Source organism: Myotis myotis, unplaced genomic scaffold, assembly GCF_014108235.1.
Source record: "Myotis myotis isolate mMyoMyo1 unplaced genomic scaffold, mMyoMyo1.p scaffold_m19_p_7, whole genome shotgun sequence".
Classification (NCBI taxonomy): domain Eukaryota; kingdom Metazoa; phylum Chordata; class Mammalia; order Chiroptera; family Vespertilionidae; genus Myotis; species Myotis myotis.
In genome coordinates, this window is record NW_023416379.1 from 79,511,449 (window position 1) to 79,583,537 (window position 72,089).

The 72,089-nt window shown below is 40.9% G+C and overlaps 1 protein-coding gene across 1 annotated transcript; it reads right to left on the reverse strand.

Moving 5' to 3' along the window:
* Nucleotides 1-6,847: 6,847 nt before the first annotated feature.
* On the reverse strand, nucleotides 6,848-59,605 carry TFAP2D (transcription factor AP-2 delta). Its single transcript, XM_036315995.1, has 8 exons — nucleotides 59,567-59,605; nucleotides 58,084-58,581; nucleotides 54,517-54,577; nucleotides 44,519-44,684; nucleotides 44,232-44,350; nucleotides 31,435-31,576; nucleotides 26,871-26,984; nucleotides 6,848-7,081 (listed from the first exon to the last, which is right to left on the reverse strand). The coding sequence occupies exons 1-8, from the start codon at nucleotides 59,603-59,605 to the stop codon at nucleotides 6,862-6,864; spliced, it is 1,359 nt and encodes a 452-aa protein (XP_036171888.1). The 3' UTR covers nucleotides 6,848-6,861.
* Nucleotides 59,606-72,089: the final 12,484 nt, after the last annotated feature.

Below are 72,089 nucleotides of genomic sequence, written 5' to 3' on the forward strand. Positions count from 1 at the left end.
AGACCCGGTTGAGCCTGGCTGGACTTGTGGCCTATAGAAATATGCACTAATAAATGGATGCTTATTTAAGCCACTGAGTTTGTGGTAATATGGGATGCAACAATAGAAAACTCATACAGTTGCTCATCAGTGACTTTTAAGATGACTAGGAGCTGGTTTGGTGAAGGAGGTTAGATAGAACATAACGTTCCTAGCTAAAAGAACTATATAGGCAAAGTCTTAGGTCATGGAGAGTTTCAGGAATTCAAAAAAGATTATTAGAGTGTGTAGGTAGTCAGGGGGGACAGAATGTGATGGGGGAAGCAGGGATTCAAGATAATGCTGGGGAGTCTGGAGGAGAGAACAAAGGCCAGGTCAGAAGGATATTGTAAATCTTCTAGAAGAGTTTGACTTTATGTTAAGGGCAACTGTATTTTTTATAACCTGCCATTATTTCTAAATTTGAGCCTTATTTTAAACTAGAGGCCCGATGCACAAAATTTCATGCACTGGGAGGGGGTGGGCAGGGTCTCTCAGCCTGGCCTGCACCCTCTCGAAGTCCAGGACCCCTCAGGAGATGTCTCCTCAAGGATGTCCTTGGGAAGCGGGCCTAAGTTGGCAGTTGGACATCTCCCGAGGGTTCCTTAGTGCCACCATTGCTGCACTCGCCAGCCATGAGCCTGGCTTCCGGCTCAGTGGCGCTCCCCCTGTGAGAGTGCACTGACCACCAGGGGGCAGCTCCTATGTTAAGTGTCTGCCACCTGGTGGTCAGTGCGCATCATAGTGACCAGTCATTCCACCGTACAATAGATTTGCATATTAGGGTTTTATTATATAGGATGTGGCAGATATTTGATCTCAGTCCATTTAGGGTCTTCTTGAGTTGCATCTATGTCCCAGAGTTGGGTGGGGAAGGATTTATTTAGCACCAAATTGGAGTGGGGGGAGAACATGTGGTTTGAATCCTCATCTACTGATGCTGGCATTTGCAGAGATGCTGGGGCTGGAAGTCTGCAAACTACCTTTCTCATAACCTTTCATCTCCTGGCTTCTAATTGGGTTCTGACAATGGAAGACACTGGTGGGAATTCCAAGGAAGAAGGAAAGGCAAAGGATGCTCCACATATCCCAGTTCCTGTGAGCATTCCTCAAGCAAAAGAGGAAGGTCATGCTTCCAGCCTCTAGCTCCTTTCATATTCCTGGCATTAGCCATGCTCCACCCTCTCAGAGGTGCCACCAGCACCAGTCTCAAAAGTTTGAGCAACAACAATGGAAGAAGGATGCTCTCCTCCCAGCTTCCAGATGCGGTAACCTCACCTCCTTCCTTTTGTTTTTCCATTTCTAGGGATGGTCACTATTTTTTTCAAATTACTAATATTTGAGTGATTCAGTGTCTCATTTTTGCTCTTTCAGTCTTTAACACCTGTTTAACCTATTTTCTTTATTAAATTCTTTCTCTTGGAAATACCTAGAGAGGCTTCTGTTCTTCTGACTGGAGCCTGATACACCCGAATTCCCATCTGGTGTTTCATTGGCATGTCTCAGGTTTCTCCTGTATGTACTTGTGTCCAACCTGCAGGCACTCTGCATGTTTGTCAGCTACCTGGGTTGCTCCTGGGTGGGCCAGAAATATGCTTTTGCTGCTGCATGCCTCTGGGTTGCAGGAATTGCTACTTCTTTGTGATATGTATATATATATTATTTATTTCAGAGAGGAAGGGAGAGAGAGAGAGAGAGAGAGAGAGAGAGAGAGAGAGAGAGAGAGAGAGAGAAACAACAATGATGAGAGAGAATCATTGATCAGCTGCCTCCTGCATGCCCCTTACTGGGGTTCAAGTCCACAACTCAGGCATGTGCCCTTGACCGGACTCAAACCCAGGACCTTTCAGTCTGCAGGCCGACGATCTATCAACTGAGCCAAATCGGCTAGGGTGCTGTTTCTTTGTTTTGTGCTTGAACTCACCGCATCCTGGCCTCTCCATGCCATGTGGACTCTTGGGAGAAACCCCATGAGGCTGTGTGAGAACCATCTGATGGACACACACCACATAGACATGGCCTCTGCTCCATCACTATGCTGGTTGCTCTTCCTGCCTGGGCTTTTATCTGAGATGGAAATACAGGTTCCTCTGTCTCCAACCTTTCTCCCAGGACATGGCCCCTTCTCAGAGAGATGACATAATAGCTAAGCTTTCTTTAATTAATCTTTTATTTTCTCCTTTTCCCGATCTGGGAACTATGGTCTCCAATGTGTGAGTGTGTGTGTGTGTGTGTATGTGTGTGTGTGTGAAAGAAAAGGTCCTGACAGAAAAACTTTTAAACCTCAAGTCCTCCTTAGGGCCTGGGATTTTGAAACTGAAAACTTGTGCAACAGTTCAACTCTTGTCTGCATTCCACTGGGCCCCGTTTCTGCCCTGAGGCAGGCAGGATGAAATGCTAGCTGCCCAAAACATGAGGGAGGAAGGTAGGAATGACCAGAAATACAAGGTACATCTGTTCGTTTTCAAAATCGCATCCTGCCCCAAATGTTTTTATTCACCCGGAACTATAAAATCCCTTTTTTTCCTGATGTTCACCTTCCCATTCCCTGATCACAATCCATTTCCTTGATCTTCCTCCCTGTCCTCTACCCTTCATGCCCTCCCCAGATTCCCTGGACCTGGTCTGGTTTGTGTTGGGGCAGCTTGTGCACATTTTTATTGTGGCACTTACCGGATGCTAATGTCTGGGATCTTCGTGGGAGACTGTGAGAAACTTGCAAAAAAATTTCTATTCCACTCTGTATCTTCAGTCTCTAGGACAGAGCCTGCCATACAGAAAGGGTTCAATAAACTGAGAAGAAATTGATATCTAGATAAAAGTGTATTTTGTCCAAGTATTTAAGATAATAACTAACACATGGCACTAGTTCTACTCTTAGCAGTTTAGATACATTAACTCTGATTCTGACAGTAATTTTGTGAGCAGGTACCTATTATAACTCTCATTTTACAGAAGGAGAAATGGAAGCACAGAGAGGTTCAACAATGTGCCCACAGTCACACAGTAAGAAGTGAAAGAGCCATGATTTGAACCCAGGTAATTTGGTTTCAGAGTCTATGTTCTTAGCCACTAAACCAGCGGTTCCCAACCTGTGGGTCCCAACCACTTTGGCGGTCGAACGACCCTTTCACAGGGGTCGCCTAAGACCATCCTGCATATCAGATATTTACATTACGATTCATAACAGTAGCAACATTACAGTTATGAAGTAGCAAAGAAAATTATTTTATGGTTGGGTCACAACATGAGGAACTGTATTTAAAGAGCCAAAAGGTTGAGAACCACTGCACTAGACTATGGCACCTACCACTGCACTAGACCATGGCTTTTGTAAGGAGATGGCATGCTCATTGCGTAGAGCATTCTGATACATGTTAAAAATTGTACTGGTCTAAAATGCCTCCAAAGAAGCAGAAAAGGCAAAAAAAAAAAAAAATACAGGGAAATGAAATTATATTGTTTTACTCATTAGTAACAAGAATAATTTATTGACACATTTACCTTAAAAGCACCAGGTAACAAAAGATCAAATTCTTACCACTGTCACACTAGGTTCAGGATGCTCATAAGTGCTAAAGGGTCATGTTATGTCCTAGACATTGAAGAGAACATACCCTCAAAAAATAGTGGTTGGAGGGAAGGGGTAAAAGAACTTAAAGTCAGAAAGAATTATTTCTATTTTCATACCATCTCAAAAAAAGTGAGCAGTAGAATAGATGAGGCATCTTTCCAGTGCTCTTGTCTTTCTAGAGAAGAAAGAGTAGAGTGATACAGAGTTTTCATTGATTTTTCTAGAACCGCCAACCTTAAGTCAAATGTAATGCTGACAAAATAGCCTTAGAGGTGGCCCTGAAATTGATTATTGAAACAGCTTTAACACAAAAAATTCTTTTCATAGGAATTTGACCTAATCTTTCACAAGTTTAAATATGAAAATTATCCATTAATTTTGTGTAATTATGAGAAGTTTGCACAGTTTTCTGGGCAAGTAATAGTTAATCTGAAAAGCTTTTTTATTGTTTTATTACCTATTATAACACTGAAAATAAGGTAGATTTCTATGAACTACTTTCCATTACTATAAACTATGATACTAATAATGATTATAACTTTACTTTAGCTGAAATTCTGATACTTAATCTAATTTTCTTCATTGTTCTATATTAGCTACATCTACTTGCCACTAATATGAGATAATGAAAATATTTCCTTATTCAAATAAAAAAGAATTATCTATAAATGACCATGGAAGAAGCAAGCCAGATTGAAGCACTGAGTATTAAAAAGAATAAAAAGTAAACTGTCCTTTGGCCCATTTTGGACAAAGAACACACACACATTTATTTATTCATTTATTTAAAAAGTGTTAAGTACCTATTATATACAAGGCAAAAGTTGGTATGTTAACAATGTCTATTAGGATATGATAATAAATAATGACTCTAAATATGACCAGTCCATCAATTCATTTATGTCCCAATGGCTGGTTAAGTTACATGATGGGTGCTGTCCATTTAAGGCTCTGAAGACACCCAAAATCCTGGTAAATAATATGCACTGTAATTATTTAGTTATACTTTTGTTTCCAATGTTAATAAAAAATACCCCATTGAGGTGTTAAGAACCCCAACTAGTAACAACTATGGGTGGAGAAACAAGCTGGTACTATAAGCCAGATCTAACTTTTCATCTGATTATTGGTGAACATTTTACATGGTATATAACTACATTAAGTCCGTAGCAGATATGCATATCAAAATGCCATATTAAATACATATGTATTGTTAATAATAAAAGGAATAAAAGAAAATTAATGTGGAAATTTTATTAAGGAAATATTAGTGGTCCACATTACCTGTATATAGCTTTCCTACTACTTATGAAACTGAAATATTCATCATTTTTGTGTATATATTACAATATGGAAAATGTCATGAAAAATGGAATAATTTATTTTGTGATGAAATTTGGAACTGCAGAATCTTAGCTTTATTCTATTTTATTTAAAAAATTTTAAAGCCTTGAATAATGGTAAAATTTTAAAAATGGATGAACATGAACCCACAATTCATTTCTTTATAGTAAGCTTTTCTACTAACTATAAAACCCCTTTATTATAGAATTCCTTAGTAGTGTCTCCTGTTAATTGAATTTAGTCTGGAAAATTTAGATTTTTATTGGTATGGTTCCCCTTTTCTGTACATGACTGAAGATAAAGGTCAAATAATTTTAAGAATTATTATTAGATAAAAATATTTTTTTGATCTCTACATAAAAAATCTTGAGCAATTAATTTCCTTCCAATTAAAAATAATACTAATCTTTCCCATGGGGTTATATTATGGCAGACACTTAGTGAACGTAATTGAAACACGTTAACAAGAGGATAATATCTTCATGCTACACATGGTGTCAGGTGTGTCCACACATTATTAAACTATTGTTTTCATAGATGATGACCTATATATTGATTTGCTTAGAAGTTGGAAAATGTTAACAGTAGAAAGTTTAGAACAATGTGGTACCAGTCAGGTTTCTTGACACTTTCAGGTTTAAATGGTCCTAACTATCATTCAGTTAGTTTCTGGCCTTTGCAGCCCGGAACCTCTTGTCTTCAGTGTCTTGACTAAAGGACAATGAACTGTAGGAACAAGCTATAAACAAAGGAAGCATCTTAAAAGCAAAAGTCACCTCCGATCATTCTGTTTTTGTTTTTATTGAACACAGACCTGAACGCTTCTGTGCTTCTCAATGGTTAGGACACGGCTATCGAGCAGGTAGAAGAAGCACAAAGGTAGAAGGAGGGGATCTCACTCTAATCATACAATCATTGGCCACCAGCACGTCAATGGACCTCCAGGGGCCTCCTGGGGTCCTCTCCTGTCTCTGAGGGGCAGGGCTTCCTGGAGCGATCGCTGCTCCTATCCCAAAGCTTTTCTAGGCATCACAATCCTACTGCTTTCCATCGGGAGCCCAAGAATGGCAAAACTACTGTATCCATCCTGCCCTGACCCGTTAAGTGCAGTCTGTTTCCTTGAACTGTTAGGTTGGGCGTGTGAGGAGAATGGATAGAGGCGTTCACACTTGTTCTTTCTTCAATATTATGCTGACTCTCTTCTTAGCTCTTGGGCAAACATAAAGAAGGACCTAGGGTGAGGTGGGAATAGGCATACGTAAGGGGGACAGCGTTTTCTGGAATTTTTAAATACCACCAAGGCACTGGTAGTTAAGTGGGCTGGAGGGGGGGTGGGGGGGCGATGACCAAAATTTTAGAATTTCTGTCAATTCACAGGACAAAGATTCATGACTGCCCTTTTCAGTTCCCAAAGTATTTATTGAGGGATTCGTTGCCAGATCAGTCTACTTATTGGAAAGAGGCACTCTTGTTACAGGGAGTTATGTCAAGACTGGAGCTGTCAGCACTGGTGGTGGAGTCCAGTTGGGTCACGCTTTCTGATCCCTTCCTACAGAGCAGGGTAAGAAAGTGCATCAGTCAGGTGGGAAACGCATGTGCTGCCTCTCCAAAGTCCAGGAGTGCTTAACACTGTGATGTCTATCATTCAGGACAATAAATTACGTGCACAAAAGGAATTTATCATAACAGGAAATTTTAAAAGTGACAATTTCATCACACGGTTACACTGCTGTTTTCCTTTTTTTCACTTTTTTTTTGTGGTTTTGTCCTTTTTTGTTTCATTTTTTCATTTCCATTTTTGTTTTTTATGGAGGTTCAGGGGAGAGTCAAGATTTGATCCACTGAAGTGTAATCACCCTCCATGATATATATGTTAGAAAAAATATCAGCAGCAAGACTCTCTGGAAGTAGGTTGTTTGATGTAGCTAGTCTGTCTTTTCTGTTTTGCCCTCTTTCACGGCGGCCTCTGAAGTTTTCCGCAGGGGGGTTTTCTCCGAGTTGGCATGTCCTTGGCCAGAATCCGCCGCTCCGCCATTTTTGTGGGTCGTGTGTTTTTCCAAGTAGTTCAGCATTTCACTGAGGACTGTTTGGAAAGTGCTTAGGGCTGCACATATTGCTGGAGTCCCAAAGCCATGAGTGATCAAACTGGAAACGAGAGGTGGTAGGAGAAAGAGATGAGCAACATACAGTATGAAATAGGACAATAAATCCCCCATTTGATCCAGAACATTCAATTCAATAGGCATTTTTTTATATCCCTAAGTGGTGCCAAGCATGTGGAAGATAGAGCACAAGTCAGTGTATTCCTTTTGACCATAAGAAATTTGGAATGTATTTGGAAGAAGGTTTGTCATTAATAGAGTTGACATGCATGAATTATTAGCAAGTCTGAATATTTAACACATGACTCTGACTCTCTGTCTCATCAGGAAAGTCAGAAAATACAACTTTCTATGTGTGGGAATCATCTCGTTTTAAAGAATGATATCCATGCTTGATTGGGCATAGATCATATAAGAAGAAATCAAAATTGGTCGAGTATGTCTGATGGCTGTTTCTCTGGCTTCATTCTTTTCTTCTTCATAGTAATAGGGTTTTATCTGGGCAGGTGGCCATGCAGCTGGGGACTATATTTCCAAGCTTCCCTTGCAGCTAGATCTGAACAAGGGACTAACCCTCCCACAATAAAATATGAGGGGCTGTCTGAGACTCCCACCTGCTTGAAAGCAAACTGAGTGCCCTTTGTGTCCTCTCAAAATAGTTATGCAGCTATGCAGCTGAGGATAGTCACCTTGGCGATGGAGATGGAGCATCATAGAAGGGACCCCCTCACCTCTAGTCTCTTTAGTGAGAGAAAAATAAAATTCCACCTTATGTACACCACTCTGCATTTGGGTTTGAGCAGCTAACTAATTAACTAATAATCATAACTAATAAGCAAATGCAGGGTGCCATTGCAACCTCAGTATAGGTAGCCCTTCCTACGATGACAGATATTTCTAGTTGAACAAGTAAGTGCGTATTCACTCTTCTTGTGAATAAAAGCCGTCCAGATTGTCCACTTGGTCAACTGTCTCTGAAGTAACACTGCCAGGTTGCTCTCCATTATTCATACTTGAAATAATATTGAAAAATATGCTTGACATATATTATGCATGTTATACTATGTATACAACATGATATATATATATATATATATATATATATATATATTTAAAAAACCAAACTATCAACTGCTTACAAGCCCTAGGTTGTTAAAACTTTAGAAGTTTTTAACTATCCTTCAAAACATGTTAGCTAGTTACCTCTTTTAGGGTATGTAATTTTTAGGAACAAAAATAGTGAAATTTTAAAACAATGAAAACGAGGGACTTAGGGTCTAATGCAGCCTACCCATATCACCCCAGTGGTGATGATAATAATAAGATAACATGGAATTGTGTTTATATTAATCCATTTAAAGGACTCAGAATAGTGGCTTTGGGGCTTTAATGGTGAGGGTAAAATTTTCTGCCTGTCCCTCATTACACTGCACAGGTTGCTAGCATCCTTCATCTGAATATCTTGCAAAGATTACCTTATGTCTAGGACATAATTAACACACTCAATAAAGGAAAACAACTTCGGTCTCTAATTAATAAGAAATAAGAATGGTCAGTGCTTGGCCAACTATGTGCACCAAATTTGTAATATAAGACATCATCATAGTTTGAGCATATGCATATCTTTGCTGCAGTATCTTGCACTACTGAGTAGGAAAACTGACTTCCGCTCCATTTCTACAATGAGAAGAATCCATACGCTTTAGGATCTGTCAGGGAGTCTGGACAACAAATGGAATTGATGGGAGCGGTGGAGTAATTAAGCATGGCTGCACCCACACAAAGAACTGAGGGAAGCCACCCATCGATATCTAGATGCTTGGACCTGGGTACAAACTATCTCTTTTCTTGTGTTTTTCTCATGCTTCAGGGATCCTTACATCATTAGATGAGTTTTATTTTCATCTCTACTGCCATGTCCTCTTTGGTTATGACTGCCTTCTTCATCTATAACTGAATATGCAGAATTAATTTTGCTAGGTTAAACATTAAAGTTAATAGCCAATATTTGAGTTCTGACCCTATGGAAAGCCCTATTCTGGGTACTCTATCCTGTATCATCTCACATAATCCTGGCATCAACACTAAGTAGGTATTATCTCTGTTTTATAGATGAAGAAACTAATGCCAGAGAAGTAATAATTTGCCTGAGAAATCTAATATTCTCTATTGCCTCTACTTATGTTATTCTCGGGCTAAGGGTGTGTTTTAGTCCTTTTCTTTGCCAAATCACATTATGTTGGCAGTTTCAGCTTAGTTTCTCTAATTTTGTTCTGTGGGCAGACTTGTAGGCCCAGAAGATGTTACTTCTTTGTGTTCAATTTCCTGTCTAAGACCAGGGTTTTTAAAAATCAAGTACAAAATGGATAGGTGTATATAAATGCTTCAATTCTCCATGTCCAGAAGAGATGTCACCATAATGAAAGATTCTTAGGCTGGTATCCTTCTTGGCTGAGGGCCTTTCTTGCTTCTGAAATATGTACCTGCTCATTAGCAGGTTGCATTGTCATCTCTGCCCTGCACTGAGAACCAGGTGTCCCAAGTCTTCACAGTGGCTCTGACCTTAGGCAATTTGTGATTTGGGGGAAGTTACTTAGCCTTGTAAGATGACAATGGTCTAACTAGAACATCTGCATGGTTCTTTCCAACTCTAAGCTTCAATTCATTATTATCCATGCTTATGGTGCTCTTCTTAAAATGCAGGCATGAACAGAAGGTTATGGAAGTTGAAAGAACACTGAGCTCAACAGATTAGTCATAAATTGATTGCGGAACATTCAACATAAGAAAAGTAATTACTTGAACTGTTATCTTTCCACATGAAAAACATTATGCAAATTTTGTTGGTTTCCTTAATTTAACAATACCTTCACATTGAAAAGCATGCATCTGCCTGCCCCCTCCCTAGGTGATACTAAATGTAAAGCATAACCTCTGTTCTAATAGCTTTCAGTGAGGTTTATGAAGCCAAATAATTAATCTAACATTGTTTTAGAATAGCACAGAAAAATGTGAAATCACAGGATGATCAAAAACAACAACAGCAACAAACTTCTGGGAATATCATGACAGTGGCCCCAACCACTCCAGAAAAACAAGTGTATATCTCACTCTTAGTGACATACAAAAAGGAGAAAAGTAATAATGTAGAACATATAGAAAAATAGAAGAAAAACAGAACTGGTAATGCTGACTTTCAGTCCTAGACGGAAAATAAACTAAGGTCATCTGTAATGTAATACACTATAGTCCAATCTTAAAAGGCTTTGATACCGGAAATTGCTTTTTTTCTTTCGAAAATATTAGTTTTTAACCACAGACTTAATATTTGGTTATACTTGGCATTTGCATGCATTTTCATAAGATTAACATCAGAGAACATTTCCTAAGTAGATAGCAAGTATTACCTGGGTAAATAGTAGCCATGATGGTTTGAAGTAGGTAGTCAAAATCTAGAAGTTCTAAATTCAAATTCATCTAAAAGTTGACCCTCATGAGACAAGTGAAAGAGACAGCTAGCAATGTATCATCTTCATGTCACATTTAAAAAATTTTTGCTGAAGAATGGCAAAGGATACAAATGTTATGTAGATTTCTTAACACATTTGCATTTCCTAGGTCTCCTTCCTTTATCCTTTTGATCATGTGTTCTATTACTTTATTTTAAAAAGGCTAATCTCAGGCATATGTCCTCTCCATCCCCAAACCTATGATGGTCATTCTTAGTTGTGTATCTTTGTTTGCCCTCTTTCTTCTTTTAAGCCAATCAAAGTCTACTCGCCCTTCAAAGCTCTTTGGATGTTACTGAAAATAGGGAATTAGTTTCCTGATCCCTTGATTAAGATATTGAAAAAGAGGTGCTCCTGCCACAGTGATGAGAAGACTTTAATAGAATCCTGAGGAGAAAGGAGTTACATTCCATCCAAAAATGTGAAGTAGAGCAGAGAGAAGACAATGGGAAGAAAATAGACCCATGAGAGTAAGATCTCAGTCACCAAAGTGAGGAAGAAGAATGGGTGGCCTTACAGCAAAAGTGATCATCAAAGTCTACACAATTTTAATGTAAGTGGCAAAAAGGATGCGATGTGTCTCTAAAAACGTGTGGTTTGGGCTCGTACTATAAACTTGTTATCATAATTATAGTCTAATCTTAAAAAATAAAGAGTGCTAAAACAAAGGAAAAAACCCCACAAATCAAAAGCAAAAATAATAAAACAAACAAGGCTGAGATGGGGCACTACTGTCATTAGCCTATACTACTCTGCTGCTTGCATTTGGGTAAGAGTCACCTCCAGGGGGCAGCAGCCTTGGGAGAAGGAGTGGGGACTTCAATGTATGGAATCATTGCGTTAACAAAGGCTAACATTTCCTTGGTTCCATTTGGTAGTCTCTGATGCAGGCAGACCTTAAAGTTCAAGAATGAGGAAGGGAAATAATGCAGGGATAGGCCTGGCTTGGGGAAGATAGTGCTATGTTTGCATATAAAAGACTAAATGATAATTAAGATGCTTTGCTCTTTTTTTAATTTTATTGATTTTTTACAGAGAGGAAGGGGGAGGGATAGAGAGTTAGAAACATCGATGAGAAACATCTGTCAGCTGCCTCCTGCACAGCCCCTACTGGGGCTGTGCCCACAACCAAGGTACATGCCCTTAACCGGAATTGAACCTGGGACCCTTCAGTCCGCAGGCCGATGCTCTATCCACTGAGCCAAACTGGTCAGGGCGCTTTGCTCTTTTCAAACTGTCAATAGAGTTGAGACTTTAAGTATAGGAAACTCCTATTTCAGGATAAAGAAAACACAGGACTGTGTTTCTGAGACACTAGCATGTTAGGTAATCTTTGAAAAATTATGGGAGATGAGAAAGGATGTAGTGAGATGGAACAGAGAAACATGCCTTTATAATCAAAGTGGGGGGAAAGAGACAGATTTGAGAAACTACGTTTTTAAATTACATTTAATTAGTCCCTTAACAAATTTCTTATAATGGGATATTTTTAAAACAAGTTTATTGAGTTTGAATTTACATAGGGTAACAGTTAGTCTTTTTAGGTATATAGTTTGCTGAATTTTGACAACCTCATAGGGTCATATAATCACCACCATTATCTAAAAGTGTGGTCGTGCTCCTTTTCAATGCATTCACTCTCCTTGCCCCCAGCTACTGAGAATCAGTGCTCCAATTTCTATGCCCAGAGTTTTTGCTTTTTCCTCTAAATACCATCTAAACTGAATCATGAAGTCTATAGACTTCTTATGACTGCCTCATTTCACTTAACATAATAATTCTGAGATTCATCCACTTTGTTGTGTTTATCAATAGATTCCTTTTATTGCTGTAAGTGTTCCAGTGAAGGGGTTTATCACACTTTGTTCATGTAATGGATTATTACAAACCTGAAATGTTAACATAGAGGTGATCACTGAAGTGCTGTCTGGGTTTCTGAACCCAATAAAGTAGCTACTATTTCCTCTACAAAAGTCTTATAGAGCAGTAGCAATGCAATTTACTGTAGGATTTTAGCAATGCATCTGTCAAATTCTCCCAAAATACCACGTGATAAGTAGGGGTCGGGTCGGGGGGTGGGTAGGGGAAGTGAGCTAGATGACAGCAGAGTGAGGAAGAGTCACAGCTGGTTGGACGATGAAACCCAAAGTGTGGACTTAAGGGCAACTGTCAACCTTGAAGGACATCTCTGGTGGAGCTCCACAAGGCTCTCTCATTAATTCCACGCTGCTCGACATGTCAATTGACAATGTGGTTGGAGGCATCATGGATTTGTAACTTAATGGCTGGAATTAAAATAGAGAGGAAAATTCCTGCGTTGGATAGCAAAAACCAACGTGCAGAAATACCTTAATGTGGTAAAAAGCTTAGTTGGTGGCCAAAATCAATGATGTGAAATTTAGGGGAGATTAAGGAAAACATATTCACTTGCAGTACACTGAGAGATCTGACTCAAGAGTAATTGTTAGGAAAATGTCTTACCAAATCAGTAAGTCTAAACTAAAAAAAGCAAGGGTCAAAATTTGAGGTTTGAATCATAGCTTGTCAGGCTCAGTAGCTATATTTATCTTGAACTATTCTTTCTGTCTCTAACTAGATTCCAGCCCATTGATTTCATTTTCCTATTACTAATTTCACACTGAGGAGCAGGAAGTTTCTGACAACTGATTGTGAGCAATATAATCACCTGCTGAGAAAAAGCTAGACTGACAGTTTATAGCACCTGATGTTAGAGAAAATGTAACTTATACTTAACAGTCATCTTCTTAATTTTATTCATGGTTTTAAAAACTCCTATTTTGCTAGATCTCCCAATTAACATTCTCTAGAGCATCTTTCTGCAACATAAACCATCTCTTCAAATTGGCTGAGTTCAGGAAAGCTGTAACTGTTTGCTGGATCTGTTACCACTGTAATTAGCTAGTTGTTAATATTTATAATAGGAAGAAGGCACACCTGCGGACTTACAGCTTTTGCCTTTTTATAAGGTGACTTCCTAACCTCTTCTTGACCAATGACTTGACCTGAATAAGTTCTGATGCATCCTTTAACTTTTTAAAGGAGACTATATTGCAACAGTTCAAACTTTATTCTCTATCAGTGGCATTACAAACAAAGAAACTGAGCCAACTGGTGTGGCTCAGTGGTTGAGCCATGAACCAGTCTACCTATGAACCAGGAGATCATGGTTTAATTCCCAGTCAGGGTACAAGCTGGGTTGCAGGCTCAATCCCCAGTAGGGGGCGTGCAGGAAGCAGTTGATCAATGATTCTCATCATTGATGTTTCTATCCCCTCTCCCTTCTTCTCTGAAGTCAATGAAAAAAATACTTTTTTAAAATGAAGAAATTGTGAGTCAGAATTAAAAAAGGTAATGGAGGATGAAAGAGAAGAGATTTCTAATGGAAAGGAAATAAATTACAATCATTTTTCTTTTACCTTCTGCAGTTTTGCTAATCAGATTTTAGTGACAACCAATCTATAACTCAGTGTTTATACACATAAACTATAGTCATGTGCCACATACCAATGTTTTGGTCAGTGACTGACAGCATATACGATGGCGCTACACCATCTAGGGTGTGTAAGTATACTCTATAATGTTTGCACAGAGAGGAAATAGCCAGGGATGTATTTCTCAGAGACACATCAATGTTTCTCTCTCCCTCTCCCTCTCCCTCTCCCTCTCCCTCTCCCTCTCCCTCTCCCTCTCCCTCTCCCTCTCCCTCTCCCTCTCCCTCTCCCTCTCCCTCTCCTTTGCTCTGACTCTCCCTCTCTCTCTTCTGCCCTCTATCCCTTTTACTCTCTAGAAATCAATGGAAAAAATATCCTCAGGTGAGGATTAACAAAGAAACAAGCAAAAGAAACTACCCCCATAATTAAGGTGCCACATGACTGTACTTGACATTAATGATGATGACTATCAAGAAACTTCCATAGAATAGAAATGTCAAAAACTTCTCTTTACGCATTGTGATCCTTGATTAAGGGCATTTTTTTTTCTCTTGGGGCCAAGGTCTTATGTGTTTATCTTTAAAATCTCCAAAACTTCAGTGTTAACTTGAAATGGAAGTTAATATAAGATTGTGAATGGACAATGTACCAGAGGGACAAGAGCTATTTTACTTTCCTTAATCTGAGTAAATATGGTTTACATTTCCCTAGCTTTGTTATATCCTAGACAAAACTGTTTCCATATTGCTCGAATTGTCCTTCAGAAGTGCTTTATCATTACTTTAATTGATCTGTCTAAACTAATTTAAATTAAACCACTAAAGCAATTTTCTAAAACGTAGCCTAAAGCAAACTCTTGTGGAATCTTCCCCTGGATTCTTCCTCTATTGGCAAGAGATGGGCCCGGACTCCAGCACATTCTTTCCACCTACTAAGCGAACATTGATTTAATATGTACTGAAAAGAAAACAGAAGCCTCATTAGTATTTGCCACTGAAGACTGGGTCACTCAGCTGTGTCTGCCAACCATGGATGGATTTTTCTAGCTTTCTTTCGATATACCAAAAGCTGGAAGTAATAGATACTATTATGCTACAAACTGGAAGACTGAAAGTCAAGAGAAAATAGCCAACTGCCATTTTCTCATTTCATTTTGTCAAATTTCAGTTTTCTCCCTGGACAATGTTTGACAAGCCGGCTTCTTTTCCTCCATTTCTTTTGGTACGTGTAAAGGTTGAAATAGTTTGGGCTATTATTGCTACTATTTTGTTATGTTGCATTATTCCAATGGATGTTTGCTAATGTGTATCTTTGATTTTCTGAATTGCATGCGGATGCCACTGACATCAACTTCAGTTCTATTTTTTGGCCTCCAGGAGGCATGCAGGTAGCAAGATTTAAAGGGAAGACAAATCTCCTTTTCCTTCCTTCCTGGGTTATTCAGCTACTGCAGGCTGAGTTCCAAATACAGCCCCAGGCTCAGTCTGTTCTCCCTACTCTAGTTTTTGGTGGCGGCCAGAAAAGCGCCTTCTTGCTCTCATGAGAACAGCTGTGAGGGCAGGGGGCTGGGAAACAGACCCTGGAGAATACCAGCAAAGGATTGTGGGCCTTCTCAGAAAAACCTTCCTTCTGTTCATCTCTCTGAAGCAGCACAGCCCTGAATATAGGCCAACGAGAGAGAGATCGCACCCAGAGGAAAGTAGCTGGGTCCTGTTCTTCCAGAATTTGATGGCATCTATCCTAACAGGTTGAAGAAATAGAGGGAATGGAAACTGTCTGATTGTACTTATTTTCTACGTAGATTATATTATCCCATGGCCCCAAGTAATTTAAAATTGAGTTTAATCAAGGTGCATATTTATGATACATTTTGCTTTGGTGGCTACACATCATTGAAATGTACTCATTAGCAAGGCCTTCACAGCACTTACAGTGGTCTGTGGCTCCTTCAGCTGGTGTGGTTCTCAAACCTAGAATCACCCAAGGAACTTTTTTTTTCTTTTGAATACTAATGTGTGGGTCCCACCCCAGAGATCCTGATTTCATTGGTTTGGGAGGGGTCCAAAACATTAGTATTTTTAAAACAGTTTAAATGCAGCTAGGGAGTTGGATGTGTTTTCTTAGGGCCAAGAAATAATACCTAACTACCATGACTGCTATCCTTTCTGGGAAAGGGAAAATGATGAATTTCTTCAGCATTTCCCCCAAGAACTTCGGCAGAGCCTGAGTTCTATGGAATGTCAATAAGTATTTTGAGAAAACACACACACACACACACACACACACACACACACACAAATAGTTTCTGTGATCAAGTTTTGAAAACAGGGGACTAAGTTTTCTTTTCATTCAAAAACGGGTTCCATTCAAAAGGTTCTGGGAGCCTTTGACATGCTAGTGTGCACTGGCGCACTTCAAGAGAGGTGTAATAGTCAGGGTTTCTTGATCCGAGAAACACTTGATCATGAGACAATTTCAAGGCGCATCTCATGGAACTAATGCTCTATGAAACTCACTTTGGAGAAATGTGTTTGTGACTGTCCCGAACCTCTGCCAGATTGGGAGACATGCTGCCTCCTCACCCCCCTAAGGCCACACTCCTCCTGCTCTTCTCAGCCACTAATTCTGAGGTCCCAAAGGGGAATGGGTCCTTGGGATTCCATTTCGTTTCAGTTCCGCTCAATGGTCATCTGGGCAGTCCAGCTCAATGCTAAGGGTACAATCATTGCACACCCATTAGGAAAGACCAAAATCCAACACAGACAAGTCAACTTTTTTAAGATAAACACTTTTTCTTTTTTACTTTTATCCTATTTTTTTTAACATATGGGAATAGAGCTTTTGTGGATAAGTGAACCATTTCCTTATATTTCTCCCTACTAGACCATTAATATTTTCTATAGTATAAAGGAATGAAGGCACTAATCTTAGGACTGTTGTGCTTTTTTAGCTAAACCCTATTCAATTGTTGACTTAAAAATAAATGAGTGGCTAAAGCATAAAGAGAAGAAATGAGATCGTATGGAAATATAGCATAAATAATGATTTAAAACAGAGCAGTCAACCAACAATGGAGTAAAACACCATTGGTCTAGAACAGTGGTTCTCAATCTGTGGGTCGCGACCCCTTTGGGGGTCGAACGACCCTTTCACAGGGGTCGCCTAAGACCATCGGAAAACACATCTATAATTACATATTGTTTTTGTGATTAATCACTATGTTTTAATTATGTTCAATTTGTAACAATGAAAATACATCCTGCATATCAGATATTTACATTAAGATTCATAACAGTAGCAAAATTACAGTTATGAAGTAGCAACAAAAATAATTTTATGGTTGGGGGTCACCACAACATGAGGAACTGTATGAAAGGGTCGCGGCATTAGGAAGGCTGAGAACCACTGGTCTAGAAGGAGCTTTAGAGATCATCCAGCTAAACTGCATCGATTTACAGATGGACACACAGAGGCTGGACTGGTGAAGTGCCTGCCCTCGATCCACACGTCCAGCTGGTAACCGAGACAAGACTGAGCTAGGCCTCCTGACATTCCCCTGAGTGTTTCCCATGATCCCCTGCTGTCTCCCTACGTCTGTTCCCCAGTCCATAGCTCAAAAAACCAGAAATTATTTAAATAAAAATTCACCGATTTTCTTCCCCAGTGTATGCATTCCCACAAATCAGTTATTCACACGTAACTATTGTGGGCCATTTTTGCCACTTATTATTAGAAACAACTGCCTCTGGTTTATGTTATTTCAATTACTAACCTCCTCCCTGCTGAACCTAAAAATCCATGAAAATGTCATCAAATGACCCGCTTTTACATATGTACCTCTTGTAGCATTTAAAACAAATGCCACACAACTTGTGAAGTACAATAAATATTGGCAACTGATTGAATTCTTTAATTTTCCACTTAGTATTACATTAATGTAAGTGATTTAATGTTGATTCATATGAGAAGAGCATCGTGATTCCATTTGTCTGCTGAGGAAGTGAAAACTGTTTTAGTCTAGTAGACATTGCTGTTAGTGCAAGGTTTACTTCAAGGGAGTCTCCTTCCTTTTGTGTAAATACAGATTACCCTTGCCCACTTAACTGGTGAATAAGACCTGGTGAGCATATTTTTCTTTGCACCTGGGAATGGCACTCACCTGCGAAGTTTACCTTTTAAAGTTTAATTTCAACCTTATGTAAAGGAGCTTAAGTTTGGGAAGGATTTTTTTTTTCCTTCACAATTCAGGCTCACTATTTCAATATTCTTTTTTTTTTTTTAAATATATTTTAGAAAGAAACAGGAAGATGGCGGCATAGGTTAACGCCGGAGATTGCTGCCTCGAACAACCACTTCAGAGATATAACTAAAGGACAGACAGACATCATCCAGAACCACAGGAAGGCTGGCTGAGTGGAAATTCTACAACTAGGAGGAAAGAGAATATCATACCCAGACTCAGAGGAGGCGCAGTGCTGAAGTGAAATACTCAGGTGCGGAGTGTGCGCGCGGAGCGGGATGGCGGCGGAGGGCGCGGTTGTTGTTTTCAATCGGGAGGCAGTTTCAGACTCTGAGCTCCAGATCCAGGCGAGTCTCTAGGGACCCAGACTCAAACGGGAGAAGCGGGACCGTCTGGCTTCGGTCAGAACTCGAAGGCAGCTTTCTCTCCGAGGTTTGCAGCAGTTGCTGGGACTCTGAGAGGCAGAGCCCCTAGGGACGGAACTGAGAGCAGCCATAACTGCTTGCTCCGGCCTGCCCTGTAGATCCCCGGGGACCCGCCCCGCCCAAGCCCTGCGCAGCACCATTTGCCGGATAGCCTCAGGCAAAGGCTAGATTAGCACCGCCCTAGAGATCCAGCACAGAAGCTCTCCCACTGCAGACACAGCTGACTCTGATAGCCAGTTAGCCTGGAGGTCAAATCACCCCTGGTATTACCGACAACAATCAAGGCTTAACTACAAGCTGCGCACAAAGACCACTAGGGGGTGCACCAAGAAAAGATAAAAAAATGCGGAGACAAAGAAACAGGACGCAAATGTCAGAAATGGAAGATATAGAGCTCAAAACCACACTTTTAAGGTCTCTCAATAACTGTCTAGAAGCTGCCGATAAACTTAGTAAGGCCCTTGAAAAGACTGGTGAGACCGCCGATAGATGTAGTGAGATCCTCAAGAAATCTAATGAGACCCTCGATGTTATGATAAAGAACCAACTAGAAATTAAGCATACACTGACTGAAATAAAGAATATTATACAGACACCCAACAGCAGACCAGAGGAGCGCAAGAATCAAGTCAAAGATTCAAAACACAAAGAAGCAAAAAACACCCAACTGGAAAAGCAAAATGAAAAAAGAATCCGAAAATACGAAGATAGTGTAAGGAGCCTCTGGGACAGCTTCAAGCGTACCAACATCAGAATTATAGGGGTGCCAGAAGATGAGAGAGACCAAGATATTGAAAACCTATTTGAAGAAATAATGACAGAAAACTTCCCCCACCTGGTGAAAGAAATAGACTTACAGGTCCAGGAAGCGCAGAGAACCCCAAACAAAAGGAATCCAAAGAGGACCACACCAAGACACATCATAATTAAAATGCCAAGAGCAAAAGACAAAGAGAGAATCTTAAAAGCAGCAAGAGAAAGAAACCCAGTTACCTACAAGGGAATACCCATACGACTGTCAGCTGATTTCTCAACAGAAACTTTGCAGGCCAGAAGGGAGTGGCAAGAAATATTCAAAGTGATGAATACCAAGAACCTACAACCAAGATTACTTTATCCAGCAAAGCTATCATTCAGAATGGAAGGTCAGATAAAGAGCTTCACAGATAAGGAAAAGCTAAAGGAGTTCATCACCACCAAACCAGGATTATATGAAATGCTGAAAGGTATCCTTTAAGAAGAGGAAGAAGAAGAAAAAGGTAAAGATACAAATTATGAACAACAAATATGCATCTATCAACAAGTGAATCTAAGAATCAAGTGAATAAATAATCTGGTGATCATAATAGAATCAGGGACATAGAAAGGGAATGGACTGACTATTCTTGGGGGGGAAAGGGGTGTGGGAGATGCGGAAAGAGACTGGACAAAAATCGTGCACCTATGGAAGAGGACAGTGGGTGGGGAGTGAGGGCGGAGGGTGGGGCGGGAACTGGGAGGAGGGGAGTTATGGGGGGAAAAAAGAGGAACAAATGTAATAATCTGAACAATAAAGATTTAATTTAAATAAATAAATATATATATATATATATATTTTATTGATTTTTTACAGAGAGGAAGGGAGAGAGATAGAGAGTTAGAAACATCGATGAGAGAGAAACATCGATCAGCTGCCTCCTGCACATCTCCTACTGGGGATATGCCCGCAACCCAGGCACATGCCCTTGACCGGAATCGAACCTGGGACCTTTCAGTCCGCAGGCCGACGCTCTATCCACTGAGCCAAACCGGTTTCGGCTATTTCCAATATTCTTAAATAAAATGGGCTTAGATGTCCCCTTGGACTAGGCAGAACATCCTAAAGGAAGCTTACTATTTTGATTTCTTAAATGCTAAGCTTAGTTGTGTAATTTGTTTCATGATGCTTTCTTTTGGGATTAGAGACTGAATTTAAATTTCTTCATTTCTCTTCTGGCCCTAAAAATACTTGTGCAAGATTAAGAAATTCACCCACTGTACCCTGACCAGTTTGGCTCAGTGGATAGAGCGTCGGCCTGCGGACTGAAGGGTCCCAGGTTTGATTCCGGTCAAGGGCATGTACCTTGGTTGTGAGCACATCCCCAGTGGGGGGTGTGCAGGAGGCGGCTAATTGATGTTTCTCTCTCATCGACGTTTCTAACTCTCTATCCGTCTCCCTCTCCCTTCCTCTCTGTAAAAAAATCAATAAAATATGTAAATAAATAAAAAGAAATTCACGCACTGCAGATTACCTCCCCTGCCACTTTCCCATCCCAAGGGAGGGGGCCTATACACACTGTAGGCTCCGTGGAGAGGACCAAACATGCTCATGCTTAAGTAAAGAGAAACATCCTCTCTTCAGCATGTTGCCAACCACATAGCACTCAGAAGATGCTGGTTGAGTTGACCGGGATGCATGACATATGTGGATGAGTAGCCCAGGAACAAAAAACTCAGAGAGGCATGAGAGCTGTCTTTAGCGGCTGGGAGGGGAACAGGATAGAACTGAGTCAGTAAGACCCCCAAGGAGGGGGGCTTTAGGGAGACAGATGTTGCCTCATTGGGAAAAAAAGGCATTTCTAATAGAGCTGTCAGAGATAGGAAGATGCTTACTCGAGCAAAGAGCAGTCTATCATTGCAAGTTTTCAAGCCTGGAACGGGTGACAACTTGACAGGGATGCTGAACAGAAGATCCAAATATTGAAGAAGAGTGGGGAATATAAGGGAGCTTTCAACAGTGAGAATCAATGGAAAAATTTAATCACCAGCAGGCACACAGGTATCTGGGAATGCTGTACATTTCTTATTTTCAAAGCATTATGGAAGTAGCAGGAGCATCTAATTCTAAGGTGTGGTGTCAGCACACTTTCTGACTCAAATAGGAGAATTACTAGTAAGCACGTTGATCATTCCACTTCTTCAGCCCATGGCCCTGGGGAATGAATCAGTGGCAGATTCATCTAAGACCTAACATAGCTAGCATCATTATCTTCATTTATTAACGTATATTTGCTAGGCACATACTGTGTGCTAAGTACTGTGGATGTAAAAATGAAAGCCTGCACTCTGCTTAATTCTCTATTATAAAATCTCTCTCATATAAGTCTTTGAATATAATTGTGTTCCACATTAAAAGTCCCTAAAGAATGGGACAGTCCTTTAGTTAGTTATCTTTCACCGTCTGCCATTAGCATGGTAAAATATTAGAAACAATAACATTTCAGGCTGCCAATTGAGTGCCGAGAGAGAAAATTTCCTCTGTTTCTGATAGACTGTTCTTTCTAAACTGAGTGAGTGTTAACGACAGTCTAACCTCCTTCCCTATTCATGTTGCCAGATGCTTGACTTCAGATTCAATGTGATTATGAGAACGTAAAAGGTAAAAAAGGGAAAAGTTTTTAACATTTCCTGAGGCCTCAGAGGAGAATTCCTAACATTTTGAAAAATTAGGGCTCTGGGTTTCTATCTTAGCAGAACCTGTTCTGTCCGTGGAACCCGATGTCACTGATCTCACAGCCGTTGCCATTCCTGGGAATTGTCTACAGGGTCTCCTGCAGATTTCATTTCATTTTCTTCCCACTTCCAGTAGGAGCTGTGGTGTCTACTGTGTTCTCTACAGCAAGACACTTTTTTTTTTCACACTCACTAAATTATATATAATGAATAAATCTGCCTCCTGTTATTTTGATGGAAACAGCAGTCTTCCAGGCTGTGAAAAGCGAGGAGGGTCCCTGCACGCACGGGGTTCCAGAGCACCCTGATATGTCAACTACTCTGATCACATCCTCGCTTTACCGGGACATATTCAACCTGCCGAAAGTAAGCCACAGTTCTTAAGGAACCAAATCAAGCACCCTATCAGGTGTAATTCAAGTGGTCTGCACTGGGAAGGAGATTTTGACTAAATAAAGTAGTAGCACAGGTGATGTTACTAATTATTCTATATGTCCATCCAATCATGCTCTCTTCTTTTTTCCCAGCCAGCACTCACCAAAAACTGGAAAATAAGACTCTGCCAATGGACTGTTTTCAAAGTTAGGAATCTCTTTGATATGTTAGTGTACAGGACAGAACTTTACATAACTCTCGGCGTCACTTTAAACATGAATAAGAATTGTTTTTCCAATAGTCTAGGAATATCCCAGGACCGTGGTTCTTAATGCTGCCTCACTATCAGAATCAGCTTCAGATCTGCAAATAACAGATGCCTGAGTGCAATCCTAGACTTGTTGGGTCAGATCTTTAAAGGGGTACTCCAGTTCTTAAGAGTTTTAAAACGCTCTGAGAGAGAGAGTGTCCACTGTGAAGCCAGGTTTAAGGGCTGCACTTGTAACGTGTGGAGTCTCTTTCAAGGTCAGGCAACACGCTGACTTTTACAGTCTTGTTAAGATAATCTATCCAGGCTATTTTTAATAAATGCACAGTAAAAACAAAGACACCCACTTAAATCCAGTCTACATTAGGAGAACTCAATCTGGGTTTTAACTGGCAATGTTTAAGCCATGTTTAAACCTTTTGTTTAAAAGGATATACAAAGCAGGTCCTGCAATAACATAGTTTCAATATAGTGTTGATGAGATGTCATAGGAGCTTAACTCTTGTTTGTATCAATTAGCCTAGAGTAAAATTGGTTTCATTATCCAACATTTTGCTTAAAGTTGCAGAACCTATGGAGGATATTAAGTGAGACCTAGTGTAATTTATGACATGGAAAAGAATGCAGTCAGTCACTTATCTTATATCATATGCAAAAATTAACTCAAAATGAAGCAAATATCTAAACACAAGATCTAAAACTATAACACTCTTACAGGAAAACATAGTAGGCCAAAAACTTTGTGACATTGGATTTAGCAATGATTTCCTGGATGTGGCACAGAAAGAACAGGCAATAAAAGTAAAAATAGGCAAAATGAACTACATCAAAAACATCTATGCATCTATATAAAAAGGACACAATCAACAGAATAAAAAGGCAACCTACACAATAGGAAATATTTACAAATCATATGTCTAATATGGGGTTAATGTCCAGAATATATAAAGAACTCGTAAAAATCAACAGCCAAAAAGCAAACTGGCAGATTAAAAAGCAGGCAAAGGACATGAATAGACATTTTCCAAAGATGACACAGAATGGCCAACAAGCATATGAAAAAATGATTAATATCACTAATCATAAGGGAAATGCAAATCAAAACCATAATGACATATCCCCTCCCACTTATTAGGATAAATACTACCAAAAATAAAATAAAAAAGTACATAGCAAGTGATGGCCAGGATGTGGAGAAATGAAATAAAATCCTGGGCACTGTTGGTGGGAATATAAAACAGTGCAGCCACTATGGAAAACAGTAAGGCAGTTTCTGAAATAGAGCTATAATATGACATAGTGATTCTACTTCTGGGTATAGATACAAAAGAATTGAAAGCAGAACCTTGTAGAAACATTTGCACACCCATGTCCACAGCAGCGCTATTCACAATAGCCAAGAGGTAGAAGCAACCCTAGTGCCCATTGATGGATGCATGGGGGTGTAAATAAGAATATTTAAAGCTCATTTAGGTAACATTTAGCTCAAGTTAGAAGTGAAATGTCACATATACACACCATGGAATATTATTCAGTCTTGGAAGAAAATTTAACACATGTTACAACATAGACAAACCTTGAGGACATTATGCTAAGTGAAATAAGCCAGTGACAGAAAAAAAAATACTGCATGATTCCATTTGTATGAGGCATCTAAAGTAGCCAAATTCAGAGGGACAGAAAGTAAAATGGTCATTGCCAGGGGCTGGGGGAAGCAGGAAATGGGGAATTGGTATTTAATAGTCATGGTTTCATTGGTGAAATGAAAAAGTCCTGGAGATTGGTTGCAGAACAATGTGAATATACTTAACACTACTTAACTGCTCACTTAGAAATGGTTAAGATGGTAAATTTTATGTTATGTGTTTTTCACCACAATTTTACAAAGATATAATTTAGGAAATTTGCTACAAAATGAATTTTGGTTAAGAGACTTCTAACATCATACTGTTTCCCATTATAAAATCAAAAGATTTCATCTACATAATTAATCTGGAGTGTAATTAAAGAAAAATAAATTTAAAATCCAGCAAACATTAAAAAGAGTATAATAAGTGGAATTCATAACTTTCTGATATCAAAATACTCAACATATAAGTAATATCAAAATTTTATGGATCAGACTTTTATAAGTAGATACATTAAACGTTTTAAGGATGGTTATGCGTCTCAAATGGCTGTGATTGAGAATCTGCAGCCACAGATAATCTTGAGTTTTACACCCCAAATTTAATCTCTCTTTCCCTTTTTTTAAAACTGAGAATTGGGGAAGCAATTTACCATATCTTTTGCTCTTCTCTGAGAGATACCAGACTAGCTTGTTACCATATTCTGCATGGGGGTGTAAATAAGATTATTTAAAGCCCATTTGGGTAACATTTAGCTTAAGTTAGAAGCTAAGTTTTCTCTAAAGAGTTCTGTGGCATTAAGTTGTCAAATGACTAAACTATCAACACATTAGCAGTTTGTGCCTATACTGAGCAAACCAAATGATTTGACTATTTCACACTGTGGGTGATATTAGATTTACACATTGATGCTATATTTTATTTTGAGCTCACAGATGATAAAGGCTGCAGCATCTATAATTGGTTATAACCAAGTAGACATGACATAGAGATCCAGTTCTCTGTATTTGAACAGTAAGTTCCTCCTTAGAGTAAATTTGTACCTTAAACATCCTTAAATCCATAATTAAATTAGTATGAAAAGTATTAAGTTTTGACTTAAACTTCTGTAAAAACTATAGATATTTTTAGTATGTACACAAATAAAAATATGGAAAATATATGTACAGATACAATAGTGGAGCAATCTGTACCTTTTAAACTTGGGTCAGTGGTGGAGTAAAAAATACATCATTTATTGGAATGCTTACTTTATATTCATTTTTCTCATTTTAGCTCACTGCCAGGATATAATGGAGGGGTTCTTATTTCACTTACAGCTAGAGAAAGAGAGGCTTGGAAATAGTGTAAAAGTTACCCCAAACAACCCAGCTCCAATGTGTAAGGGTCTAAATTTGAAAATGTTTCTATTGACTCCAAAGTATTTTGTTCTACATGTATAGGCATTGTATTTCCTTCCAGTTTTAGAACACTCACCTTCACTAATCCAGCTGAGTCATAGGAGAAAAGTCCTGTGAACTATAACCTATATTTTCTGCATGTTTGGAAGATAAATCCTAAATTTTGTCTTCAGAGATGTGTCTATTATATCTTGAGAGCCTTGAGAACTTATGGCAAAATATTCCATTTAAATGTTTCTGATACCGCAGATAAAATTCTAATTTATTTAAGTATCTATTTTTTATCATAATGGGGTATTATCCTCAACAGCATTATAATCACTGAGAGGTATTTAAAACTTTTAAAAATTTAATGTGTATTACTCTTTCCTTAGCATTGTATTTAAGCTAAATGATACTAATTAAAAGAGAATAAATATTTTTATATTGATGAGAACTCTCATGTGGCATAGAATCCTAAAATTTTAAATTGGAAGGCACCTAAATAGTTACATATTCTTTTCCACATTGCATCCAGGGCATAAGTTAACCAGGAAAAATATTCTATTCTTCTCCAAAGTCTCTCAAAAATGAAATTCAAGACATGCTTTTAATAATACATTCTAGGCCCTTTAAATATGTTGGTGTGGACTAACTTAAGAACCATTTGCAGTTCTAGTTGTGTAGAAATTATACTCCTGGAAAATCAGTCTATAATATCCCATTAATTTGTCATATCATCTGTTCATTCAACAATTTACCTAATTAAGGGAAAGAACTGTTTAACAGACTTCAAACTCCTAGTCCAAAGTGTGATTATTTAAAATAATAGTGGCTACTTTTAAAGCCATAAGTTCTTGATAATCACCAAAGATATTAACTCTTCTTATCTCAAATGCTTCATGCATTAGTTATTTTTACAATTTTATTTTAGATGCTTGGAATTTCAAAAACTTCAGTTTAGTCATCATATACATATATGTCATATCTCTACATGGAATTGTGATAGGAACACACAATGTCTAGTACAGACAGTTTGAGCAATTAGTAAAGAGAGTCTGAGCAAATTAGAAACCCCATCTTACCTGAAATGTGTTAAGTGCCTCTGGATGTCCAGGTCTAGAATTGGAGTGGGTCTGGAGGATCCCAGGGGTGATCTATCTTGGCTCAAGAGGTCTTGGAATTCTTTACAAATTTGTCTAAAATAAAAGGTTCAAAGTTGAAGTTGAACTCGTGCAACGGGGGCTTTAACTTCATCCCATGGCATTTTATTAAAGGCTTGTTTTCTCTTTTACTAGAGGACTAGATACAGTGTCATAAAGCAACCTGCGAAGTTTCATCTGCAACGTACAGATGAGGTGCACAGAGGCAGTGCTGCTCTCGACATAGTGTGATCATACACTTCTCCAGCGAGCAACAGTCCAGGGCACTGATAAAACCAAGGTTAATGTTACAGCGAATATTCATAGGTTAACCTCAGGACAAGGGGAAACCTATGTGAAAGGATTATGAGCAATCGTTACTTTTTAAATTAAAATATGATGTTTAGGTGATATCACATCTGTAAAGAAGTTTAAATCAAGTTATAGGCTTATTCCAGAGCCATGATCCAAGTGAACTTTGGAAAATCCCCCTTTTCCCAATATTTCATTATAATTAAGGCTCTTGTAGACTAAATTCGTAGTTTAATATTTGATGTGGTTACTTATGCACAATGTCATCCACTAGCCTCACAGAAATGATTGTCATGCTCCATGTAAGGGCATTTGCTTGCTGTTTTCCTTACTTTAAATGATTATGATTTCGGATCATTGGTTTCAGTTTTAATTGCCACATTACCATGCATGGTGTATAAAAGTAAAGGCTTTGCAATACATACTCCAAATGCTATATTCTAAAGAAGCAAAACATACAGAAACATTTTTTAAAACAATGGCAACAAAACACTAGATCAACGCAGTAGCTAAAGAGTGAAGGAAAGGACTTCCCGGAAGTTGCTGAAAAGAATATATCTTCTAAAGTGAGGCCACTCCACATTCAAAGGATAAAATGCTAGTGAATAGATTCACTTGTCTGGATTAACAGTGGGCAGTCATAAAATGTAATCATGTAGCCCTGACGATAATTATCCATGTAGCCAAAGACAAGTATGAAAGGGCCAATTTATTCCAAGTGATTGTTATTCCATGGTCCCAGTCACTAATTCCTGTCCAAAGCATTTGTGTCATTAACAAATAACTACTAGAAAATGACAAAATATCTTGTTGTTGTTAATCCTCACCCGAGAATATTTTTCCATTGATTTTTAGTGAGAGTGGAAGAGAGAGGGAAAGACAGAGAGAAACATCAATGTGAGAGAAACACATTGATTGGTTGCCTCTTTCACGAGTCCCAATCAGGGTTCGGTCCAGGAAGGAGCCTACAACCAAGGTACGTGCCCCTGAATGGACTTGAACCCAGGACCCTTTGGTCCGCAGGCCTACGCTCTATCCACTGAGCCAAACCGGCTAGGGTGGAAAATGGCAAAATATCTTGAAGCACACATAATTTATCACTGAGTTAAAATCAGTGGAGTCTTGTTTATTATTAGGTGCCTAAAATATACTGAATTCTTACAAAGATTTTTTTTAATGAACAATGAGCTTCATGTTTATAGCCAGTATTCAAATATTGCTTCATTTCACAGAATATGCCTTGGTCATTTTGAACACAGGGGGAAGTAAAGAGGATCATGGGGAGAGGAAAAACCAATGAACAGAGGTAAGTCCTTATTTGCCCTAAAGAAAACAGGATCCTCCACAGGCCCCTGCAGATATTTGGCTGAGTCTCTGGCATGTTTGTACTTCCATTGAGAATATTTGATCTGAAGTTCTCACTTTCTCTGTTCTGAGTTAGACTCAGTTGGCTGACTTTCAGGTATGTAAACTATTTTTAATAGATAAATAGCAACTCAAGGTAAGTGTTTAATGGCATCAAATGATGACATCTGTGGGCATCATTATCTGTTGTGTTTTGTGTCACTTAATAGTTGATTATATTATCTTTGTTTTAAGGAAATTTCTAACTAAAAATTTAAATACAGACTGATGCTATCATTTTTCACATTAGCAAAATGAATTGCTATCTGGCAGTCCATCAGTATGATCCATTATTATAAAAACATATTGGAGTTGTTTAAAGATATGTTTTTAAAAATTTTCTATTAGGTTTAAATATATTAAAAATTAAACTGAAGGTTGAAACATTGCTTTAGTTCTTGTATTATGATAAGGGAAATATTTGGAAAATTGAGTAAACTAATTTATAAGGTAGTAAATCAACTTTCTAACTATATTAACAATACAACAAGTTATGATTAATATTTAAGTTGATAAAGAAATGAGGAGCCGAACCGGTTTGGCTCAGTGGATAGAGCGTCGGCCTGCAGACTGAAGGGTCCCAGGTTCGATTCCTGTCAAGGGCATGTACCTTGGTTGCGGGCACATCCCCACTGGGGGGCATGCAAGAGGCAGCTGATCGATCTCTCTCATCGATGTTTCTAACTCTCTATCCCTCTCTCTTCTTCTCTGTAAAAAATCAATAAAATATATTTTTTTAAAAAAGAAATGAGGAAATGGCAAAAATGTGGAAAAATTTAACTTTTGCTAAACAATTCAATGACACCACGCATTAAGCTATACCAGGAGTTTCAGAATTCTCAGTGTTAGATATTTGAATCCACTGCTTAATTCACTGACTTAGGAAAGCTTCTAGACTTAAAAAGAGATGATAATTTTGTAGATATCCTCTCGGCAATTATCATCATTATCTCATTATGACACAAAGTTATTATTTTTATACCTAGTTTCATTCTTATTTAAAATTTTATTTATGAAGCTACAATAAGAAATATTCTTATTTCTTCAAACAGAATGTCACATTATGAATTATGTAACAAAAGATGATCTTCGATGAATCATAAATTCTAACTTTGTCACTTACGTCATTGTCCTTAAGGACACAATTTTTAGCTGATGTCTGAATTGAAAGTTCTATATTTCCCCTGTTGATGATTAATGGTATGGTAATGCTCAATTGAAACTTGTTAACTATTTTGCTTTACCTTTATGTAGATCAAATGTTAATCATATTTAGTTCTAAATTTAAGGAAGACGTTTAAATGTGTTTCCATAAATCAAATACATGTTTTGTCTAGTACTTTTTAGATTTCACAAATTTTCTAATTCAGTTTCTATCTCTCCTCATAAATAACTATCTAATTACACCAAAGTATTTTGGTTAATCAACTAAGCACTAGAAATAAAGAGGAATCAGGAGGCTAATGACACTTAATCAATGGACTTTCATACAATTATATATTTGGCAATATAATTAAATACAAGTGAATCTGTTATTCACAGAGATAAAAATAAATATGTGAGCCAATGCAGGTCAGCAATTGGATCTCTCATACAAAGAATTTTGAATTTTGTACATATTTTTGACACAATTGTCACACTCTTAGGAATTAAGGGATTTGTGAGAATGTCTATGTAGGCTGCTTAATTTCAACTCTGAGTATTTTAATTAAAAACAGCCAATGCTTTACCACTCAGTAGAAACCACTCATAACACATGTTGGATCTATTGTTAAGTTGCAGAAAAAGTGTTATTCCTACACATCCTTTACTTTATCTACTTAATTTGATGACTACTAGTACTGTATATGTTTGCTATAACTCTGTTGTCTCTGATTCTTCTTTTTTAAATATATTTTTTATTGATTTCAGAGAGGAAGGGAGAGAGAGAGAGAGAGATAGAAACATGAACGATGAGAAAGAATCATTGATCAGCTGCCTCCTGCATGTCAGGTGCCCTGACTGGAAATCGAACCGTGACCTCCTGGTTCATAGGTCAACGCTCAACCACAGAGCCACACCAGCCAGGTTGTCTCAGATTCTTAATTCTCATTTCACATTATCTAATAAGAAGATGGATGGATATAAATAACCAAAAAAGAAAAAAATTATAAAGGCTCTGATCTAATTTCTAGACATTTATGGCCTGTATACTTCATGTAAAATAAGGTCATTGAAACTAGAGAATTAAATTTTTGCTTGATATTTAATGTCTGCAAATGTTCAGCTATGGGCAGAAGAATCAAAGAAAAGTACATGTTTTCACAATATTTTTGAAGTCAAAGGTCAAAATATCACCTACATAATATACATGATTTAGATCCCAGGTAGAAAGAAAATACAACTCCCAAGTTGAAGCTACTACTCTACGGCAGATGCCTCAGCATAACTTTGACAAATATAGAAGTACTTCTCTTCTCTCAAGTTCTTTTAACATTTATTCGTGTGAAAACAAGACCTCCGCATCAGTTTGAATACACCGACTCCCAGACACTTCAACAGAGTGACAGAAGCTCCCAAGAAAATGGACTTGTGTTTGGAATGTTAAAGGCGGCTGTGGTGGTAGTGGTGAACAGTTATACAACCATTCCTGCAGAAGGAGGACAGGGAGAAGGATTTCTCTGTTTTAGAATACGCACCATGAAACCATAAGAAATTATGAAGGTGTTTTCTCTTTCTGAGTGCCTCCCCACTTCATAGAAAATGGAAACACTGAGAATAAAGCGGCATAGGGGCTTCCCCGTTGGCTTACTTGGTCGCTAGGATCATCTTTTTTCTTGCTGTCTGTTCTTTCTGTTCCATATGTTGTCTGGCAAGATGCTCTCCTACGGCTTTGGCTGGAAACTCTGTCTCACAAGTGTAGCCAAAATCCCGCGCCAAGTGTAAAGCCTCCCCTGTTGGCAGACAATAAAAGTCAGTTTCTCAGGACTGACCAAACTCAGGAAGAGAAGTGCCTTATATTTTCCTCACGCCTCATTCCTGGTTGTGGTCAGATGGATCATTTTTCCTGTTCATTCTGAATAATCCCAGGGAAAGGACCTTTGGGGGGATGGAGTAAGATGGGTATGATGAGGAGAAACTGAGGAACAAAAGCTACTTACCAGGTAGGGGTATGTGGAAAATCAAGGGGAAAACCCAGAACCGCAGTCTAGGAGTTTTGACACCCCTTGAGGCGCTGGCCATTAGGCCAGACTGACATCTGAGATTCAGCGGCATTAATTAATGCCCTTGGGAACAAGCTTCGTGGGTATGTCATCTTGTTGCTGCTCAACCTACAGCCCATTCTCAGTATATCTGAAATATTCAGCTATCTTTTCCAGGGGACCTATCAAAATATTGGCAAAGGATCTAAATGATTTTCCAAAGAAGCTGGAACACTTGGGAAAGTGAGATAAATGAATTCTATTGGTTTCATATCATGTTGCTAACGATGCTTCTTAAGTACATTACAAAATATTTGATACTTCATCAGTATAATAAAATCATAAATAACTTTGGTTCTTTCATAAAATCTTAAACCCAAGTACATTTTTAAGACATGGGGCAAAAATGGTTTATTGGTAAAGATTTACTGATGGACTTCGGTCTGGAAAACAGCAGTATTTTTAAAGCTCAATCAAGCCAACTCTTACTCAACCATTAAAAACATTTAAAAAGCAAGCTTTCACTACCTACTTTGTTCAAGGTACAGTGCTAGGTAAGAGTAATGGGGGATACAAAAGGACATCAAAGATCACCCCTGTTTATAGGAAGGTGACAACCATACCAAATACTAGTCACAGCAATAACAACAAACACAAAAACACTATATTAGCACTTTATAATTTATATTGCACCTATAGAAGTAATATCTATAATCTGTACATGTTTGTTGACATAGTTGACATTATATATAATACAAGCTGTTGTCTTACAAGTATCAAATGAGTGTTAGAAATAAAATGTTTCAGGTAAGTTCAAAGGAGGTGAAGGTGATCTGACAGCCATCAGGTCAATCAAATTTTGCCATGAAAAATTTTCAAAAGTCAGGCTTGATGTCCAAATCATATGATGTTTGTATGGTGATTAGCCAAAGTAACAGTCTAAGACAGTGATGGCGAACCTTTTGAGCTTGGTGTGTCAGCATTTTGAAAAACCCTAACTTAACTCTGGTGCCATGTCACATATAGACATTTTTTGATATTTGCAACCATAGTAAAACAAAGATTTATATTTTTGATATTTATTTTATATATTTAAATGCCATTTAACAAAGAAAAATCAACCCAAAAAAATGAGTTCGGGTGTCACCTCTGACACACATGTCATAGGTTCGCCATCACTGGTCTAAGATGTAATGGATTTAATCCTGCTTTATACTCATAGAATAACAGAGTAGTGGATAATTTAATACCAGAAAGAAGTAAAAATGGTTAATATTATTATAGAGTAGGAATAGTTTATAGTTATACAAAGTAAATATACAAAATAGGCTAGTTAATATTAATGAAACTTTCATATATTTTGCTCAGTAAATATATTCATTTTCTTTGGAAATGAAAAATAATAATTTTTCAGGTTGGGAAACTCATTTATAATTAAGGACAAAGAAAATTACCAATAATAGAAAACAGGGAAACATTTTAGGATAATATAGAACTGAGAAAATATAATCCTAAGAGTAATTTTATCTTAAATTATTCTTGGACACCTTGCCTTTATTACAACTAAAAATGCTACAGGGGAAAAAAGTAAATACATTCATAAGAATTTTTTTCAAACATTTTAATTATAAAAAAATTCAAACATATTGCAAAGTTGAAAGACTTTGACAGTGAATTAACTTATGTCCACCCTTAATATTTTACTTGCTTTATCAATATCCACTCACCTTTCTTTATCTCTACTCATTCATCAATCCATATTATTTTTGATGCATTTCAGAGTAAATTATAAACCTCAGTATACATCTCCCTAAAGACTTCAGCATTATGCAATTAAATCAGTTCAATATTTGTTTATAGTCTTTTCCTAAAAGCTTTTATCTCAAAAGTTTTCCCTGATGTATATTAACGAGGAACAAGGCTAAAAACTATTGAATGCTGGTTTATTTCTATGATTTATACCTATTGAGTAAAGAGAAACTGGTGGGGGTTTTGTCCTGTTTATTTGACAGAAAAGTACATTTATATGCAGATTAGTTAATATCCTGATATGAAGTTTCAATGTGTACAAATATTAAACAAGCATTAAAATTAGACTCATATGTATGCAAGTGTGTTTAATTTTTATTTACGTTACCAATAGACACTAATGTTGTCATTCGTTCTTTTTATCCATTCACTGAGTGTTTAACAACTTTTTAAAAAATCATTATTTCTGCAATGTGAGAAGTCCTGTTCTAGGTCTTAGAAGAGTCTAGTTCAATACATAGTATAAATATTACCATGAGGTAAACATGTTCGATCAGACAATGTTTGGCGGACTATCTCATCACGATCCGCCCCCCCCCCCCCCGTACCCTCTGTATTCTGTTTCAACGCAGCTGCAACATATAAATCTTAGTTAAGATTTTTATATTCATGTGCTAGAAAACATCATTTTCTTTCCTCCATTTTAAATAGAAAGGTGACATAACTAAATGGGAAGGGTCTCTATACCGATTAGTCTGGGTAGTGCTAGTTATTGAAGGGCCGCAGTTTTGAATAACATTGCAATGTACAAGCCATATTTTTAAGGTGCTTAATACCAGCAGTTTATCACCCTAACCAATTAGGAGAGGACATGTGTGCATATTTGGCAAAAAAAATGGCACAAAGATATTTTCTTAAAAGGATGTTATAATGGCATATAGTTCTGGCCCATTTTATGCAAAGCTCTCACCGTGTGGTCGCTTTAAAAACAGTTTGACTGGAACAGCTGCTATTTACATTTATCCTGACAGCCAGATCCTTCCTTCCTCAGTTCTGTTTACTGCTTCTTCCTGCTTGTGATGTAACATTGTTACTGGATGTACAGTGATGCTGCATGAAAAGAGGTGGCAAGTGAAGACACTCTGCTATGTAGTTAAAATGTGTGCATCGTGCCACCAAAGCTTCGTGTGTTGAGGACCCAAGAATGAATGAGGAAGTGGATCTGTGAGTTAAAATACACGTGATATTCAGTAAGGATGACAAATCTATATTTAAATGCTGTACAGCAGATATATTAGAGTCAACAGGTTTAAAAAAATAGAAATATCAGGATCACAAAAGCATAGGAATAAATTGCTAGGTTATTTGACTGGTTCGTGAAAATAGACATCTACAAGCATCCCTGTCTCTGTGGTGGATCAAAACGCCCACATGGGCCCGTCTGGTGTGCCTCAGTGGATGAGCCTCGACCTATGAACCCGGAGGTCACGGTCAGGGCACATGCCCGGGTTGTGGGCTCAATCCCCAGTAGGGGGCGTGCAGGAGGCAGCTGATAGATGATTCTCTCTCATCATTGATGTTTCTATCACCCTCTCCCTTTCCCTTTCTCTCTCTGAAATCAATTAAAAACAAAACAAAACAAAAAAACACCCACATGGGCAACAAGCAAGTACAGTAACTTACAGTGAAAAGTGTGGTCCATAATGGGCCCAAAACATTTTCCTGTCTACCCCCATACGTATTCACAAGTACAGCTGCTCCCACCTTAGTAGAAAGTTAATGGGAAAATGTTTTCTGAGGAGAGTTGATTGCTCATTTTGTTGAGATTCTGGGTTCCCACAGTATTTTACCAGAAGCAGATCTAAATGCATTTTTAACAAAAAGGAAATACACCTGATTTTCAACTTTTTATATGGTCATTCGGGCTTATTCCTTCTTTTAAAATTATTGTACTTTAGGGGGAAGTGTACTTTAGGCAACTAAATATCAATATCTAAAACTAATTTGTACTAAAGGACATTTCTAATTGTTATTCACTAGATAATTCTTACCAACTATCACTATAAATATTGCCTTAAAAACAATTCAGGTTTAACTTAGTATTGCACTACCCAATGTTATTAACTAAATGGAAAAATTCATATGTGTTTAATCCCAGTCACATATTTCTGATTTCAGTCTTATTTACATGTACTGGGCAAGAGCACAATTAAGTCTACCTTTGGGATTATTCAAGAAAGTACCTATTAGAAAGCAAATCTGAGAATATGTTTAAACCTGGATATTACATTAAATAAATTATCTTATGTCCTGTCCGGTTAGCTCGGTGGCTAGAGCATTGACCTTGGACCAAAGGGTCACAGGTTTGATTCCTGGTCAAGGGAACATACTTCAGTTGCAGGTTCAATCCCCAGCCCCAACTAAGGTGTGTGTGGGAGGCAACCAATTGCTGTGTCTCTCTCACATCAATGTTTCTCTCTCTCTCTCCCCGCCTCCTCCTGCCCTTCTATTCTACTCTAAAAATCAATGGAGACAATATCCTCAGGTGAGGATTGAAAACAAAAAAACAAATTATCTTATGATATCCAGCTACAGTAAACCCTAGAGCTGCAGGACAAAGTTAATATATCTGTTATAGGTTTCCCCAAAGTATTCTGAAAGCAATATACTCTACAACACTCTATGTCATACAGTGTAAAATATAGACAGGTGCCTTATTATGCGGCAGGTTCCCTAGCTTAATGATGACTTTGTTTGAATTCCAACACTTAATTTTTCAAAGAGATAATTTTGTTCACCATTCCACACTTGGCACAGCATCTAATTCATAATAAGTACTCAGTGAACATTTGTTCAATGAAAAAGCTTTGAAATATTTTTTGGTTAATTGAAATAATAGTCTTGTGAGGCACCCTTTCCAAAGCATATAGTGAAAAGGTAGAACAAAAGAGAATTGCTACAAAGAGCAAAATATATAGCAAACCCATAGAAATAGAGTATATTGTCTTATTAGTAGAGCCACTTAATAGACTATAGTTGAAGGCATTGTTTTTCAACCCTTGCTACTTCCATAACCTGAGAGTTTATGGTTTATGTGTCTTTTAAAAAATATATTTTTATTGAGGAAGGGAGAGGGAGAGAGAGATAGAAATATCAATGATAAGAGAGAATCACTGATTGGCAGCCCCCTGCATGCCCCACACTGGGGGTTGAGCCCGCAACCCAGGCATATGCCCTGACTGGGAACTGAACCATGACCTCCTAGTTCATAGGTCAACATCCAACCATTGAGCCACTGAGCCACTCCGGCTGGGCTATGTGTCCTTTTTTTTTTAAGTCAGTGTTCTACCCCATATCAGTTATTCTCTGGAGTCAGGGCGTCTGCATTTTTTGAAAGCTCCTGCAGTAATCACAAGCCAGTGTTGAGAACCACTGCCCTAAGGGAAAGTATTATGTAGGAATTGACTATACGTCTCCCCCAAATACAAGGAATCTGTGGCTTATTCAAAGGGAAGGCAGTCATTACAGAGGTAATATTAAACTGTCCCTGCCTATATCTGGGCTCTTGCATGAGAAGTTCTGCCTTATTATTTGGCTGATATAGTATAAACTCTAGAAACAAAAAAAAGAACATGTGATGGTAGAAGTGGAGACAGCAATATCAGGGAAACAAAGCCATCAGTCTATTGAAAAAGTATATTTGTGTAGGGAGATTTTGTGTAAGATTAAGTTTGCTTTTCATACTAGTGAGGAAAAAATGGATTATCAACACCCAGTGTGGAGACAACTGGGTGGCCATATGGGGAAAAATAAAATAAAATTGGGTCTATAACATACATCCAACAACAAAACAAAGTCTAGATACATCAAAGATTTAAACATAAAAGAGAACCACAAAGTAATTAGAAGATGAAATGGGATTTTTTAAAAAAGGCCTTTTAAAGTATGATAATAAAAACTAAAAGCCATGGAATGAAATAGATGAGAAATATGATTATATTAACATCAAAAAGTTCTGCAGGACATAGACATAAACAAATCAAACAAACAAACCAAACAGACAAACAGCAAACAGATAAACCAAAGCCAGGAGTGGAGAAACTTTACAATTCATATCAGAGACATACAGCCAATTTTTCTGATATATAATGAGTATTTATGCATCAATGAGGAAAATATACAAACTCATCCCATAAGGATAAAGTAAATGAACATATAGAAAAGCTCATAAAATTTTCCTAAAAATATACACAACTCATCTTCCTTCATAGTGTAGGTAGCCTTTTTTATAATCAATCAAATTAGCAAAAATTAAAAAATTGACAGTATCCTGCTTGGATTATAGTAGAGGGAAGTACTATCATATCAATACTTCTTACCCCCATTGCTGATGGGATTCTAAATTTAAAACCACTATGGTGCCCTAACCGGTTTGGCTCAGTGGATAGAGCATTGCCCTGCGTACTGAAGGGTCCCAGGTTCGATTCCGGTCAAGGGCATGTACCTTGGTTGCAGGCACATACCCAGTGGGGGGTGTGCAGGAGGCAGCTGATCGATGTTTCTCTCTCATCGATGTTTCTAACTCTCTATCCCTCTCCCCTCCTCTCTGTGAAAAATCAATAAAATATATATTTTTTTAAAAAAATAAATAAAATAAAACCACTATGGAGAACAATCTTCCATAAGCTTCTGAAATTACAAATGTAAATATCCTTTAGCCCTGTAACACATCCCTAAGAATTTATTGAATAGATGTGCTTGCATATCTGCAGAATTATTTACATTTAAGTGTGAGGTTACTCATTGTACAGCACTGTTTGTAATAGCTGAAGATTAAAAACACCTATATGAAATTCAGTAGGGCACTGGTTAAATAAATTACAATGCACTCAAACAATAGAATGCCATGAGTGTTTTCAAGAATGGACAACTTATAATCACTAAAAAAAAAAAAAAAAGAACACTAAGATAAAAAAAAAACAAACTCAACAAGCAGAAAGTGCGTATAGTAAAAAACCCATGCATATACTCATATGTCATTGGAAAGGAATAGAGTAACTGGTGACATTTGTTTTCTTCCAGGAGGGGAACTGAATGATTGAAGAACAAAGAAAAAAGGAGGTAATTCACTATATATTCTTTTTCAACTTTTGTATTTTTTACCATTTGTATAAATTATCTATTTAAAATGATATGAATTCAAAGCAAACTTACTCTCTGGCCCTGTTCTTACATTTAATTCTAAACTCAAACATCTGTTGTAAATTAAAACATGAACAATTCCAAAACATCCACTGCTGCTCAGTAGGAGTTAGACATCAATAATAACAATTGCACTTTTATTAGAACATGTAGGAATGTTGATAAATGTGAATATTGGGAGAAAAGCAGAACAGAGTGGTTGAAAAGCATATTAGTTGAGGCATAAAGTTTGAATGACAGTAACAGAAAAAAGAAAATGAAATCACAAGGAAAATAATGCAGAGACATGTCTTTAGTGAGCATTACAGCTTACAGCAATGTGTAATGAGCTGGACCAAAGGGGGCAATAGTGGCTTCAACACATTGGCCTTTTCTGCCACAGTCACCATGAGAAGCGGGAATGTAAGGACACTCTGTCAAACACAAAGTCATATGCGTAGTAGCCTATTTCCTCTGCCTCAACCTCTTCCCCCTAAAAATGAATGAAATCAGAGATTCGGGTAATATTAAGAAGTAAGTAAATGGTTTAAGATCATCTAAGAAGGTGTCTATTTGTTCATAACATTGTATGATACAATCTCTGTTTCATTGTGATTATTGAAAATTCTGATAAATACTAGTTCTCACTAATACCATTTATCAAAGCAGCGTCTCTCAGATAGAAATTATTCTATAACTTAGAATAAGAAATTTATAGCCCGGCTGCCATGGGTAGGTGGTGGAGCGTCGACCTATGAACCAGGAGGTCACGGTTTGATTCCTGGTTAGGGCAATTTTTTTTTTTTTGGCCAGGCCAGGGAAGACTCTACCTGGGAAGTGCCCAGTCGGCCCACTGGGTAGGTCCTCTGGATTCCTAGCGCTGATGGTTCTGCTTGGAGACTTGCCCTTATCAGATGTTTAAATATTTTATAAAGCTACTGTGGGTAGTTATCTTGACATATGAGAACTGAAAGTTCAGGAATAGACCCAATTATGTGGAAGCATTTGGTAAGTGATGATGGCGGCCTCTCGAATGAGAGTGGTCAGATTGTTCTTGGGAGCCACTGGGCCCCTGGCAAGACCACGGCTGCTGAGGGCAGGCAGGTTGCGAGCTTGATCCTCAGTAGGGGCCATGCAGGAGGCAGCCGATCAATGATTTTCTCTTATCATTGATGTTTCTATCTCTCCCTCCTTCTCCCTTCTTCTCTGAAATCAATAAAAATATATTAAAAACAAGAAAAAAAATTTACAGATGAAATAATACCTATTGGCCTGGGGGGGGGGAAGCCATTTTCCGAGACCTTGAAATGAATGTGTAACACAGGCTTTACTAGCATTACTTTATTGAGCCCAATTCCATTGACAGCTGTGAAATGCACAGCCCAATGCTAGAGCGTTTGGGTGCCAATGGGAAAACCAGAGACTCTCATGACTGAGGTCTTCCAGGGGATTGTCTGACTAAACAAGCACCAATTAGAGTTATGATGACAAAGAGCCCATTTATTATCCTGTTTATATCATGTATAGTTTTAGAAGAAAGCTGAAAATCTTTATCCCAAAGGAAGGACAATGTGGGATGTGATGTCTGAAATGGGTAGTGGAGGAGTTATTTGGGGATGATAGTCCTTAAACCTATAATTGCCATGAGTCCCTGGAAATTAGCCTTAAGCTCCACTGTCCATTAAACACCCACTGTGGTACCTATATAAAAGGCAATGAGACTATCAGCTTTGTTCTCAATCCCTTGAGAAGAGCAACTGATGGTAAGCATGCGCTGTGCATGCATTATCAAAATTCTTGGCAAAAGAATGTTAGTGTTTGAATCCTAGAAGCCTCAAGCAGTGAACAATACCTCTTCTTAAAGTAAAAAGCCATGAACTAATCACATATCAAGCAAATGTGATGTACCTCCACTTGCTACTGCCTCTTCTATGGGAAAGAATTCATTGTCAAGTTGGTTGTTCTTTTTCCTGGTTTCCTGGCAATGCAATTGCATAGGCTCGGTATTAAAGAAAACAGGGAAATAGCACCAAGTGATAGCATTCCTTTCTCTTACCTTTAGTTGGTATGTTTGGACTAGAAAAAAAGGGTTTGTAGGGTAACCTTATAACTGACTGAATGAATGACTAAATGGACGCCCTATTGAAACTACATGAGACACTGTTGATAATCAGAAAAGAGAAACAAACCAAGATGTAATGCGATCCTAAATTCGGGCAAGTAAGTTGTGTCAGAGAGTTCAAGTGATGGCTTGCAGGGATCAGGCCAAAGCCTACTCTCTGACATCCCCCGTGGGATCCTGGATTTCGAGAGGATGCAGACCAGGCCGGGGGACCCCACCAGTGCACGAATCTGTGGACTGAGCCTTTAGCGAATATAAGAAAGCTGAGGGACCATTTTTGATGAATAGAAATCTAGATTTTTAAATTTTTTGGAAAAAAAAATCTAAGATGTTGCTGGCTTTTACAAAAATGTTTGCTTGAAGAGGAACAATATTACCCAGAGACATGATTAATTCAAAGCCTTATATTCACACCAACTAGTAACATGGTGAGGTTTTAATTTACGTACCACCTAACACTGCACAAGCAAAACAAACCTGAGGTAACAGAATCAGACCCATGTTAGCACAGAAAGAATCAAGGTCACAAAAGAACTAAAGAGAAGCATCAACTATTTCAATATCCCAAGAGATTGATAAATGGGAGTTGGGTCACCATTATTCTGTATACAGCTGGCATCACCCAGAGGATCCCAAGGACTCTGAGCCTAACGCAGCACATGGCATCTTGCTGGCTGGAAAAGAGCCATCAGTTGTCACCACTAGCCCAATGAACCCTATTTTAATTTAGGCAGAATGTCTTTGTTCTTCAAATGTAAAGCTCTCTTCATGTTCTAAAATTTGTTTTTTTAAACTGTGGGTCATGACCCAAGATTCAACAGTCTTTAAATAAATTTAGTGGGATTACAATCAGCATTTAAAAAGAAAGCAAATATATGGAATAGAATAAAAATATCAGAAAACATAGCAGTTAGTGATGAAACTTAAAACGTGTGTGTGTGTGTGTGTGTGTGTGTGTGTGTGTGTGTGTGTAATACAGTGTGCATTTGAGGATCATAATGTAATATGTGAGTAGTTGAGTAATGGAAAAGGTCCCTTTGCTCCTAACTCTCTTTTCCTCAGTTCCATCAGAGTGCCTGAAATTCAACAACAACAACAAAGATATATTTCTCTACACCATTAGTATTTTGGGGACTTCAAATGTATCTAATTAATTTGAGTTGTATCTGGGAAGAATAAAATCTTAAGCTTCATCAGCAAAGGTTGATGTGACTCCTCTGTAAGCAGAGACCAAATGAGTAGAACACAAGTTAGGCACTTTTGTGAGAGGCAGCTGAAGGAGTATATGGCAAGACCACGAGATCATCCTAGGATCTCACATATTTAACCTGCATCCTCTGTGTTAGCATCGATCGACGATTCCCACACAGGATACTCCAGTGCTTTTGGCTACTATAAAAATCAATAAGAATTGCGAATATATCCTTTTATGGCTCTTCAGTTTGTACTGCCCAGTATATTCACAGACACCATGGAGGAAAGTCTTTCTTAAGGCCTTTACTTTTCACATCAGTTACAAATTTCATGAGAATTCATACTCAGTCCATCCTATGTGGTGGAAAGGATCTCAGGAAACAGAGCAATGACCCTCATTAAATCAGAATCACTGGGGGTGTTTTTAAAAAATATAGATGCCTGGGCCATACCCCCCGAGAATGATTTCAATTGATTAAGGGATGGGGTCCAAGCATTTTAAATAAACCTCTCAGTCAATTCCACTGCAGAATTGGGTGTAAGAACCAATCAAGTCCCACTATCCATGCGATTCCCATGACATCGTGAACAATTGTGTTAAATAGCTATAATTTTAATGATGTTCTCACTTAAATTGAGCAGAAATCTTTCTCCTTTTAGAATCAACACCTTAGTCATTTTTTCTGTTTTGCCCTTCTTTCCAGTCCTCCAACCCATATGAGTGGATGACTGGTCAACTCCTTGTACCATATGTCATCTTGCAGTATGAACTCACTCAAGCAAACATAGCACAGCTAGAGAATACAGTAACAGTAATACTTAGTGAATGTTAGTGGCCAATAACATTATTGTTGTAGTTGTTATTATTACAATTAGAGAACAATGCAAATATAACGGTTAACAGCAAAGTCACCAAAGCAATTTTGACAAGACAAATGTCAAGAACACGCTACTTCACAAAGTTGTACAATAAGTGTATGCATTGGTAATCTGTAAAAATACAGGATGCTTGTTTTTGTGTGTCACTTACTTTTCACCCCCTACAGCGCCTTGTAGACAAGTGAGCAACCAATGCAAGAAAAGTGCCATAGGAGTACTTAAGTGACTCTTGGAAAAAAGCCTCTTTGTTCATATTTAAAACAATAGCATTCTGGGTTACAGAACTCTCCTTTAACATTCAAAAGCTCCCCCACAGAGTTAAAACGAAACTTCAATAATACCTCTTTTTAGAAGAAGATTGAATGAGAATATGCAAAGTTTAGTACTCATAGAAGAAACAAAAGATAAACGGAGGAAAAAATAACTTCTGGGAACATATTTCTACCTCTGTCTCTACCCCACTGGTTAACCTTAACTTTTCTGTAACTCAGTTTCTCTACCCATAAGCCATGGAACTGCACGGTACTTTAGGAGATAGATGTCTGCTAGGATTCAAATGATGTGTCCTCAGGCTCAGTATCATGCCTAGACTCCCCTGAGCTCTTTATAAAGAATTATTATTTACCCTATAGATCATGTTGCACTGAGTTACAATGATTTAAGTCAAATTGATCAGAACTCTAAAGCAAACAATAATAAAAATGACAATAGTACAGCCAATTTTGATGCTGTTATTTAGGGCATACTTGTTAAAGTACCTCAATCTTCCATTGTTGCATTCTTCCCTATTATTGCTGAGATCCATAAATTAAATAATGTTATGAATTATCTGATCTTTATATTAAGTGCAATTTAGCAATTATTAAGATGAATTGGAAACTTTGCTTGTAACTGTTCACTATCCTGCTTAACAGTATAGACCAGCGATTTTCAACTGGTGTGTCACAAGAATTTTTAAAACACGCAATACCTGACTATTCAGTCAAGGGCACTGACCTCTTTTCCCTTAGATTGTCAAATTAATAAAACTACAATAGCCAACACAATAATAGCTATCTGGTGTGAATGAACCAACATTATGCCTATTTTTTTTATCAGATCAGCAAAAATATATTTTTTGGTGCGCCGCAGAATTTTAGTAATGAATTTCTGTGTGCCATGAGATGAAAAAGATTGAAAATCACTGGCATAGACAAAAATTAGACAGCATAATGTAATAACCCTGTGCTTCAAAGAATTGCTAACGTTCCATCGTTACTCTGCAGAGCTGAAAAGCCATACCTTCAACTAAGGAAGTGAGGAGGGTAACATTGGCTGCTTTCCGTCTTCCTGCGGGTAAGTTCAGGCCAAGCCTATCCAGCTTCTCTCTCAGGCAGCGGCCCCCATTCTTGGACTTTGCTCTGTCCAAACACAAGCAAACACTAAGTTTTGACAATTCACATTCTGAGGGAAAATATGAGAACTCTTGACTACCTGAGGAATTCAACATGGGACAGAAGATGTAAGAGTTGAGGGTTGGGGAGTGTGGTGTCGGAGACCCACAGGGCTGAAAAACAACTTTAACATACCTTCTCAAAATGCCTCCCAGGAGTGAAGCATTGAGACATTCGGGTGGTGAGAGGCGCCTCTTCACCTCCGCAATGGTCACCTTGTATTTGGAAGTAGAACTGAGAAGGGACAGCCGGCCAGGGACAGAGCAAAACAAGTCTGTGGGGTTGACCACACAGGTACCACCTTTGGAGGAAAAAGCATATTGTATATTAATGACAGTGAGAGATGATGACTGCATGAAAGACAGTTAACACCAAGGCTCTCTTCAGGATTCAGGGATGCATCGCACACCTTCCTTACACGCACATCAGCTGAATTATCTCAGAGCTGCTCTGTAGATGTCCTTTCAAATGACACTCAACATTTTGTCTTTCAAATATCTACTGGAGATGTTTATGATAGATTATCTTAACTTAAGTAAAAATTAGCATACTGTGGAGTGTAGGCTGACCCATCAGTGTTCATTTTGATATCATGCATGCCAAGAAACACTTCAATTAATTAAAACCTCCAAACACCAATTAATCACGCAAAAGGTAGGTATTATTTACCCATGGCTGTGTGTATATGTATGTGTGTGCACATAGATGGATTTATTTTATCCATGACTTAATATATAGACAAAATTTTTGAAAGCTCTTTTCCAAAAAGCTTGAGAGCTGCCATCTCCTTTCCTGTATATGTCTACCAACTACAGGCACCACTAAAATTCATTTGCCCACTTCCAGAAACTTCCAACACATGTGGGTGGATAATAGGTCAACCCTTGGGATCATCACACACAGTCAAGCACAGCACATGACCTAGCATACAGTAACAGGAACACGGTAAATGTGAGTGGCCAATAATCTCCAGGAAGCCCCTGGAGCTCTGCTCTCCTCCACGAACAAGAGCACATTTCCTAACCTCAGGCAGCTGAAGTGGAGCTGAGGACCCACGATGATCCTTGCTGGGGAGAGTTTCCTGCTGCTCAGTCCTCCCTTACTGCATAATTCCTGAGCCAGTGTCCACACTGCTAACAAGGTGGCTACAAAGCCCCAGGATCCAAGGCTGCTCTCAGCGTCCCACCCCCCCATTCACTGAGCAAGCTGAGGGAAGAGCTTCCTTGGCAAAGTCAAATTCAAAGTTTGCTTTTCTGAGCATACATTTGATTTCTTCGGTTATGAGCTATTTTAGACTCATCTCCAGAAATGGCTAAAGTTCTATGACAAAAAAGAAGGGGGAAAAAATGTAGGTAGAGGGAGAAAATGCTCAGCAGAGTGTTATCCAAAATCTTTTTACTCAGTGGGTGGTCCTCAACTGGCATCTCCGAGGAGCTCCTTAGAAATGCAGAATCTCAGGCCCAAGCCCAGACCTTCTGGGTCAGAATCTGCATTTTAAAAGACCGCCAGGTAGTTCGTGTGTGCATTAAAGTTTGAGAAGCACTGGTCTAGTACTCACCTCTGGCCTCCCACATACTCCTGCCTTCCTACTGAGCAGCTCTGGAGTCTCTGGTATTTAGATTCTGGGCACAGTTACTAAGGAACCTGGGAGGATGTTTAAAAAGGAAAAGGGGTCCTGGATCTGGGTGGAGAGAACAGGCTAACCTTGACCTACTCTTAAAGTGTTTCTACCCCTGTACTTTCTGGAATTCCTACTGGCCGTCTTACCGTTATCTGAATTTCTCCCCAAAGTGCTGGGACTAACGTCTTTCTCCCTGAGCATTCTGTGGCCGGTGATCACCCTGCATGTCCCTCAAAGGCAGAAGCGGGGATAGTGAGAACATCAGAGGAGCTAGCCCTCTCCAGGCCGGAAGGTGGGCCCTGTACACTAGGCTAAATTGCCTGTGCTCGTGCCTGGATACCTGCTCTCAGTTAAAACCTGAGGGGCCATCATCTTAATTGTCAAACTGAATTTTTTTTATTATTAGACTTCTGGCCAACACCATGGGAAACCATACAAATGCCTTCTGCAGGAGCTAGAAACACAAATTTACCTGTGCTTCCCCACCTGTCATTCTCAGAAACAATTTTAAAATAATAGCACAGTATTCCCCCCTTATGCACAGGGGATATGTTCTAAGACTCTGAGTAGAAGTCTGAAACCACAGATAGTACTGAACCCTATATATATACTATATTTTTTCCTATATATACTCACACTTTGCTGCTTCTCTTTGGCATATCCGAATTGCCAGGATCACTACTCTTGCACTTTGGAGTCATTATTAAGTAAAATAAGGGTTACTTGAACACAAGCACTGTGATTAGTCGTCGATCTGATAACCTAGATGGCTACCAAGTCACTAATGAGTAGACAGACTATGTAATATGGATATACTGGACCAAGGGGTGATTCATGTCCAGGGCAGGACTAAGTGGACGGCACAGGATTTCATCACACTACTCAGAATGACATGCAATTTAAAATTCATGAATAGTTTACTTCTGAAATTTTCTATTTAATATTTTCAGACTGCAGTAGACCTTAGGTAACTGATACTGTGGAAAGTAAAATTGAGGATAAGAGGGGACTACTATAATGATAATAATAATAATACAGTTCTCCTAGATTTCTGGGCTCAAAAACAGGACTATACTTTTGGTTATGCTCTCACTTTATATCTACAGATGCAAAATGCATTTTAGAAATAAAGGTGTGACTTCGAAAGCATTGAGATGAACAGGAAAGTAAGCTAGGTATCAGTGAATCTGGGCTTTAGTGTCATATTATGAGAACTGAGAACCTGAGAACCTTAGAATTTAGGTCACTGTGAGGTCATCTGAAGCAAAAATATTTTTAAAAAACCATAATGATATCTATAGTCAAAATTCACCCAGCCCTCTACTGAAAGTGGGCCTCCACCCACAGCCACTATGAATCATAAGCAAATGCATATTCTTACATAAAGCCCCTTCTCTTGTACACTAGCCAGTACACAATTGAGGGCACAAGACCGCTCACCCAATGCATCTCAAGTTTATTATGAGTGAGAAAAAAGGGTCTGTACATGTGTTGTTTTCCTGGTTGCTAAAGGAAAGGACACACTTTTAGACCTTTCCTATCTTTACTAATGTACAGTGGGTTTAAAACCTTATTTAGAAAGATTCAAAATATTATAATTTTTGTAAAAGGAGCCAAATTAGGCGTTCTCCAATAGGAAGCAGCACTCTTTGGGAAAGGAAAATCCCATGTGCTGAAAACCAGCTGCTCCCAGGGAAGCCATTGTTCAGCTACCTAGCTAAGCGCTAGCTCTCTGGGCCCTTGGTCTTTCTCCCCTGCATCCAGGTTGGGTTTCTGGCTTATGCTCAGATAAGCATTTAGTAGGTAAGTCATACAGGCTGCATATTAAGAGTATGCTTGATGCACACACAAATTGCCTGGAGGATTTATTTTGTATTCAGATTAGCCATCAACTCTAGAGTCTTTTGTTTTTTATGTCATAGCATCTTTAAAGGGAATTTCTGTTGCTTTGATACTTGGCATTGCTGCAGCCTTAGGGAACTCTCTTGTCCTGGCTAAAGATTTGGCAACTTGTAAAGTTTACAGCAGCATGGGGAACCTCCTGTTATTCTCCCCAGTTTATTTTGAAGGGAGGAATTAAAAAGCAATAGGTCAACATAGCCAGAGTTCTGCATTTGGAATGAAGGTTCCAAGGAGGTGGGAATTCTAGAAGGGGATCCAGACAACTGATGGCCATGGTGAGATTTCAAAGAAGGAGCGTCATGCAAGAGTCAGCCATGCCCAGCCATTTACAGCGTCTATCCCCAGTGTTACTAGTTGAAATTCCTCACGTGCCTGTGTTGCCTGCCAGCTCTTATTGAAATTATGTAATATTCATTCTAGATCCCGCTCCGGTAAGGGGTGTCTCTGCTGCCACAGCCAGGGTCCTCACGCAGAACTCTTGGAGCACATCTCTTTTCCGTTCATAGTGCAGAGAAGCGATACTTCCATAAAGGTCATTGTTTTTTAAACTGAAACCTGGAGATAGGGTGTCCTATTTCCAGTGCTGCTGTAAACTTAGATGTGTAGCTATAGTAACAGCCTAAGAAATCAGGGACTATCTACTCAAGGCCACTCGCCTAGGACTTGGCTATCATAAAAGGGACTAACTTTGCCACCGCTATAGGAAAATGTCAGCCAAGGGCTGAGTGTGTGCATGACAAAGTCATGCACAAAAGAATAGAAGCAGATCCTTCAGCCAGCAGCCCTTGTTAGATCCCAGGCCTCTAGAAGAAGCAGGGGGCTGGGGCTGCGCCCTCTGTGGACTGGCTGCACAAGTCTGGCCCTGTGTCTGCAGGCATGGTGGGGGCGGGGGGAGTGGAAAGAGGACTGGGCTGCAAGTAACAGGCTGGCCTACTAGCGATCCGTTCGATTGCAGGCGAGTAACTCTGGAACTCAGTCTGGCCATCTGAAAAATGGGGATGCTCACAGCTGCTCTACCTACTTTCCCAGACTGTGAGGAGGTGCAATGGGAAACGGATACACGCATGCTCAGCGCCCTGAGCAAAAGCCACCCAATCCCACCATGGCGCTGAGCAACTACCACGTCACTGGGTGCGAGCTGCGGAGCGTGACAAGATCCCCACCCACCTTTTCTGCGCTGCTTCGGGATTAGAAAGCCACGTGCCAACGCGCTTTTTCCTCTTCTCATCCCAGGCAATTAGGGCAGAGGAAACAGCCACGGTCGTCTCCAAGGAACCGCGGCTCCCCTGGCGCCCCCAAAGCTGCCTCTAAGCCACGGGTGCCCTCTGAGTGGCCCCCACCCGCCTCAAGAACAGAGCGGGCGCCGGCCGGAGGCCCCGCGCGTCCTCCAGGTGCGATCGATACCTCCTGCCGGGCTTCCGCGCGGCCGGTGCGCGCAGCCTCTCCAAAGCCGCCGCGCCGCCCGCTCGCTGCCGGTCGGTGTTGACATAATTAGACCAAATCTTGAGAGCAAAATAAATGTTCTGTTCGCCTTACAGCCAAACAGATGTTTACAATTCAAATGAAAGAAATACAAACGGCAGGGATTTTTTTCCTCCCCTTCTTCATCTCCAGTGATCGCTCGTGGTTTTTTGATTTTTTTCCTGACACGTTAAAAATGTGTAAGCGATTACGAGAGTTTCCTGTCCCAGTTTGTTCTGCTGGTGCATTTCTTCGAGGTACACACGTTTAAACGGGATGGGGTAGGATCATTCCCGGAGGCTTCCCCTCTAGCCTCTTGCCCTTTTCAATCGAAATCCCCCCAGGTAATCCCCTCGCCCCTCCAGCCCCAACACACACTCAGTCCTTGGAAGCTGATACTAACTGTAATCAAATAACAAAGGGATGGGGGCTTCATTGTAATCAAACAGGCCTCAGCTGATATTTGTTTGGGGGAGGAGATGCCAGGTATAACTGGATCCCCAGGTTTGAAAAGCGCTCCTCCCGGTGCAGGTTCCAGGCAGAACAAAAGAAAGGGAGGCCTGCCAGGGGAGACCTACTAGTTTAATGTGGCGGTGGGTGTGTAATCATGTGTGTGTGTGTGTGGGGGGGTGCGGTGTTAATCCCCATTTTCCAAAGATAGAGTGCTTTGGCTTTTGGTGATTTTCAAAGCAATAAGGAAATTGGGGAGAAGGCATTAGGCTTTGGAAAAGCAGCCCCCCCACCCCATTCCCACAAAATAGATTTCCAACAAACCACGTCCAGGTCTTTTGGTATCTGAATTTTAGGCTTCACGGAAAGGTGATTGAATTCGGAATCTGTATGTGGGGACTAATGAGGCAAGCGAGGCTCCAGGTGTTTTCCTGGCCTTACTTTCACAATAGATAAGCCATAGAAATGAGTTTTGAGTATTGAGGTAGAGAGAGTCCCTAAGCTCTGACAAAAGAAGAGGCACAAGTCTCCCCACCCTCCTCCAATCTTACTCCTTCCAGGAAATGCTGAAAGACCCAAAGGCTGACTCAAAGTTCGGGGGCCTGGAGAAGTCGGGAGAAAGCTGGTCCTCCTGGCCCAGCAGCCTGGGGGCAGCCGTGGGGGCTTCTGAAGGGAAAAGCGGTCAGATCCACCCACCCTGTTATTGGCAGAATGGGCGATGGATGCTAAGCTCCGTTTCACCGAAGCACTTTTTTTTTTTTTTAATTAAATCGGATCTGACAATGTTTGTGCCGCAGCCTAAATGCCTCCGCCTGGCGTGCCAGTCACCTCTAAGCGATCTGACAAACTCCGGCGCTCTTAAAACGTGCAGAGTTCAGATCATATTAATTCCCCAAAAATGTTTTGATTCAAAGTAGTTTGTATTTTGTGTAGCCACAGGCAATCCGGAAAGCGCTCCAGCCTGCCCAGGGCCGGCCGCTCCCTCTCTGCGTGGCCCAGAGGCTATGGCGGTACTTAAGCTTCTGAAATTAGCCTGGGGCAGCGAGGCAGAGTGATCACAAAGCGAAACAAGGGCGCTTCCCCTCTTCACTTTTTTCTTTTTTTTTTTTCTTTTCCTTTTTTGAGTTTGCCATCCCGATTTCACACAAAAAAAGGCCAGGGCCAACATGACACTTCCCACCCAAATATGGAAAAACTGGGTTTTCTCATTTCTCCTCCATCCTGTTCTGAAGGCCACAGCGCCCAGCCCAACGGAGCCCCCCTACCCCTGCGATTCCAATCTGGGTCCCCTCATTATTAGCTTCATCATCACCGTGGTCCTCATTGTCATCAACATTGTTCTCTTATTATTAAATTCTCAGGGAAAGAAAGGGGCCAGCGCCTGCCAAAGGGGAGGGGGCCATAAGGGAGCCTCAGAAGATTCCTGGGGAAAAGAAGAGTGGGTTTTCCTTTTTTTTTTTTTAATGATTAAAAACACAGACGACTCCTGTAAATAGAAGCCTCATTTCTTCAAGAGATGCCTTTTGAAATCCAGTATCTGAATATTCAACGAAGGCAAAGCTCCACTCTGTACGTACAACATTAATATGATCTCTGCAGAATTTGCTACTCAGAAATATTAACATATCAAAGCCGACGCCCGGAGGCGAGAGAAGCTATCGATACCCGAGGACTGGGTAAAGTAAAGATTATTGGTTCTGATGGTTCGAGTGGCGGAGCTGCGGGCAAAATCGCGCACACCATTAACCGAGAGTGAGCGCGCGGGGAGCTGCACCTCAGAGGCGGTGGCAAATATTTTATCTAGGTGGTAATTACCTTGCTGCTGCCCCCTCTTCCGCGCTTTCTTTGGTGATGGGGCCTTCATTATAGGCAAACACAACGTAACTGCCACTTACCAAAGTGAGTCAGGAAAAGAGTATTTTGATCTTTCCCTATAGAAGTGGCCAAATTTTAACTGGAACTCCCTCTCCCCACCAACACACACACGCCACTGCAAAACAGGATACCTCTCCCTGGAGAACTCCTGTAGGGCATTTAGGGATCTGCCTTTCTTCAGGGGTCTTTGGAAGTCAAATCCAATTTTTTTTTCTCCCACAGTAAATTCTAGAAATCATTAGAAATGTTAAGTTTATCCGAGAGCTTAGCAGGAGAAGGAAAATGGTGAAAAGTTGAGCTTTTCAAGAAATGATGTTTCATGGGGAGAGTTACCTGTAAGGCATGGGTTAGAAGAGAAACGGGCATTCCCATCTAAGCTATTACACAATAAGGCAACATGGCAGAGAGCATGAGTTCATGAAGAACAAAGGTGACTAGAGCTGTTGATATTAGGAACCCTGTGCACTACTGTGACAATAGAGACAAGAGGCTTCCTTAGCTTTTCTTCAAAAACTGGGAGTCCTGAGATGATGCGCTGGGCGTGCTCTGGAAGGATCTACACCACCTTTTAATGCAAGAATTCCTTGATACCCTTGCTATCCGTTTGTAAATTGTCATGCACATTGATCTGTTCAGAGTAAACAGACAGCACACCCTGGTCTCCAGGGCTATCCCAAGTTAATTGGCCTATCTTTAAGACACATAGGAAATGAATAAACTCAGCAGTTAAATTCTGAACTCCTTTTGCAGGGCGGGGGAAGACAGAGAGAGTTAGTCAAACAATACAAACAAACCCCCCAAGTTATCTCCCCTTTTTCTTTGGAGCCAGGCTGTGCTCCTAAAAGATCAATATTAGACTTAAAATAGCAGATTCGGAGCTGATATGTTAGGTGAAGTGAGTTGGCACCGGATCCTAGAAGAATACGAAAACATCACCCAAGGAAGACCATTTCTGCGGCTCTGATTGGACAGGACCGCAGCTCCCTCTGACCTTGTAGTTACCCAAGAACGTTGGTCTTTTGGGGGAAGAGGGCGTGGGGATGTCCCCTAAGACTCTCTCCGAAAATTCAACTGATTACACAGCCATCTCCTATCTAGCTCCCACCTTCGACCTCGAATAACTCCCACCCTCTGTCAGGTATTGTACAATTTGACGCAATTTCCAAGCAATTGAGAGGGTGATCAAGCTGAACTCAAAAAACCGCAGTAGCGCGAGCTGGGCTCTGGGAGGAGCCGACTCCGGGCGCTAATTAGTGGCGCTGTCCTTCAGCACCACCGACATGTTCGTGCATCGGGAGAGCTTGGCCTCACCTTTGGTGTGACCGCCCCAACAGACTGCAACCAGCTCCTTCACCTGGCCCTTCTTCCACCCTGCACTTTTAACCCTTCTTCCCAACAGGATGTATATTTTTTCTCAATTTTCACTAGTCTTGGGCCTATGTCATGGCATGTCACTATGACAGTATTGGCCTGGCTGACAGGTTTAATATTGCTCATTTTAAAAAAGATATTTATGGAGCAACACTAGTAATTAAAAAACAAAACTTCTCAAATACCCATTGGGTGAAACAACACAATTAAAGAGCTATTTTACATTTAACGGAAGTTTCAAGCTTCCACTATGACAATATTCAAGTTCCCAAAGGAAACCACTCTTTGTTTTTGGCCTCCTCAGTTTAAATGGAGTTTCACACTGGACATTGGGTTGCAAAACCTGCAGTTTAAACATGAAAGAACCTACTGCTGTCTATCAATACATCTCTCTCTCTCTCTCTCTCTCTCTCTCCTTTGTTTTTGGAATCTTTAAATGAGCTTTGAAAGAGAGGGAGAGTGACTGAAGGACATTTACTTGGTGCCATCAGAAGTGACTCAGTGTTTAGTGGTTCAGCTACTAAAGACAACTGCAGCCCTGGAGCAGGAATTAGTCCTGGTGAATAGGCCACATCTTATTAATTCGTATGAAGTTGGGATACCAGCTGGTCCCCCTTGCCTTGTATGCTCCTCGGGTTACTCAGCTTGCTAGGAAAATAAGCTTCAGAGGCACTGGGTACAGTTAAGTGGGAAGCCAGCAAAATCTGCACTGCCTCCAGGCCTTTAAAATGTCATAGTTCAAAACCTTTTGTCAAAATGGAACATCTGAGGTGCAGCCCCCTTCAGTGTCTGAGCCGCAATCAACAGCTTTCTACTCTTGTCCCCCCTTCCAATTCCATGGGTAACTCTGGATTCAGATGTTTTCTTCAACAGATGGGAACAAGAAAGCTTTATCCAGTGCGGTTAACACCACCTCCTCCTCCCACCCTCCCTTAAAGAAAGAAATGTTCAGGACATTTAGAAAAATAAGGGTAGCTACAACATTGGTGTTTCATTAGCCTTCACTGCAGCCTCAACGAATCCAGCCTTTCACAGAATCCTTCAAAGCCTCAAGCTGACACCATCACCTCAAATACCCAGGCTGTGGCTGGCACATTTAGGACTAAAAAAGACCAGAAATTCTGCTCCAGGATGTGGTGATGGGGGAAGGAGGTGTGAGAAGGATTTTTTTTTTTTTTTTTTTTTTTTGTCTTGAACTTTGATTCTGTCACTGTTCTGCGAGAAACAGCCAATCTCTTCTATCAGAGGTCTTAGGGGCACAGGCTAAGTTCAGGCCCCCGTGGAGGAAGGGAGGCTTCTTCAAGTGGGTATGTCTGTGTGGGACAAGAGTAATTGACTAAGAATAATTGTTTTCTCAATCACCAGACAAGGGATCTGATGTTTAAAAGCACCACCAGATCTTCAAAACAACGTAATAGATAAGAAAATAATGTTTTCACATGTCCTTACTTACCTCTTCTTATGACTCCACCTTGGCCATTGAGAACAAGCCCACACTGGGCTTCCACGGAGCCCTTAATAAAAGGAAAATACATAAAATCACTCAAATAGATATTAATAAGTATGACCATATGAGTTAAGTTTTTCAATCTGTCCTGTCCCTGAACCTCATACCCACATAACCTGATCATAGACATTTAACGCAACCATTGAGCTACAGCAAGTTTGGCAGCATGCATAATAAGGGGGAAAAATTTGCCAGAAAACCACAATCTAAAAGTTGTATAAATCTTAAGGTATGCATTTTACAGCACCATGAAATATTACACTTCAAAGGGCCTGAGTGCCTTTCATCTTGGCATAAGAGAATGAGAAACCCTTTGAGTCCCCATCAAGGCACATATTACAGTCTCCATGGCAGTTTCTGCATGAAGCAAATTACACCAAATGTGTCAAGTTTGGCACTGTGGGTTTCTTGGGAGCTCAGAGGAGTCATTTCAAGTGGGGGATTTAAGTTAACTAATGAAAGTTCTGCTTTACCCCAGTTGGAGGAGCATCCTATAATGCTACCCAAAATGGGTCTTATAGAGGAAACACCTTCAGGTTCACTCACTGTAGATCTTCAGGAGCCTAATGGATTTGGGGGTCATTTGAACTGGGAAGGAGGAAAGGGTTTGCTGATTTTTGATTAAGAAAAATAAAAATTTCTCTCTATGTGTCTTCCTCCCCCTCCCTGAGTCCAAATGTGTTAAAGGCTCATTTTCCTTTACAAACAAACGAGGTATTGGACATGAAAGAGGCCTTGAAGGGTGTTAACCTACCCAACAGCCCGTGAAGAGTTAAGTAAATGCGGAGAGAGTCGGTGCATAATAAAAACCCACTTTACAAAACAACCTTTACAGCCCTGGCTCCCTTTCGCGTCCCCATTTTCACCATATTGAGGCGGGCCTGTAAGAGCCCCCTTTTCAACCAGTTCACGAGCTCTTTCTTATTTGAACTGTTCTGCCTTAAAGTGATTATCAAATCAATATGGAAAAAAAAACCTTAGAAACTGAGCATAAATTAAAGCAGTGATGGGAAAAGGTGTGACAGTTTCCTTTGTTGGCCATAGCAAATCTTTTTAGGGGACTCAAAGATGGAACTGAAGCCACAAGACTGTTTGCATCTGTTAGGCAGACTTAGACCGCCCTCCAAACCATTGGACTTTCACTTAAAATTCTGTGCAGGGAAAAGCATATTTACATTTGTTGCATTTGAAATGAGGCATATGCTGATGAATGTTTTAAAAAGAAAGAAATAAAAGGAGAGAGACGGGGTTTCTCCCACACATCCCCTCCCCAGTTCTCGTTTTAAAAGTAGCTATGACTTTTTTTCTTTCTTTTTCATTCTGCTAAGTCCAGGAGGAGCGGAAAAAAATGGCTTGCCAGATTTACCACTTGCTTCATACGTACTCATATATAAAATGATATATATGTTTATCTATAGGCATAGATATATAAATAGATCGTATACCACACTCCTCAATTTCTTCTAATATCTGGGAGCGTCTCTCTCAGTATGAATATTCCCTCAGTAGGAGTAATAAATGGAAAAAAGAAGATTAAAGATAATTTAAAAAACCCACATAGGCTGGGGAAAAAAAGGTTCAAAATATCTGAAGTGAGGAAGGTAAAAGGCCACAAAGCTCTCCATGAGAGTGAAGCCTTTCTCTCCCATTCTCTGGCGTGCCGCTAAGATGTTTACTTTCTTAGAAGAAACGAATCTTGGCCTCTACACTTAACAAACCCCCCCCCCCCCCCATAAGTAAAACGTTGTTTGGTCAGATGACATTGCATAAATGACCAGTTGAATGGCACTAAGTCGAAAATTGGATAAACTACGGTGTCCTTTTGCACGGGAGTCTTTCTTTGTCTGGTGCTTGCAAATGTTCTAATCCTCTCTTTTGAAAAATGCCCGGCTTTGTGCCTCGCACAGAAAAAAAATTTGTACAGATACAAAAAAATCAGCAGCAGACGTGGCTATTAAAAAGAGTAAATAGGTTTTAGTTGAGCAAAGCATTGAATGGCAGATTTCTTTCCCCCTTGAGACATAAGGGGATCCTTGTGAAAAATGTAAAAATGCCCTGAGCGTATAAAATTATCTTGTGAATACAAATGTAGAAAGTCAAGGTTTATGAAGCCAAATCTTTTTTCTTGTGTGCCGATCTTGTGGCTATGGCTCTTTGTTGGGATTGTAAGGGCTTTCACTTTAATTTTAAAATGATCTTTTGCTTGGAGGTAAATGAGGGGGAAAGATTTTCTGTGCGCAACAAGGGTTCTCTGCCGTCTCCAACTTGGGCTCTCCCAGTATCTCGCCTTGCATTGTGGCGACTGTGGAAAAGCTGGCCAGCGTTGTGCAGACTGAAAAAGTAGGGACTCACAGATAGAACTAGCTGCACCTTCAGGCAAAAGAAGTTACAAATTCATGTTTCCTGGGTTCTTTTTTGGACATGCGTGGGCTTATTTGTTTGAAACGAGGCTGTGACGATATGTTTATATAATTATAAATTCTATTGTTGGAAAGAATACACAAAAAATGCAATAAGAAAGTAGGAGATATCTAATTGAGTGATGGCCTCCACAGTATCTGATTTCCTTCCTTTCTCCCTCCCTCCCTCCCTTCTTTTTTTCCCTCCCTCCCGCTCTCTTTCTCCTTTTTGTTTTTCCTCTCTCTCTTCCTTTTCTCCTTTCTTTCTCCCTATGTCTTTTCTCTCTTTCTCTCTCTTTATTTCCTCATTTCCTTCTTCTTAAGCAGTTGCATCTTACATAAGTTAATGGGTTGGAGAAGAAAAATAAAGTTGTAAACCAAAGGGGTGATGGGATTGGGTGGGCTTCAGGCAAAGAAATTAGGCTCAACCCCACACCCGGCGACCTGCCTTGTGCAGATTCTTTCATTGGGGCACACTTTTGAGTTTTTCATTTGTGATTCTTTGCTCTCCACATTAATCTAGTATCTTTGGTGAAACTTCTGCTAGAGCTCAGGGTCCCAACAATGTCTCCAGAACAAACCAGCTCCCCCAATTCATAGTAAGCTCCCCACAGCTCAGTCCGGGACAAACACCTGAGACCCAGCAAAGCGCCAGACTGAGGTTAGGATGGGTCATCAACTTATCGGGTCTTACTCTAAGTCCAGGAGTCTCAACCCCAGCCTCCCAGATCTCCCCTGCCCCATCCCCTCAGGGGCAGAACTGTGGATTCACAAAAGACTTCCGTGCAGACCTACGGAAAGTGGGGGCCGCTGCTAGCCGGACTCCGGAGCGTGCAGGTGAAATGCCTTGATCCAAAGAGAGGAACCGGATGGCACACGCCTCCTCTAATTGTTTTGATAACTTTCCATAAGTGCTGTGTGTGTGTGTGTGTGTGTGTGTGTGTGTGTGTGTGTGTGTGAAAGAGAGAGAGAGAGAGAGAGAGAGAGAGAGAGAGAGAGAGAGAGAGAGAGAGAGAGAGAGTTGGAGAGCCGGCTTACAGTCGGAGCATCGACTGGGCGGGAGGGGGAGGGCGAAGAGGGGAGGGCCAGGCAAATCCACTGCATGCTTATTTACCTGCAAGTCGTCCGCTCCCGCGGCGGCCAGCCCCAGGCTGGGCCCTGGCAGGAGTCTTTGATCTGGGTGCATTCCATACTGAGAGCCATGACTCATGAGGGACAGGTCGTGGCGGCGGTAGGCATCGAGGCAGCCCAGCTCCCGCCTCTGCTCGTCCAGGCAGGACGACTTGAGCGCCCGCGCATTGTGCAGGTTAATAAAGTCGGTGGGCTCCCCGTGGTGGATCTGCTGGTAGTACTGTTGCGAATGGTGGAGCGAGTTCAGAGAGTAGGCGTCGGGGGTGACGGCCGGGTGGCTGTGCTGAAATTCGTAATGGAAGGACTGGTGGTGGAGCGGGGTGTACTGGTGGTTAGTGGAGAAGTAGGGGGACGCGAACTCGGTGCCAGTGGTGGAGTAAGTTAAAGGAGAGGAGGAGGAATAGGCGACAGTGGAATTGGCTACGGACTCCAGACAGCCAAGCTGCATCAAACGGTAGCTGTTTGATCCGTCGTGACGTATCTGGAAGGAAGAGGGGGAAAAGGGAGAGCAGAAAAACTTGAGGTTTGTCATTGTGCCACCGAGGCGCCGCTCTCCCGGAGCCAGGAGCGTTCCCGGGCTCTCCAAGGAGAGCGAGCGCGCACGGCTCGGCCCGAGCCGCCGCCGCCCGGGTTCAGCGCCTTTGCCAGGAAGCCTACGCGAGCAGGCGGACTGGGGGTGGGCGGCCCCGTCCTCACAGTCAAGAGAGGGGAAAAAAAATCCCCCACCCTATATAGGTGCGGTGACACCACACACACACACACACACACACACACACACACACACACACACAGCCCCTGCCCCACTCGCGCAGGGAGTGGGCTGCGGGAGCCAGGTTTGCCACTGGCTTGGGGAGCCAGGGGAGCAGAATGAGCGTCCGCCGGCTCAGAGCGCCTCTCCCCTCCGGCCGCGTCCCAACCCCGAGATCCCGCCGCGGTCCAGGCCGGCATGTCTGGCCAGAGCTGTTCCAAAGCATGGTCCGTGTATTTAAAAAAATCGGTGCCCATCGTTCCCCTTGCTCATTTCCGTAACCAGTTGGGGCAAAGCATCCGAACCCCTTTTCTGCTTCACTTTCTTAGAATAAGCCCATTCCAAAAGGGGCGCGCTGCACCGCCCCCCCTTGTCCACCTACCGGCTCCCCCCATCAATCTCTTTACTTTGCCTTCTTGAGTATCTTCTTTCCGTATCTATCTCTTTCTCCACACCACCTCCTCCCTTTCTTTATTATTAGGATTATGTTGTCCCCCTCATTATGGCAACTATTTCTTAGCGGGGCACAGTTGCCCTTCCTGGCGACAGATGTCATAACGAACTTTCTCCCCTTTCCTTCCTTAACTTCTCCCGAAAGCCAGATTATAATTAAACGTAACGGTCCAACATAGATTAGAGACAGGGGAAGCTGCCACCGCCGCGCCGCCACTGCCGCCACACACACGCGCGCTAAAAAAAAAAAAAAAAGTAATAATACCTCGGCATCGTGGACTAGTCCCGGAAAGGTAGTTGACATGTTGGGTTTCTCCGAAAGCTTACGATGCAATTTCCCCCTCCAAAAAAAGAATCGGGGAAAAAAAAAATCCAAACTTCTTGTATTTTCCAATTTTTTTTAAAGGAAAAAAAATGTTCTATAGATAGAGATCTAAATTGTAATGGCTTTGCCCGGATCAGATAGCTCCTTGCCTCGTACCCACTTAAAAACCTGTATGAACAAATTTTTCCCTCTGCACAAAAGCAGCTCCCTGGAACAGATTTTGTACTTGCTGAGTATTTCTTTGGCTGATGTCGTAGGTCCCTTGGTAATATAGAAGTTTTGAAAATTAAGCATCAGCACTGAGAACTGGGAGGACAATAGGCAGAAGAGATTTATCCCAGGAGACAAGGAATAAATATTGTATCTTCGCCTAATAAGGAACTGGAGGTTCTTTCAACATTTTTATCCATTTTTTCCAACCTTTATCATGCTTTTCTATACCGACTGAGGTGGGGACTCATCGCTGCAGAGAGAATTTGCACACATTTTATTGTGAAGATAAAGATCTAGCCCCCATACGTGTACATTAGAGATAGAAACATATATTAATTAAAGCTTCCTTTTACACGAGTAAGTGTTCATTCCTATTGGTTCCACTCCCTGGATGCTGAAAGCTGGTTTTTTGCAACAAGCACCCGAATCAATTTCATCCAGATTGGGATTTCTGCTTTTACACAAGTGGAAACAATACTGCTCTTCCCATATTTATATCGAATTTGGGTTCTTTCTACTCTTTTGAAAGGAAACACCCGGCGGTGGCTTACACTTTCTGCAGCTTTTAAAATAAATAACCATGATGGACAATCCCACATTCCCATCATAAAGAAACATTGTAATTGGCAATATATTTGGGAAAAATACAAGAGAATAAAGACTTGTGACAAGATTCCACATGTAGGTAAAATGTCTTTCAAACCCCAACTCTACCCACTTTCCCCCTCTTTTGTGTGTGTCCCTTCCCTTTCGGAAACATTGCTGGGTGAGGAGTGGGGGTGGGCCATGGAGCAGGGGCACCAGGTATTGGAACACCATTACCCCAAATAACCCTTAAATGTTTGAAAGTTATATTTTACAAAGAGGGGGGAGCACACAACTGTCTCTAGCTCTGCCGTGGGTTTCTCGACCTTCAAGGAGTATTTGAGCTTTACTTCATTCAAAATGTGGCTTCTTGCTCCAAGTTGTCTAGCGCCTGGAGGGGGTATCGGTGGCTACATGCCGGCAATACTGAGGCTGTGCAAGGTCCTCTCTCCAGACTCCTCTGCCTCATAAGAACTGGCTGGCCCCAGCAGAGTCATCTCAGAGATAGAAGGGGTAATTTAGTCTTAATTGCCATTTCATTTGGTTAGCTTTTAAGTGTTTAAGCTGAGAAGGTGTCTTAATCATAAGCCGCAGGCAAACAGGCATGTGGTTTTCTTTTTCTTTTTTTTTTTTTTTTTTTTTTAGGTTGGGGTTTGGGAGGGTTTATTAGGATCTGCTCATGCAGGCTAAGTGGGGCTGTCACTCAGCACTCTCTGCTTTATATAAATGGACAAAGGCACACGACAAGAATTGAAATGCACTGTCTGAAGTGGCGATCCGTGATGCTTCGGCCCTGCACAAGGGTCAGCAGCCAACACTTGCTCTCCTTTTCCAAGGTGTGCACGCACCCCCACCCCCAACTTCTTGAAATTCCATATTTTGGTCGAGTGAAGTCAGGAGACAGCGAGCCCGATGAAGATAAAAGGAAGGATGCCTAACTTGATCTTTAAGTGGGAGGGGTAGGATGAGTGCAGTTGGCACTGAGGGGCTGAATCCCAAAATGCTTGCAGCGAAATCTTTTGTTTGCCAGGATTGGGTGAGGCCTCTATATTCTACTCATAAATATCGTCTGTGGGAGCTGGGGTTCCCCACCTTCCCCACTGACTTTATCCAGAACCCCCCGCCCCTTGAAGAAACAAACCTCCTGCAGAATGTGTGGGGCCCGCAGGTTATCTTGGGAATTGCCAGACGCGATTTTTGGGTGGATGATGTTGGTCTCCCAGTTAGTCCAACTCATATGGAAAGGACCCCTCCCCCAACTCCCCTGCTGTCAGATACATCTTCATTGAAGGGAAAGGGACCTTTTTGCCTCGGCTAAGGTCCAGGAGGCAGCCGCAAAATCCTCTCCCCTGGGAAGAACCGGGAGGCTCAGGACGTCGTGACCGCCTGCTGTCTGCAGTCCCCGCGCATTTGGCCCGGTATTTCTCCCTGTCCAGGAGGACAGGCACACACAGTCCCTGAGCTTCTGATGCTCTCGGTAATGAGCTCGGGCCTGGCGCTGAGTATAGCCACCCAATGACCTCTGGTTTTCTCCTCTGCATACCTCAGGACATCACCAAAGAACTGGCAATGGTATCTCTCCATTCCACTCCCTAGTCCAACCCTGTTTTCCCGAGTCACTTCTAGGTACCAAGATAAGAGGCGTCCAGGGCTGCCTTTAACTGTGCTTCTTCCCCTCCCCCCCCCCCCCATCCCCAGGAATTAGAGGAAACTAAAGATAATGCATAAGGAGAAAAACTTGTATTTAGAGGAGGTGAAGCAGGGAGGGTAAAGTGCATCTTTTTAAATGTAGGGATCTACTTTGCCAGGGCACCACGTCTCCTTTGGGGAAGCTCTTCTGCTCCCACCCTGGTGTCCCAGCTTCCCACACCAGAGGCTGAACTGTAAGGAAACTCCATTTGGCCAACTGCTCCCTGTCGCCTCATCCCAACAGCAACAACAGAAAAATCTGTTTGTCCCTGAAAGAGAAGTTGGGGAAAGCATCCGCGCCATATGCACATACTGGTCAGCACTCCCTTCCATCTGCTCTAAGGTTGCTCAGCGCGCCCCTTCTCTAAAGAAACTCATGGAAGCAGGTGTGTAGTGTGCTTGGGTGTCTGTGTGTGTGCGCGCATGTTGTGCTTGTGCGCGCGGGATTTGTTTCTGACAGACAATCCCCCTACTCCCCCACCGTCTCCCCTTCCCATCCAATTAATAGTCCAGAGCAATTAATAAGTGCCATCCTGCTTGGCCCAAAGGCTAATTTCTCTTTCTCTGCTTTGCCCCTTTCGGAGCGCGATTGGCCACACATTCTCCAGCGGGCGGAGTAATTGAATTAACTGGCCTAGGCGAGTGGGAGGCTGGTGACAATCGCCTGGGGCTCCCTCCCTCGGGGAAACCCTCAGTGAGCTTCCCAGCCTAAGCCCCAGGCCAGAAAGGCGCCCGCCCACTCGAGATAGGTCGTAAAAGGGAGTGACCCTGCCAGCCCCTCACCCTGGAGAGGGCCTCCCTTCACACCCAGAGAGTCTGTTTCTCCTTTTGGTCCCAGGAGCCACACTCCAGGAGGGATTGTTCTACCGAGCTTGGTTTAGGAAACTGCAGAGAAGTCTTTGTATCTATCATGACTGTTTTGGTTATGATCCAGAGCTAGAGAAGAGAGTTTCTGAATTGTTTCCTACAGTTCAGCCGCTGGTGTGGGAAGCTCAGGTCCCTTCTTGAGCTTCTAGGCTGATCCCCTACAAACCCCAGTTTTTATCCAATCTGAAACGTCTGCACTGAAAGGGTCTGTTACCCACTGCATGCTTGAGGCTGGTGGACAATTACCAGCAAACAAGTGCTGGTCCCTAGTTTTAGTAAACATATATTTCTCCCTCTCCTGCTTATTCCTACTTGGAGTATCATTTTCTTCTCCAAATGGATTGATTTGTTTATATGTAGCCTGAATAGATGTTTCCCACAAAATGGTCTAATACTAAGTGAAGTGGAGTAGTTAAGGATTGTACTTTTTTGGGCATTTTCAAACAAAAATATTTCCTTAAGACATATTCACATACATTGATCAACCAGAGTGTCTTCCGTCCTCCCCTTTTACCTTTCTTTTTTCCTTCTTCTCTTCCCTCCCGCGCGCCCTCCCTTGCTTCCTTTCTATCTTCCTTCCTCTTTAGAGGAAGCTAGAGATGAGGTTGAATCCATTAAGCTTATGGCTCAAAGAGAGCACGTGCGTATATTGTCTAAGAGCGAATTGTAGTGTGCTCTGCTCCAGTGGGGCACGCAGTTCCCTAACCAGACGTGAGTTTGCACAATAGGAGACAATGTTCCTGACTGCAAAGACCCTGGCTTTGTATGGGAGAACAGTGGAGCACCGGAGATCCACTATTCGGAAGATGTTCTTGCCACAAAGCAAAACAGGAGTTGTAGATCTGAACATCAGTTCCTATCCTAAGGCTCCCAAGCCTCTGTCTTCCCACAGCTTATTTGGGACGCACAGGGAGAGCAAAGATACCTTTAGAGAATTCAAAGAAAGCCAGTGGATGTTGTTTCCTCTCTTAGTGGTGTTCTGGTTCTATTGCCCGCAGGCACCCTTACACCACTCTGTGAATCTCCTGGCCTCTGTGGCCTCCGCCCTGGATGGGCTTCTAAGACAAGCTCAGCCTGGAGCCTCCAAGAGCCAACCACACAGGGAGCTCTCAGGGCCTGGTCCCACAGTCACTTTGGAAAGGTCTTCTTATCCAAGGACCTACTCTGGTGTGCTTCTCCTAACCTCTTCCTGTTCTTGCTGCTGTGGGTGGGTGAGTCGGGGCAATCCTTCAGGCCATGGAAAGGCAAATAAGTTGGGTCCGTTACACAGTATCCCAACCCCTGGTTCATTCATTTTTTTAAAAAAAAATATATTTATTGATTTCAGACAGGAAGGGAGAGGGAGAGAGAGATAGAAATATCAATGATGAGAGAGAATCATTGATCAGCTGCCGCATGCACCCCCCTACTGGGGATCAAGTCCACAACTGGTCATGTGCCCCTGACCAGAATTGAACTGGGGCCCCTTCAGTCTACAGCTGACCCTTCAAGCCAACGCTCTATCCACTGAGCCAAACCGGCTAGGGCTTCATTCATTTTTTTTTACTCATTAGGCAAAGTGGAGAAAGAAGAGCTCTTCAAACACCAGGAAAATGCTGGGCAGGAGTCAGGAATCTAAAACTTGACCCAGCTAAAGGAGTATAATAGTTGAAGAGAAAAGGCATGGCAGCCTAGGTGTTCATGCACAAGTACTCGGGTCAGATCCCCTTCTCACCCCAAATGAATGCTTGCCTTTCTTACTCGGATTAGCCCTCGCTGATGCTGACTCTCTTTCTGAAGGCCCATCCACTCTCCTTTCCAATTATGATTTGGGTCATTTTTCCATCTGCCTTCTTCTAGGTAATCCACCCCCAGCTCCCAGTCCACCTTCATCAACAGAAAGGCCATTTCGCATAAAACGTTACTAAATTGCAAAAGGAAAAATGGAAGACCACTCTTTAAAAGAGCTTTGGGATATTTAGAGAAAAATTTACATTTCTGACAGACACTCCAGTCATTTCAGTTTAAGTGTTGCCATTGATTTTTAAAATTCCTTTCTCCACCTCCCCCTACCCCAATCCTTTTTTTTTTTTTTTTTTTTTTTTAAACCTCTTGCATGACCCTACCTCGCCCTCTGGGCTGTTTGTCGAAAGACTAATACAGGATCTGTATACCGTCTTAGCCTTGCGGGCCGACAGGCAACACGGATTCCATAATCATACAGAGAAAATGCATTTGCAAGCAATTAAGAAGCCTTGCGAACATATTAGTGGAAAATTAAATGGAAGAACTCTCTTGTCTTAAGATTTCTCTTTGATAACAGTAGAACTTGGAGCTGAGGACCTCATCTGAGAAGACAGACTCCTCGCCCGCCTGCAACAGCTGTGGCGTTGGAGGCTGGCAGGGCGCGCACTCGCCCACCCTCTCCCCGCCGCCCGGGGCGCCAGCACCGCAGCCTCGCCAGCCTTGGGCTTCGGCTTGGGAGGGGGCTCACCCCGGAGCCCAGGAGGGCGGGGCGTCCGAGTGTTCTCTCCGCTGGCTGTGCTTTCTGCGGCAGGAAGCCGTCCCTTTGGCTAAGGTCTTGCCCTCCCAAGGGATACTTGCCTCCTTGAGCTAAGACACGCGTGCGCTCCAGACGGGCCGCGCGCTCCGTCCTCTCTCCCGTCCTTCAGTTGTTTGACCTTGAAGCAAATAGAGGCTTTGGGAAGTTCACTTGTGGGCATTCCGATCCTATATGGAACCTTGGGTTGCTGGGCACTTTTTCCAGTATTGGCTCATTTGCTCCGGACAACACTCCTCCCCATGACTCAAGTAGGGAGGACTGTGTGATTATAGGGCCAAAATACTGGTAACAGCAAAGCCAGCAACAGCTAACATTTAAGGAGCACTTACACGCGTCAGGCCTCTTTACAAGCAATGTACCCTTCCAACAACCCTACGAAGTATGCATTATGTGGTAGCTGTAGTACATATTAATATTGGCACGAGGTAGGTATTAATGCAAACGGGGTCACAGAAATGCTTGTGAAAGTGAGGTGCAAAGAAATATGAGTGATTGCTAAGGTCATGCAGGGCTTTGAAATCGGTAATTTTGGCTTCAAATTCAAAAAGGGTGTGTGTGTGTGTGTGTGTGTGTGTGTGTTGTTTTCTTTCCTACGACAGCTCCTGGCCTCTGCTGCTACATATACTAGTAACTTGTCCTCCTTTTATCCCACGTCTCCATTCCTCTCCAGAAGCCTAACAGAAAGTACACACATGGAGGCCCAATAGGTTTCTTTTGCAGTAAGGGATTTGCCTTGAGCGAAACTTTTCTGACTCCCGCGGCTTCCCTGATCGTATCCCTCTCTTTTCTGGTGACTGACTGCGTGCGGGGCTGGGGTGAGGCAGGTGTGGGGCGGGGTAGTTCGGAGCTTGTCCCTCCTCCTCTGGCTGGTTGCTCTCCGACTCTATCCCCCCAGCCCTGCAGTCAGTGCTTCAGCCGCCCCTCACGGATTGGAGCGTTGGAGGCTACACCCCGCACCAGGCCTCAGGGGGACCAGAGGGGCCACCAGTCTCCTGCGCCAGCTCCCAGCCTGGCCTGGGCGGCTGTCACTTTGTAGATCCAGTGCTGGCCTCCGGGACCCCATAGAAACTGAGATTAATTGTTAGGCTGAATCTAGATCCACAGGTCCTGCGCTTCAATCCTGATTCTGCTGGATTTCACTTGTAAATGGGAAAAATAATACTAACAGGTCCTTTGGCTGTTGTGAGGTTTAAGAGATTGTGTATATGTTGTGTACATACATCAGCCTGGACCAGAGGGAAGTATTTGGAAGAAGGGTGCTGTTAAGCAGGCAACCGAAGAAGAGGCCTTATTAGGGCATCCTTGCCTCTCTATGGCTCATGTTCCTGGCCCTTGGACAGATGGCACCAATGTAAATAGGGCTGGGCAACACTTCAGAGGCCATGAGATGCTACCCTTTACTGAAAGGTACGGTGTAACGTCACACGACTAAGCAGTGACAAGACTGGAGCCAGAACTCAGATGCCTGCATCCGTTCATTCCAAAGCCTCTCCCAGGGAATGGACAGCTCGGTCTTCCTCCCAGAACTCAAATTCAATTCTTCCTTTTTTTAAAAAAAAAATCTATACTGTATCTATATATCTATATCTATATCTATATCTATATCTATATCTATATCTATATCTATATCTATATCTATATCTATATCTATCTATATCTATCTAATTGATTTTACAGAGGAAGGGAGAGATAGAAACATCAACGATGAGCGAGAATCATTGATCGGCTGTCTCTTGCACGCCCCCTACTGAGAATGGAGCCCACAACCCGGGCATGTGCCCTGACAGGGAATCAAACCATGACCTACTGGATCATAGGTCAAGGCTCAACCACTGAGCCACACCCAGGGGGGCTCAAATTCCATTTCTTAAATGGCTAATTACTATTTTCTCCTGGACAATTAACATTTTGGTCTTTTAAATTTTGAATTTCATTTCTTCTCTCTCTCTCTTCTCCCCTCCCTCCCTCCTTCTCTCACTCCTACTGTATCCCCCCCCCCCCCACACACACACATGCCTTCCTGAAAGTCTGTTCTGTTTTAGCTCCCTCCCTTTTACTCTCCAAAGATTTATCTCACTTTTGCCTCAATATTCTGGAAATCTTCTCAGTGACATGGGGGTGGGGGTAGGGTGGGGGAGATACTTGCCCGTCTGCAGTATTTCAAGTTCTGATCTCCTCCCTTATCTTCTAACCACCTGTGAATCTGTCTTGTTGTCAACCCCAAGCCCCTGCACTTCTCCCTGATAGCAGCCTTGTGGAGCATTGTGGCAACCAAGTCCTCCAGTTACTTTGTGTGCGTGTGTGTGTTTTTTTTTAAGTGAAAGAGCTGTGTCTGCCTCTAATGTCAATTACCCCAGCAGCCTCTCAGAGGTTCTGTTTATTTTTCCATTGACCTTCTCCTTCCTTGTGTACTGGAACAATGCCTTATAATTTTATTTATCTTAATCTCTGGTGCAATCGCCCTTTTATTCTTCAACTTGGCTGTGCTAGTGTTTGCCTTTACACTTTCTTGACTTCATTATGTAATCTTGCCGAATCTCCTTGCTCTGTGCCTGCTGTTTAGACCTCATGCCAGTCTTTTACTTACCCTTGAATAGTTTTGTTTTGAAACTCCTGGTCCATCCATATTTACCTTATTCCTTTGTTTCTTTCAATTTCTCTGCTGTCTGGAATACTCGGGGATATTGTCCAGAAATTTGTACCAGTTCTGCTTAATTACACATCTTACCCAACTGGACATTCCATTAATTTTTTTTCTGCTGTTTTTCACTTAGAACCCTCTTTCGAAGTGAGTTCTGGATATAGGCACCATATGGGCATCAGATAATTGCTAGGATGAATCTCCCTCTTTTGATTTATCTTTAATGGCGAAGAATGCACATATTCTGCCATTGATTGGCTTTGAGACTTCAGGTAAGTCACTCAACCACTCTGTTCTCTCTCTCACAGCCAGGTTGGATTAAATGGGGTAAATATATATGAAACAACTTGCAATTGATAATGTGCTTTTAAATGACTACTAGGGTATTAGTTATTTTGTAAATTACCTTCCTCCCACAGGCCAAGCCTTCTCATTGGGTCTGTAGCCCTAATAGTGATGAAGAGTATCGCTTCTCTTCCATGACCAATCCTTTGCAACACTAACTTCTGGTTTATCTGTCTTCATTGTAGACATTTCTACTGATTTCCATGTCAGAGGACTGTGTTTTATAGTCTAGATTCTAAAGGGGACATCTTTTGCTCAAGCTTCTTCTTTATTCCTCTGTCATAAAACCCTTAAGGGAAACTATAGACACTGCTCCCCCCCCTCCCCCACTCCTCTCTATCTCCCAACAATATCAGAAAAAGATGGAGGTTTCAGTCCCAGAAACAGCATTTCACCACTCCTGCCCTTTGGTAATCCTCTCTCCATCACTTTCCTCTCCCGCTCTTAACAACTCACTCGCTTTCTCTATCTTCACACAGGGTATCTTTACTGAAGAAATGACCATGAAAGAGACTCTTGACCATGAAAGAGACCCCACTCTATTGACTCTTGGAGTCTCTTCCCCTTAGGGGTATCTGTTGGGGTCCAACCCCAACAGGTCCAGGGGTTCCCAAAGGTGTAGACGGAGTTGGCGAAGAAGGAATGACATGGAGACAGCGTTCAGTTGATCAGCATAGAGAAGTTCTCCCTTTTTTCTCCTGTTACATCTGTATTTATACCATTTGATTTTAATCCTATCCATTCTATTCCAAAGGTTAGGACGTTTGTTATCTCCATTCCAAAGTCAATACTCTATTGTTCTGTTAAGCTACGAGGAAGTAACTGAAGGAGATTATCCTAAGTGATTGTTCATAGTTAAAGTGATTAATTACCCGCCTGGCACTTAATTAAGGGGTTTTATTCCCTTCCTTAGTCCTGTTAATCCCTAACTTTAGGGAAAAATTCCACCTGGGGAAACAACCTTTCTCGGAGAGGTGATCTTGGTTCAAACAGATAGCACTAAGAAGGGGAGCAAACATATTAAGAACAGTATGCCATATACGCCAGGTCCATTGAAACATATGCTGTGCAGATGTTTCTTCGACTGTGTCAAGCAGCAAGGATGGACAGGCTTTCGGCAGGTATCCTGCCAATTTGGCTGGAAGTAAGTCATGCCATGGAATATCCATTTTAAGTATTGTGAAGTGGGGCAGTATGGATTTATGCTTTGCTATCTTTTAGATGTAAAAATGACATCTTTCAAGTCCTCCTTTTAGGAGGAATTAGGAACTAATTCTAGTATTGAGACTTCTCTCTAGAACAGGACATTGAAAACACGTATAGGCTGTGATGTATTAAATATGCACCATATATTAGACATATCTGTAATGAATGCAGACATTCTGCTAAATAATACAGTGTAAGGTTCTTTGTATGAGTGAACACTAACTACTTCTCAAGTATTTATGTGCTAGAAGGTAAAGAGAACAGGTTTCTCTTGCTAGTTAAATACGTTGAAACAGTATTAGTCTTTTAGGAGTGTGTTCTAATAGAATTGCTGAAATTTACGTGGTGACAAAACTAAGCACATGTAGGTGTTCTGCCCTGGTACATTCAATTTGGACTTAGAGGAGGAGGCTCTCCCATCAATTACCTGGACTCTTGTGGTGGAGGAGGAATAGTAATGCAGAATGTTAGAGAGGCATCATTTAAAGGTACTATTCATGGACAAAGTCAAGTGTGTCTCAGATACAGGTGAAAGCAAAATTCAAAATCCTTGAGATGTAGAAATGGTATACTTTGACAACGTGCTTGGTTACCATCCTCATATAGATGATGGTAGCCAAAATAACCCACGCTTTAAACAGCTCTGGGAGCCCTAACCGGTTTGGCTCAGTGTATAGAGCATCAGCCTGCAGACTGAAGCATCCCAGGTTCGATTCCAGTCAAGGGCATGTACCTTGGTTGCGGGCACATACCCAGTGGGGAGTGTGCCGGAGGCAGTTGATCAATGTTTTTAACTCTCTATTCCTCTCCCTTCCTCTCTGTAAAAAAATCAATAAAATATATATCTTTAAAAAAACACAGGTCTGGGATTTCAAATTGTTCACTCTAATGTTTTTTCCCCTTTTTCAAAATCAGCAAACCAAAGGACACTCAAAAATTTGTGTTTTTCCAATTTTAGATTAGAGTAAAATGGAGGTGGAAAAATAAGAAAACAATGTAAATGTGGACCATTTTGACACTTGCTACAAATGGATCTCAGAAAGACTCTATGCTTAATTGTCATAACAGAAGAAAATATGTAATTTTTTATTGAATTCAAAACCATGTTAAAATTGGGTTAATCTTTAATTTCACAGCTTTCCTTGATATCATGATCTGATAGAACATTCCCTTATGATCTTTAAAGTAAGACATTATAGTTTATGCTATCCCTAAACCTACAATGAATGTCATTGTGTATACTATATAGTAAAAATGTGTAAATTCATGTATATATTATACATGCATTCTATGTATTTATAATGTAAAATTCAGTAATGGAAATTTAATTTGAGGGGGTTTGCAAACTTAATCAGTACAAATAGATACCTCAGTCCCTAATAAACTGACTTCTTCTTTTTTTTTATTTTCTTTAAAAAAAAAAAAATTTGTGTTTTTCCAGGGAACATGAGACCTATTCGTACTTCCACAGTTAAATAAGACCACTGGCCTACTAGGAAATAGGTATAGAAAGTTCATCCTATTCCTCTCTAAGTTAGAATATCTGACATGAGACAGAGGCTGTGTTATGACTCTTACTAGGTTGGGAAGAGTGCCAGTTAGATGGCTTGGAATGACAGAGTTAGGGTTCTTCTGACACCATAAAATGTATTTTTAGGAAGTGATTCATTGACTGGACATTAAAAACTGCTAAACGGCAGGGAGATGTTTCACTTACTTAACTGCTTATGCAACTCCACCCCAATGCAGAAAATTGGGCCATCTTAATACCTAATTAAAGAACTCTTTACCATGATATCAGTACATTGCATTACAGGGAAAGGAGATAATGAAAAGAGAGACCAAAGAAAATCCAGAGCTCCTTTCTGAGTAGGGAAACTTAACAGAACCTTTTTTATTCCACTGAGAAATATCTCCACTCAAGATGAGTCTCTAGCAAATAGACACAATCAATTTCAGATTGTCTATACCTGTGCTGTTTTATGCAGAAATACTTAGCAACATGTGGGTATTAAGACTGTTGTGAACTAAATTGTGTCTCCTAAAAATTTGTATATTGAAGCCCTAACCCCCAATGTAACTGTATTTGGATATGGGGCCTTTAAGGAGGGAATTAAGGTTAGATGAGGTCATAAGGGTGGGGCCATAATCCAATACAATGCTCGACCTTATAAGAGGAGGAAGAAGCAGAAGCAATATGTATCCACAGAGGATAGGCCATATGAGGACATAGCAGGAAGGTGGCCATCTGCAGGCCAAAAAGAGAGGCCTTTGGGGAAACCAAACCTGCCCACACCTCAACTTCAGGCCTCAACAACTGTAAGAAAAAAACTGCTGTTATTTAAGCCATCCAGCCTGTGATATTTTGTTACCGT

Excerpts from the sequence above, each read along its gene's own strand:
- TFAP2D (XM_036315995.1), bottom strand. The coding sequence starts at position 59,605 with ATGTCAACTACCTTTCCGGGACTAGTCCACGATGCCGAG. Across the intron at positions 58,582-59,566 it reads GACTAGTCCACGATGCCGAG|ATACGTCACGACGGATCAAA; the intron begins GTATTATTACTT and ends TCTTCCTTCCAG. Across the intron at positions 54,578-58,083 it reads CGGGAGCGGACGACTTGCAG|GGCTCCGTGGAAGCCCAGTG; the intron begins GTAAATAAGCAT and ends CCTTTTATTAAG.